This window comes from Electrophorus electricus, unplaced genomic scaffold (assembly GCF_041902795.1).
Source record: "Electrophorus electricus isolate QZ-2024a unplaced genomic scaffold, ASM4190279v1 Scaffold27, whole genome shotgun sequence".
Lineage (NCBI taxonomy): Eukaryota > Metazoa > Chordata > Actinopteri > Gymnotiformes > Gymnotidae > Electrophorus > Electrophorus electricus.
Window position 1 is genome coordinate 3,628,585 of NW_027658550.1, and position 72,089 is coordinate 3,700,673.

At 39.3% G+C, this 72,089-nt stretch overlaps 1 protein-coding gene and 1 pseudogene across 1 annotated transcript; one reads left to right on the forward strand and one right to left on the reverse strand.

The window, feature by feature from the left end:
- Positions 1-23,650: 23,650 nt before the first annotated feature.
- LOC145655536 (cytochrome P450 2K1-like) lies at positions 23,651-24,950 on the forward strand (annotated as a pseudogene).
- A 15,183-nt stretch (positions 24,951-40,133) lies between these two features.
- Positions 40,134-49,549, reverse strand: LOC145655537 (TOG array regulator of axonemal microtubules protein 1-like). Its single transcript, XM_081709057.1, has 14 exons — positions 48,456-49,549; positions 47,874-47,937; positions 46,387-46,518; positions 45,802-46,136; positions 45,251-45,359; positions 44,799-44,969; positions 44,491-44,703; positions 42,915-43,032; positions 42,591-42,696; positions 42,054-42,289; positions 41,513-41,671; positions 41,060-41,186; positions 40,477-40,589; positions 40,134-40,281 (listed from the first exon to the last, which is right to left on the reverse strand). The coding sequence occupies exons 1-14, from the start codon at positions 49,488-49,490 to the stop codon at positions 40,134-40,136; spliced, it is 3,066 nt and encodes a 1,021-aa protein (XP_081565183.1). The 5' UTR covers positions 49,491-49,549.
- Positions 49,550-72,089: the final 22,540 nt, after the last annotated feature.

Here is a 72,089-nt window from a genome sequence, read left to right on the forward strand (position 1 = left end):
TTTCTGAGCTAACTCAACTCCCCCTAATCCGCCTTTATCTTTTGACTTGTACATAATTTCCCTTTTTGTCACTTCTGTTATTTCCCCAAATAAAACGAACACACATTTTATTCAACCTCTTAATACATTTCTCATCCGGAGGGAAAACCATAGCCAAAAACAACAATTTCGAAAAAATAAAGGTCTTAACCTCCTGTATTCTAGTCTTATAGTTTGACACCCTCCATTTTCCCAATTCTAGTTTAATTTCACACTCGTTTTTCTCCCAATTCCATTCGCTACATCTACCATTTACTACCATCAAACCTAATATTTTAATTTCATTTTTTATTTCTACATCTATTGGTACAGGTTGCCCATCTCCTATCCATACCCCTTCACTTTTACTTTCATTTAATTTTGCTCCAGCCACAACTTCATACATTTCAAAGTGCCTTTTAACTATATGAAACTCATTTTGATTCTTGACATAAGCCGTCACATCATCTGCGTACGCAGATATTTTCCATCTTTCCATACCTAACATGTGAACACCTTGTAATTGCTGATCATTTTTAATTTTATATAATAGTGGGCTAATAGCGATGACATATAATGCAGCACTCAATGGGCATCCTTGTTTAACCCCTCTATGTATTTCAAAATCTTCAGTTAACACACCATTAACATTCATTTGTACTTTTGATTTACTATACAATAATTTAATCATATTTACAAACCTCTCTGGAAATCCATAATGTTCCAATGTACACCATAAGTAGTCTCTAGAAATATAATCAAAGGCCTTTTTCTGATCCAGTCCTATTATATAAAAATCCCTCTCAGACCCTTCAATAACCAAACTCCTTATTACTCCTAAACTATCCCACATGTATCTTACTCTTATCGCACATATCTGTTCCAACTCTATGATATCATTCAATATTTCTGACATCCTATTAACAATTATTTTTGCACAAATTTTGTACTCCAAGTTTAATAGGCTGACCTGTCTCCAATTATCCAACTTACAAGGATCTCCTTTTTTTATATATTAATGATATCACACTATGATAAAATGAATCATGCAATTGCCCCCCATCTAATGCTTCATTAAAAACATCAGCTAGAAGATCAGCAATTTCACTAACGCACACCTTATGAAATTCAGCAGGTAAACCATCGGCTCTAGGATTCTTGCGTGGGTTTCATTCCTCTATTGCTCTGATAACTTCTTTTTTCCTAATTAATTCTTCCAACTCCTGCAGCTCCTCCCCTTGAATTCTAAAATAATCACCTGGAATGTAAACCTAGCCGAGGTGCAATTTGTAAAAGGACATTTTTTTTCTCTCAGAGTTAGAAATCTGGAGAAATAAATATATTAATTTATTACCCCCCATCAGAGGACCTTTAGAGCTTTATTATTAAAAAAAGACAGACAGATGAACAGAAAAACGCAAAATGTATATAGAATATTTTTAAGTATTCGCCATCTGCACCATTACAGGAATGATGTGTGTGTGTGTGTGTGTGTGTGTGTGTGTGTGTGTGTGTGTGTGTGTGTGTGTGTGTGTGTGTGTGTGTGTGTGTGTGTATGTATGTATGTATGTATGTATATATATATATATATGGTTATGTGCGAGTACATGTATGTTGGATTGTATATGTACACGTATTAGAGTGTGATATTTATCGTTTATGGATTGGCTCTGTATGGATTTTATCAATGGTGTCCAGTCTAGATGATCGGTTCTGTTATTGATTAATAATTAATAGAATTATTCTATTGATACATAGTCTATCAATAGATTTTTCTATTGGGTGACACTAATATTATTTTTTGTTTTCCAGTTCATGAGTATGTTTTTTTTGTTTGTTGTTTTTTTGCAATAATATTTTTATTATATCAATATAATAATGTTATACATAGTATCCTGTCATATTGGTTGATGATATATCTCCTAGGAGAAATAAAGATGGTGTTGGATGGATATGGTTATTTAAAGCATGGGATATGTTGGTGATGATGACTTGCCAAAATTGCTTGATAGGTGTGCTCTGCCACGTGATGTGAATGTAATCGTCAGCTGTGTTTTGAGTAAAATATGTACAGATTGCTGAGCTTGTGAAACCAATTTTAAACATCCAATGTGTAGTATAATGTACTCTGTATTATTTTGTACTGAATACATTGTGGGTTAGTGTTGCTGTCATGTGGTAATTATTATTACACATTTTAATCCAAACTGTGGCATCGGGGGCTAGTAATAAATCTTCCTCCCATTGTCTCGATGGGAGAGTAACTGTGAGATTTGATTTCACTATTATTTTGTATATCTTAGATAATAGGTTTTTTGAATTAAGAATGTTTGTTTATAAAATCTGATATGGATGTAGGTATCGGAATTGATTTTTGAACACATAGGTGATCTTAGCTGATGGTATTGTAGGAACTGGGGCTTTCTATACCATATTTTGGGGCTAGTTGTGGGCGTGACATGAAAGAAGTCTTATGATAAATATGTTTAAGGTGTGTAATGCCTTTTTCTATCCAAGAGGTAAAGTTTAATATTTTTGTTCATGGTAAAGTCTGGATTGTTCCAAATGGGAGAATGACTAGTTTGTGTGAGTGTGGAGTTTGATATCTTGTGGAATTTCCACCAGACTGTTCGTGTCATGGCCTCCTTCAAACTGTTGAAACATGGATATTTTTGAATATGAGTCTGGGCACATTTGAAACACCTGCCGCAAACATTACTGACATTATTTCTTGTTTATGTGGTTGGCTGTGTTTCTCTAGTCACAAGTACTTCTGAATGCTCCTCCAGAGCACCCAGAAACCCTCATAGTGGGTTTCTCAACTTGCTCAGACTCAAATCTGAATATCGGCGTCTGAAACATCTTGGAGAGGAACAAAAAACACAACACATTTGATTAAATTGTTCTGGTCACCGGGACCGGAGCTCAACCCAGTGGAGCAGGTCTTGAGCTCAGCTCTGGTAAAGGCTACCAGTGCACTGAAGGGGTCCATGCTCTAAACTCTGGGGTCCCGTCGGACTGACGCGTTGGGAAAGCGGTTTCTCTGTATGCCCACTCATGATGAAAAGATTGTGAATCTTTTATGTGAATGTTTACGTAAATATGAGATTTTACACTCAGAATGTAAATAAAGGTAAGGAAATAAACACATTGTAGTTGATGGTGTTAACAATACCCAGCGTTAGCCTACTTGATCGAATAAACTAATATTATTAACCTATTAATAATACAAAAAAAAAATCTGTATTAACAATTTACTATTTGCCATACAGCTCTGCCTTGAGATCTGAAGTAAATGACTTTATGTAATATAGAATGTAATGTGAAAAAATAAATTCGGTAAATTCTGGCTTTAAAAAAGTTCTTTCAGTGTTACTACCACCTGTTGTAGATCGACAGTCACACACCCCCTCTGACAGCCGTGCTGGGCGGTTGAATGGGGTTTGTGTGTATAGGATATACTAATACTGGACGCTGCAAGCAAACGTGCGGCCACATGCTCTACGTCGGCACTGCAACGAGTTGGGGAGTATACGGCAGGAGGAGAGAGAAAGCTTCGACTAAGTGCATCCTCACCTGGGCACACTCCACATCATTTCCCCTTATGGAACATCCATACCTCCAGGGCACTACGCTCCATCACTCATGCCCAGCACAGCACATACTCACCTGGACACACTCCTCACCATGTCCCATGCTACATTCCGGAGCTCCAGACCTCCAGGAATGCAGCGCACCAGCCGACCCTTTAGGGACCACACTTAAGCCCCCCTCCTCGGGCTAAACCTCTTAGATTGGATCAAGGGCTAATTTTCAATGGATCGCAGCAACGTAGCTGCTCTGCCACTCACAAGAACCTGGCCCAGAATCAGGTCATTTAAGGTCAATTAGCACCAGGTTCTCCACAAACATGCTTTGCAGCTGAATCCCTGGTCCGTTCACACGTGTCTTTGCTCACTGGGGTCCGGGAGGATTCTGATTTGGAGGCGTTCAGTCATAATCCCACACGCACCAAATGTCTGAACCTGCGGTTCCTCTCATACTGAGCAGGATTACTGTTGCAACATCACATCATCAGTAGGGTAAAACTAACCTGTCTCATGACGGTCTAAACCCACCTCACGTTCCCTGTTAGTGAGTGAACAACCCAACGCTTGGTGAATTCTGCTTCGCAATCATGGGAAGAGCCGACATCGAAGGATCAAAAAGCGACGTCGCTATGAACGCTTGGCCGCCACAAGTCAGTTATCCCTGTGGTAACTTTTCTGACACTTCCTGCTTAAAACCCAAAAAGCCAGAAGCCCCATTTTCACGGTCTGTATACCTACTGAAAATGAAAATTAAACGAGCTTTTGCTGTTCTGCTCCATGGGAGGTTTCTGTCCTGCCCAAGCTCACATTAGGACACTTGCATTACGCTTTGACAGGTGTAAACCCCCCCCCCCAGTCAATGAAAACATTTTTAATATCTGTGGGAAAAGAGGGAGAAATGTATCCAACAACTTTCTTTTTTAATGTGCAACACAGTCAAAATTGTGAACTCATCTACATGCAAAAACCACAAAAAGCCTTTACAAACTGGAAACTCTTACTGCATAATTAAAACATTATACAACTTAAGAAAAAACATAACATAAAACATCGGTAAACATGAGAATTCAAACAACAAAATGAACCAAACTTATTCAAACTGAGAAGTAACAGCAGTAACTCTAGGCATGACCCATGGCCTTGCGGTGTGGTGGGCCTCCTCCTCCATGTTGTTGTTGTTGGGGCAGGGGAGAACTTCGGCAGCACCGCAGAACGGTTCGGATAACCCTGGTACCAGCACGCTGTAGTTGACACAGAGTAAGCCATTGGTGTTGGTATGATAGCGCACGTTGTAGAGTGGCACGCCGAACCCATACATTTGACACAGGAAGTGCACAGCATTGCACGTCTGCGAGAAGTGCTGTGGGCGGGGGTCGTGGGAGGCCGCCCCCACTGACTGGAAGCGCGTGGGTGTGAGAAGAGCCTGGCGGACAGGTGTAGGACCCGGAGAGGCGAAGGCGCCCACTTCTTCACGCTCGTCATGTCTGCGCTTGGAGCTGCCAGAGAACCAGTGGGCAGTGATGAAGATTACTCATATAAACCTTACTCATATAAACACCACCTGGATTGGCTTTGACATATTCAGGTGGATTTGGGCATGTCATCCAAAGCACACAGAAGCAATAATCTGTTAATACACCATAATTCTATAATCCCAACCCATCAATAAGAACCCTTAACGGCAATTGAATAGAGAAGGCAGCATACCGTACTGAGTCTGCATTGTCTAGGGTGTTGGAAATTCAGGTTACTGGCCATCATAAATACATTCCAGGTTTACAGTTAATGAGAGGGAGTTTGGTACTCCATCACTACACCTACAAGACAGTCTATAAGGAGGCCACACTCTAAGTGATGTGAAGGCGTTTACTCCAGACCTTTTTGTGTATTAAATGGGTTTGTTCTAGACCTTTGCTAGCTCTCTAGTGCAGGATCTAATAACGTAATGACAAACAGCTGGCTGAGAAACAAGCAGCCATGGGGCCAGTTACTCATGGTCCCGTTAAATAAGAGGATTCAGAACAAACTGAGCAGTTATTATTGTATAGTTCATCCATTATTGATGTTAATTTCTCAAATTAAAGATGTGGTTTTGCAGCTTAATCTCAATGGAATTTTTTAAATTTAAAATGCTCTGAGTTAGACTACAGAGTCAGTACAGCATATGTGTGTGTGTGTACACATGTGCATGTGTGTGTGTGTGTGCGCGCGCGAGTGTGTGCGTGTGAGCACGAGTGTGTGTGCGTGTTTGTGCGTGCGTGCGTGCGTGCGTGTCTAATTGCGCACAAACGTTTCTTGTGCAATGTGAAAAAACAAAGAGCTAGATAGAAAAAGAGAGGGAGATTGATCAAACAAGGAGGGAGGACCTAGCTAAGCTAGGACTGAGGGGAATGACTTCAGGGCAGAGGTGGGTAGATGAATGGCTAAGATGATGGACTGTTGGATGGACTGATGGTGTTCAGTGTAGACCCAAAACAGGGCCTTAAAATCCAGCCTTAGGGGAAACCCACTTAAAGACAGACAGGTGAAGGTTGTAGGTCACATACCTACAATGGGCTTCCCTCACTGTCTATCCATCGGTACGTTACCGATACATACCTGTAGATGGATAAACAGATACATACATAACAATACATACCTATAGAGAGATAGATACATACAAACATACATGCACACAGAAAGACATAAAGAAGAATTTTAGGTCTACCTTTGATATCGAAGAAATCAAGAGTTGTCCTAACTATCACACACACAGGCACTAGGTTAGCTAGCTAACTATTCGACGAAACTGAGTACACAAACGCTATGGTAAAAACCTGTGTAAAAAGACCAAAACCTGAAGTAAATTGTTAACTGGAGATGGTAAATGTCATTAATGCATTATGAGCAAAAGATAAACTCGTATGTCAAATGCACCACGAAAGAGCTTAAACGTACCGCTTGTCTAAACAGACTTTTGGGGGATATGAATAAGCATAAAACAGGCAAGTAAGACACATGAAAATGACCATTGCCGGATTGAAGGAAAACTGATATTCAAGTAAATTATATTCAAAGGTATTTCAACTCGGACATCACCCCCGTGTGGTGATCTGTGTTAACTCTGAGTGAGCATGTTAATAGAGTTATGGTCAGTGCACAATATTTTCTTTTTTAACCTATCTTCCCTCCTTTTTTAAGCAAAGTAAAAGCCAATGTGTGGTGTGTGTGTGTGTGTGTGTGTGTGTGTTTGTGTGTGTGTGTAGGCTCATAAAAAGAATAACTGGAGTAAAATATACTGGATGTGGAAGCATGTTCTGGTTCTCCGGCAGCACTAATTGCCAGGAAAGCCCTGCATGCCGCCAAGTCCAGGTCTCTACACCTCTGCACTGTTTCACTCACACATCAGCATGTGGGATGAGCAGGACTAAGACCTTTGAGGGATTTAACCTTTAAGAGATAATCTGTTCAGAACATCCTAAAAAATTTTAGGAAAGTTCTTAAGGGCTATGGTAGTGTTATTCAAATGAGTTCATGAAAGTTTGTAAGGGTTACATTAGGGTTGATCGAAAGAGATCATTCCAAATGACCTCTATAAGGCTTCATATAATAAGCGCTTTTAGCCTCACAGATGTACTATATCTGTAGCCTTTAACAGCAGGCTAAGCTTCACACCACGTCTCTTCTGCCCTCAGGCGGTTGGCAGATGAGATGCCTAAACTGCAGGACTACCTGGAGAAAGAGGACATTGAAAAGAAGCTTCTGAGCCAAACCAATGAGGAGCTGCTCTGTAAGTAAAATATAAATATCTGTAAATATCTGTATAATATGTAAATAAAAGGAAGATGTGGTTGCATAGTGTAGTCATTTGATTATAAATAATCTCATAATAATCTTATCTACAAATTCTGCAGGAGTACCTGGAGAAAGAGGACATCAAAAAGAAGCTTCTGAGCTGAACCAATGAGGAGCTGCTCTGTAAATAAAATATCTGTATTATATGTAAATAAAAGGAAGATGTGGTTGTATAATGTAGTCGTTTGATTATAAATAATCTCATAATAATCTTATCCACAAATTCTTACACATTTACATAGTAACATTCACTCATATACTCAAATTCCATATCATACATAGAAAACGTCCACCTCATCTATTTCAGTTTTTTCCTGATCAATAATACAAAAAGAAAAAAGAAAAAAAGTGAACAGCACCCTCTAGCGATGAACCTCAATTATTTCAAGCGAACTAAAACATGGCTAGGTTAAGTCGGCGTTATCTTACAGCTAGAACAAAAAAAAATGCTCAGATTAACTTGTGTCTCATGGCACGCAGCTGAGTTTAAAATTAAACACAATTAAATCAAATTAAATTGACCCAGCTGCAACAAGCTCAGCAGCCACATTTAATTTCACTGATTGGTCAGTTAGCCAGGCTATACAAAACAGGCTATTGTTAGAAATTCTGCACATGTGATTCGCTTAGCTTCACATCTCACACTGCTTATAATTATAAGATGACGTATCCACGTTCGTAATAACGTGGTGAAATCTGCCAAAAATGCTGAGACTGAGCATAATAAATAATAAGACAATCTGAGCACTTAGTGAACATATTTCTAAATGAGAAGAAAAAGTTCCTCCAAACAATATAAAGCACACAATTCTATATGGGAAAAGTTACATTTGTCATTAAGAGAAGCACTACTTATTACACAAATGTCAATAACTGTCGTAATATTAATAGTTCAACAGTCTTCCTCTGTCTATTATACGCACTGTACACATGTTAAATATCTGCCTTGAAGTTACAATGAAATGACTTCCGGGCGCACAGAAAATTGTTATATACACACAGACATCCCCATACCAACATAAGCATAGTGCAACTCTATGTTTACGCACCAGGGATTGAGTGGGCAAGTGCGTGTATATGCAAGTTTAAATTATTATACACAAATGTAAGTAGTAGGCTATTTATGTGAAAATGTTTCATATGTATGTACAAGTCGTGTTTCCCTGATTTCTCCCTAAAGGGCCCCTCATAGTTCAGCAGTAATGAGGCTAGTTAGATTTTGCTCAGAATGAAGTACACTTTGGGATGTTATATGTATCACAGTCTCCGGTGAGCCGTACATGGTTAATCAATCCAGGTTGAGGTAGAGTCACTGCATTAATGACACGTCTGTTTGCATTGCCAGTTGTTGCTATGGCAGCAATGAAATTAGGAAATTCAAAGAAAAACAACTCATCTACACTCTTGGAACTTTAGAACCCCATATGTCCTGTGGCCTGATGTCACATGTGAGGGGAATCCCATGAACACCTTTACAAATCAGTCTGTGGAAAGTCACTGAAGAGGACAGAGGAAAAATGAGGCGTTTCTGGAGATGGTGTACTGGACGCATCGAGGACGAATATACAGACACAAAGGATGTGGAGGGTAAATGTAAATATAATGCCACTCACACCTGCGATTGCTGGTGCTGCCACTCATAACTGCGGTTAAAATTGCTTTTTTGTCTTTAGCGCTGCATTGTCGCCTCTATCTCCCAATATTTCATAATCCAGGCTTTAGAAATCTATTTTTTAACAGTTAACAATTTACTTAAGGTTTTGGTCTTTTTACCACAGGTTTTTACCATTGCGTTTGTATACTCAGTTTCGTCGAATAGTTAGCTAGCTAGCTAACCTAGCTGATTTAGCTAACCTAGCTAGTCAAAGCAAAAGATCCGTAACAGTCCTGTGAGTAGCCTATTTTAATCACGCTAAAACGACACAGTGGTGTATATGACGTCACTGTGTGTGTGTGTGTGTGTGTGTGTGTGTGTGTGTGTGTGTGTGTGTGTGTGTGTGTGAGACAGAATAGAACAAGTTATTTTATAAAGGTCCGACTGCACGCGGTGTTGACATTACGGTCAGAGCGCAAACCGACACTGCAAAATAACGATTGCGTGCCTTTTCCTCATATTGGATAGTTAGGACAATTCTTGATTTCTTCGATATCAAAGGTAGACCTAAAATTCTTCTTTGTCTTCCTACGTGTATCTAATTACTTTTGTATGTTTGTATGTATCTATCTATGTATGTATGCATCTGTGTATCTGTAATTATGTATCTGTGTGTGTATGTATGTATCTATCTATCTATCTATCTGTAACTATGTATCTATTTATGTACGTATCTATCTGTATCTATGTATGTATGTATCTATCTGTGTATCTGTGTATCTGTATCTGTAACTGTATCTGTGTATGTATGTAAGTATCTGTACTGTATCTGTGTATGTATGTATCTATCTATCTATCTATCTATCTATCTATCTATCTATCTATCTATCTGCGTATGTATGTACGTACGTATCTGTATGTATGTATGTATCTATGTACGTATGTAACTATGTATCTGTGTATGTATGTATGTATCTATCTAACTATGTATTTGTATGTATGTATCCATCTGTAACTATGTATCTATGTATGCTTGTTTGTATTTATGTATGTATCTATCTATCTATGTACGTATGTATGTTTGTATCTGTATGTATGTATCTATGTATCTGTAACTATGTATCTGTATCTATCTATCTATCTGTAAATATGTATCTGTGTATGATTGTATGTATGTATCCATCTGTAACTATGTATCTGTATGTATGTATATATGTATGTATGTATCTATGTACGTATGTATGTTTGGATGTATCTATGTATGTATGTATGTATGTATGTATCTGTATGTAAGTGTCTATCTATCTATCTGTGTATGTACGTATGTATGTATGCATCTATCTGTATCTATGTGTCTGTATGTATGTATGTATCTATCGCTCTATCTATCTATATCGGTAGGTATGTAACTATATATCTATCTGCAGGTATGTATTGGTAGGTAAGCATCTGTCCATCTGTAGGTATGTATTGGTAGGTATCTATCTCTCTCACTGTAAGTATCTATCTATACATATGTATCAGTAGGTATATATGTATCTATCTGTAGGTATGTATTGGTAGGTATGTATCTGTCTATCCATCTACAGGTATGTATCAGTAAGTATGGATCTAGCTATTTGTCTGCAGGTATGTATCTATAGGTATGTATCTATCCATCTGCAGGTATGCATTGGTAAGTATGTATATGTTTTTATCTATCAGCATGTATGTATCGGTAGGTATGTATCTATCTATCTCTCTATTGATATGTATAGTTATGTATGTATCTGCCTATCCATCTATAGGTATGTATATATGTAATCTATCTGTAAGTATGTATCGGTAGGTATGTATCTATCTATCTCTCTATAGGTATGTGTTGTTTTGTATGTATCTGTCTATCCATCTGCAGGTATGTATTGATAAGTATGTAGCTATGTATTTATGTATCTGCAGGTATGTATCGATAGGTATCTCTAGATAGGTCTATCTCTCTTTAGGTATGTATAGTTGTTTATGTATCTGTCTATCCATCTATAGGTACGTATCGGTAGGTATGTATCTATCTACCTCTCTATTGATACATACATAACCATACATATCTGTCTATCCATCTATAGGTATGTATCGGTAAGTATGTATCTATGTATTTATCTATCTGCACGTATGTATCGGTAGGTGTGTATCTATATCTCTCTATAGGTATGTATTGTTATGTATGTATCTGTCTATCCTTCTGCAGGTATGTATTGGTAAGTAGGTGTCTATGTATTTTTCTATCTGCAGGTATGTATCAGTAGGTATGTATCTATCTATCTCTCTTTAGGTATGTATAGTTGTTTATGTATCTGTCTATCCATCTATAGGTACGTATCGGTAGGTATGTATCTATCTACCTCTCTATTGATACATACATAACCATACATATCTGTCTATCCATCTATAGGTATGTATCGGTAAGTATGTATCTATGTATTTATCTATCTGCACGTATGTATCGGTAGGTGTGTATCTATCTATCTCTCTATAGGTATGTATTGTTATGTATGTATCTGTCTATCCTTCTGCAGGTATGTATTGGTAAGTAGGTGTCTGTATTTTTCTATCTGCAGGTATGTATCAGTAGGTATGTATCTATCTATCTCTCTTTAGGTATGTATAGTTGTTTATGTATCTGTCTATACATCTATAGGTACGTATCGGTAGGTATGTATCTATCTATCTCTATCTATCTATCTATCTATCTATCTATCTATCTATCTATCTATCTCTAGGTATGTATAGTTATGTATATATCTGTCTGTCCATCTGCAGGTATGTATCTATGTATTTATATATCTGCATGTATGTATCGGTAGGTATGTATCTATCTATCTGTCTGTCGGTATGTATAGTTATGTATATATCTGTCTATCCACCTACAGGTATGTATCGGTAAGTATGTATCTATGCATTTATCTATCTGCACGTATGTATCGGTAAGTATGTATCTATCTATCTCTCTTTAGGTATGTATAGTTGTTTATGGATCTGTCTATCCATCTATGGGTATGTAACTGTAGGTATTTATCTATCTCTCTCTCTATACAGGTATGTATAGTTATGTATATATCTCTGTCCATCTGCAGGTATGTATCGGTAAGTGTATATCTATGTATTTATCTATCTGCAGGTATGTATCGATAGGTATGTATCTGTCTGTCTCTCTTTAGGTATGTATAGTTGTTTATGTATTTGTCTATCCATCTATAGGTACGTATCGGTAGGTATGTATCTATCTATCTGTCTATAGGTATGTATAGTTCTGTCTATATCTGTCTGTCCATCTGCAGGTATGTATCTATGTATTTATATATCTGCATGTATGTATCGGTAGGTATGTATCTATCTATCTGTCTGTCGGTATGTATAGTTATGTATATATCTGTCTATCCACCTACAGGTATGTATCGGTAAGTATGTATCTATGCATTTATCTATCTGCACGTATGTATCGGTAAGTATGTATCTATCTATCTCTCTTTAGGTATGTATAGTTGTTTATGGATCTGTCTATCCATCTATGGGTATGTAACTGTAGGTATTTATCTATCTCTCTCTCTATACAGGTATGTATAGTTATGTATATATCTCTGTCCATCTGCAGGTATGTATCGGTAAGTGTATATCTATGTATTTATCTATCTGCAGGTATGTATCGATAGGTATGTATCTGTCTGTCTCTCTTTAGGTATGTATAGTTGTTTATGTATTTGTCTATCCATCTATAGGTACGTATCGGTAGGTATGTATCTATCTATCTGTCTATAGGTATGTATAGTTCTGTCTATATCTGTCTGTCCATCTGCAGGTATGTATCGGTAAGTGTATATATTTATCTGTCTGCAGTTATGTATCGCTAGGTATGTATCTATGTATTTATCTATCTGCATGTAGGTATCGGTAGGTATGTATCTATATATCTCTCTGTAGGTATGTATAGTTATGTATGTATCCGCAGGTACGTATCGGTAGGTATGTATCTATCTATCTGTCTATAGTTATGTATTGTTATGTATGTATCTGTCTGGCCACCTACAGGTATGTATCGGTAAGTATGTATCTATGTATTTATCTATCTGCACGTATGTATCGGTAGGTATGTATCTATCTATCTCTCTATTGATATGTAAAGTTATGTATGTACCTGTGTATCCACCTACAGGTATGTATCGGTAAGTATCTATCTATGTATTTATCTATCTGCACGTATGTATCAGTAGGTATGTATCTATCTATCTGTCTATAGGTATGTATAGTTATGTATGTATCTGTCTTTCCATCTGCAGGTATGTATCGGTAAGTGTATATCTATGTGTTTATCTGTCTGCAGGTATGTATCGCTAGGTATGTATCTATCTATCTCTCTATAGGTATGTATTGTTATGTAGGTATCTGTCTATCCATCTGCAGGTATGTATTGGTAAGTAGGTGTCTATGTATTTTTCTATCTGCAGGTATGTATCGATAGGTATGTATATGTCGCTCTCTCTTTAGGTATGTATAGTTGTTTATGTATCTGTCTATACATCTATAGGTACATATCTGTAGGTATTTATCTCTCTCTCTCTCTATAGGTATGTATAGTTATGTATGAATCTGTCTGTCCATCTGCAGGCATGTATCAGTAAGTATGTATCTATGTATTTATCTATCTGCAGGTATGTATCGGTAAGTATGTATCTCTATCTCTCTTTAGGTATGTATAGTTGTTTATGTATCTGTCTTTCCATCTATGGGTATGTAATTGTAGGTATTTATCTATCTCTCTCTCTCTCTACAGGTATGTATAGTTATGTATGATTCTGTCTGTCCATCTGCACGCATGTATCGCTACGTATGTATCTATTTCTCTATCTGCATGTATGTATCGGTAGGTATGTATCTGTCTATCTCTCTATAGGTATGTATTGTTATGTATGTATCGGTAGATATGTATCTATCTATCTGTCTATAGGTATGTATAGTTATGTATATATCTGTCTGTCCATCTGCACGTATGTATCGGTAAGTGTATATCTATATATCTATCTGCAGGTATGTATCGACAGGTATATATCTGTCTGTCTCTTTAGGTATGTATAGTTGTTTATGTATCTGTCTGTCCATCTATACGTACGTACGTATCTGTAGGTATTTATCTATCTCTCTCTCTATAGGTATGTATAGTTATGTATGAATCTGTCTGTCCATCTGCAGGCATGTATCAGTAAGTATGTATTTATGTATTTATCTATCTGCAGGTATGTATCGGTAGGTATGTATCTGTCTATCTCTCTATAGGTATGTATTGTTATGTATGTATCCGCAGGTACGTATCGGTAGTTATATATCTATCTATCTGTCTGTAGGTATGTATAGTTTTGTATGTATCTGTCTATCCACCTACAGGTATGTATCGGTAAGTATGTATCTATGTATTTATCTAAAGGTATGTATTGTAATGCATGTATCTGTCTATCCATCTACAGGTATGTATCGGTAAGTATGTATCTATGTATTATCTGTCTGCATGTATGTATCTGTAGGTATTTATCTATCTCTCTCTCTATAGGTATGTATAGCTATGTATGAATCTGTCTATCCATCTGCAGGTCTGTATTGGTAAGTATGTATCTATGTATTTATCTATCTTCATGTATGTATCTATCTATCTCTCTTTAGGTATGTATAGTTATTTATGTATCTGTATAGACAAATAGATAGATACATACCTACCGATACGTACCTATAGATAGATATCTATAGGTACGTATCGGTAGGTATGTATCTATCTATTTGTCTATAGGTATGTATAGTTATGTATGTATTTGTCTATCCATCTACAGGTATGTATCAGAAAGTATGTATCTATGTATTTATCTATCTGCACGTATGTATTGGTAGGTATGTACCTATCTATCTCTCTCTATAGTTATGTATTGTTATGTATGTATATGTCTATCCATCTGCAGGTATGTATCTATGTTTTTATCTATCTGCAGGTATGTATTGATAGGTATGTATCTATCTATCGCTCTTTAGGTATGTATAGTTGTTTATGTATCTGTCTATCCATCTATAGGTACGTATCGGTAGGTATGTGTCTATCTATCTATCTATAGGTATGTATATTTATGTATGTATCTGTCCATCCATCTGCAGGTATTTATCGGTAGGTTTGTGTCTATCTGTCTCTCTGTAGGTATATATATTTATGTATCTATCCATAGTCCATGCCACAGGGATCTAGAGCCACTCTGCTGGAACTGTGACTCTAGTTTCCTCCCATAGCGCTGATTCAGCTCTCTCACCGCCCTGTGCTTTCCGTATGCCACAGACTTGTACTTGTTCATGTTCCTGATGAGCCCCACGTTGTAGGCAGTAGTGTGAGAGTTCAGAGGCTTGCAGATGGTTTTTTTCTCACCCTGGTTGGGAAATGTCTTTATGGTGGCTCTTGGAATCATTTCGTCCACCAGTTTTCCAATAAACCCTCCTACTGCCTCCGTAAACTCGGTTAGGCACCATCAGCAGGTTTAGGGACCATCAGTAGGGTTAGGGACCCTCAACAGGGTTAGACACCATCAGTAGTGGGGTTTCTGTCCACAAAGTTTTTGCAGAATTGGAAAAAGCCAAAACACCCAAATATCACAAAAAGATTTTTACGCTAGGATGAGATGGAAAAGTCAGAATATTGCTAAAGTCAAAATGTGAAAAAGAGTTATGGAAAAAGGTTTTTTGAATAAACAATGATGTATCAAGCCAAAAAACTGAGCCATTTTGCTTGTTGAAATGCCAGCCCAAATCACGGTAGCCTATGTCATTTATACAGGGAGTGGGAGGTAAATCAGGAGTATGTAAAAATGATAGCTGAGTTGTAGAAGTATATTCATTTTTATCCCAGAGATGTTCTCAGTGAGCTCCACCTATATAAATCATCTCAATTTTTTGCAGCAAGGTGTGAAAATTGTCCATTGCCATCACTGATAAAGAAGAAAGAATCAAACCCCGGGTATTTAAATGAATCATTAACAGGAAATAAGGAGGGTAGTTGAATTGAACTGGCCATGTTGTTCAAAGATGTAAGAGCTGACCAGTTGGAAAAGTTGGACCAGTTAATCTCGTATCCTGAAAAGGACCTAAATGTGTCAAACAACTGCAGAAGGTGCACACTAACTCTCTAACTCTCCCCCTCTGTGATTTCTAGGTGTTTGCCATCAGCATGTACCTGAATGTCAACCTCAAAATTAAATTTATTTATTAATACAAATTTTTATTACTACTTCTTTTCCCACCAATTGCTTTACATCAGACACTGGACAAGTAATTTAAACCAATCATGATTAGACATTGAGGAGCTTAATTCAAGAAGTAGGCATCAATAGCATTCCATTCATAAACAAAATTATTAAAAAATTGAAATGTTATGAATACAATACAATAAGTACTACCTTGAATACTTGGTAGATTTCAAACAAAATTCTTAATTGCATCTATTCTCCCTATGATCAAACTTTATGGAACAATCCCATGTTTTTAATCAATAACAAACCCTTTGTATTTTGCACATGGAGGCAGAGAGGTATAATCAGCCGGGCACAGTTATTCTCTGGTATTTTCTTTGACGTCAGAAAAATACAACATACCAGATAACTGTCACTTTCAATTTGTACAAAGATGTTTTAAAGAAAACAGTCAATATCAGACACTTTTGTAACCATACTCCCCCTAGCCATATATATAACTACACTAAATTAAACCTCAGAAAATGTTAACACAAATACATAAACTCATAGCATCAAATAAATACAATATCTCACTCCTAGTTGAAAAATTGACCTCAGATATAAAAGAGGTGCTATCTCATCAGCTCTGACCCTACTGATGGTCCCTAACCCTGCTGTTACAGGCTTTGCTGAGCCTGCCCACCATTTAGTAGCGTTCCTGCTTGTTTTTAATTTTATTTTATTTTCATTTATTTTCTTTTGCTTCTATTTGAAGCTGCTTTGTTTTCTTTGTGTGTTTCATTAATAAATCGTCACTTAATGAGTACTGTTAATCGCGCCTTGTTCCTGATGATGTCACATTCAGCTTTTGTCCTTTCAGCGTCACTCTAGCATCTCCCACCATTCAGTGCAACCTGTTCCACATTCCAGGTCCATCAGCTCTGTGAATTTGCACCCATGTTTTGCCCCACAATCCCTTTACAACATCTTACTGCTGTTTGCACATTATACTGAGTCTACTGGATAAAGGCTGATATTAGTAAAAAATATTGTGATATTGTCGTTCCTAAATCCCCAGTCAGCTAGTTGTAAAACTGAACCTTCAAATATAAAATCCTGTAGAGGTCTGCATACAAACAATGACGTATGTGACATCACTAATGAAAATTGAAAAATAAAATCAATGTCCCCCTAAAGTGCAGCCAAAGAATACTGGCCAGGGCATTAAAAAAATAAAATAAATAAAATGACATTTTTAGACTACTTTCAAGTTATTCTAACAAAATGGGGCTACTTCACATTAATTATGTAGTAAATGGTGACTTGTCATTTCTATCGTAACACTACACCTGCTGACCTGCTGGTTGGTTGAATGCAAGGAGAGTGACTGAACACACACAAGCAGAAGAACCAGGAGGTGTAGGATGGAGAGACACATGGAGGATGTTGTAAGGAAAAATAGGACCCAAAGATGTAGTTTTTAAAGTTTATCACTCTTTTACCATCATCATATACAAACTTAGAAGACAGATACTGCTCATTTTGGAGAACAGATTAAGTGACTATTTTTGCAGTGTAGACGTCACAACGTGTGGTTCTAGTACTACCACTGTGAACTACTCTGACAGCTAATTACTAAATGTGTCTAGAAATGCACATTTCACACCAAAAAACTCTTAATAACTTTGTTTATGTCTAAATCATTGAATGATAAAGAAAATTAGTCAAATCCATGAAGTTCCCCTTTAACTTTAGGAGCATGCTCATAGCTAGCTATGAGGTCACTGAGGTCCACACCTTGGTCATTTTCAGAGCTAAAAATTAAATTTTACCGAGAAGAGTGCATTCTTAACTTGGTTTAGACCTGTTATTTAGTGCCAGCTATGTGTGCGAGAACACAGCAGCCCCTGATGGCATCAGCACCTCCACTGACAGAATTCTAATTGACAATACATTGACAGCAACACTGCAACAGGTGGCTTGTGTGAACTGGCAGACAGCGTAGCATTTAGTAAGACCAAGCAATGATTCATTAGACCATTATCTACAAGAAACATTCAGAACAGTACCCTGTGTAATATGGAACAGTAACAGTATAATATGTGTACTCTGGCTATGAAGACAAGCCTATTTTTTGCATATTAGTAGGTTAGCTAATGTTTCATAAATTGTTACTGATTAAAAAACAGCTTATAAAAGGAAAGGGTTAAGGTAGTAAAATGACAAGAAGGCTACAAAATAATTGTTTTACAACAATGGCTAAGTAATGCCTCGCTGTAAATGTCTCCTTTTACATCTGCCTCATCTAGGAAATGATGCAATTGTTCATGATAGTCACAGATACATGACTCACATGGTAGAAATATTTACAAAGTGGAAGTGATATTAATTAAACACTGGAATAGTTTTCATAATGTTCATTTTTCTACTTTTTACAATAATGTTTGCATGGAACGTAGGTGTGAGCTAACAGTAGCTAGTTTACGGAGAAGATAGCTAGCTAGTTGGTATATAGCATTTTTTACAACAGCTATTGTCACAAATATAGTGTTATGATCACCTCAATAAATTGGCAATCAAAAATGATAAGATTACTTGGGGCACCTGTAAGGTGCGGCGGCCCGAGTGCCGTAGGGCGAGGGGCAGGATGCACAGACTCTACCGACTGGGACGAACATTTATTAACAAACGACACAATGGCACGCTTATCACAAACAAGGAACATGAAATGGTTAAAGTTAAACAAACACGATACACAAGAATACATCTAACAAACACATTACATTCAGACATTACGCCAACAATAACCAACATCCTGCACACTTTAACACGCTTTTATATACATTAAGGTGCAGGTGTATATACGAGGTGCAGGTGTGGTTACAGACAAGACAGTCCTCCCACTGCACATGGCGGGTCGAACCACGTGAATCGCGGGAGGCGAGCGTTCCGTGACAGAACCCCCTCCCAAGGGGCGCGGATCCCGACGCATCCGTCCAATGAACGTGAACCTCCAGGTACCGTGTACACGTACACACAAACACAGCATGGCAGTGCCCGGCGCCCAGGCGGGCCAGGTGCCGCCAGCAAGAGAGACCTCGCGGGGAGAGAGAGAAAGGCAGCTTCCCTGCCTCTCTCGGGGCAGTCCGGTACACTCCACCACACGTTGCGCCTGTAAACACAAAAGGCGCAAACAGAAACACACAATAGCACCAACACACAAACACAAGGCGCTGTGACGTGGCGCCCGCCGTCCCCGCAGGCTCCTTGACGTGTCCGAGGCCTCAGCGGACACGCGGGGGTGCACGTCCGCCCCGGTTCCAGACATCCCTAAACGGTCCTCCTCTTTCCCGCCGCTCTAAGAGCGTCCCAGAGGCGGGTTGCCTCTGAGGCTTTGGGCAGACCTTTCCAGTTTCGCTGGCGAGTCAGCTGAGGAGAAGGGTCTTGGGAGATCCCGCTGGCTCCACGCAACCGCCCTCTTTCTGGTGGTTGTGGTGCCCCTCGGTCCTCCCTGGCCCGGGCTCAACCGCCTCAGGCCCCCCCCAAGAAATTCCTGGGGCTGTTCCCCTCTACCTCCGGAGAAGACGCAGACAACGGTCCTCTCCCCAATATCCTGGGATCCAGGCAGAGGTGCAGAGGATGTTCATGCACCCCCCGCTAGGAATTACTTTTTTTGTCGAGGGAGAGTGCGTGCTGTAGCGGTTGGTTATTCTGTAACGTGTGCTGTAACATAGTCAATGTTCACTGTATTAGTGTTCACCGTATGTGTTTAATGTTAATCGTTTCTTGTTTGTATCAGTCGTGAGTGATTCTTGTGAGTGCCGTTAGTGTTTCATGTTAAATGTGAATAAATGTTCATCCCAGTCGGAGGAGTCTGTGCGTCCTGCCGCTCCCCCTACGGCACTCGGGCCACCGCACGTTACCGCACCACTCTGATTAGCAGGGAAAATTAATGAATTAATTATTATTTAAGGACTATGTTAAATCAGTCTTGACTCATAAAGTCACAAGTTCAACAATGTGATTATTACTTCTGAAACCCTAACTAAATAAATAAATATGGCAGTGTCTTTACTTAAAATTCAAAAAAATCCATCAACCCATTGTATAGAGTACATTGTATTAACAGAAAACTTTTTATCCATCCAATTTGTGTTTGCAGATGTCAAAACAATATGGATCCATATTCACTGTGTATTTTGGTCCAAAGAAAGTAGTTGTCCTGACAGGATATCAAACTGTCAAACAAGCACTGGTGAATCATGCAGAAGAATTTGGAGACAAGAGACATCAGTCCCATATTCTATGACTTCAGCCAAGGATTCAGAAAACCTTATTCAGCCAATTTAGATGATGGAATGTGTGTGTGAGTTGATCATGGTACTATTTAAATTTTAATTAGGTAAATTATTTGTTTTTCATTCATTATTTATTTACTTTTTTGTTTTGATTTTTTTCAGAATAGATGGTGACTAGACTTCAGAAGAGTCCTAATAAGGAGCCTCCTGCTATTGAATATATTAGCCCAGGGTAATCTGTAGATAAACTACACCCTGTATGTTAATAGTGACTATGTGGAAATGTTCAAGTAGTGGTGTGCTGCCAAGAACTAATACTAAGGACTAACTGTTTCACATCCTGTTTAAGAGCCTTATAGGAGGGTAGAAACTGTTCATCAGCACAGAATGAGGTAGACTTCAGGAAACTAACTAGGAAGTAACAGAGACAATGACAGCAACAGCAACACCAAATCTAAACACAACTGGCAAACCAAAATAACCGACAAACTGGAAAGCAAAACAGGGCTTAAATAACCAAGACTGATGAAGATCCAGATAAACATTACCAGACACGGGTGAACATAATTACAGCTGGGGATACAGGCTCGGGGGTGGAACAGAACGAAACCAAAACAAGAGCTTGACAAAACCGAGCCAAGTATACCAGGGACAGAAACCAAACCAAGCACGTAAATATGTCGCCGTGGGAACTGCGATGCCTGTGACACACAGTGAGCAGGCTGTGTGCTGGGTGGCTACTGTCTAGCTGCATCATTTTCATTTTCCTCAAGCAGCAGGACTGATGGCTATCCTGTAAGGCTGGAGGTTTGTGGCCTATGATGGATTCTGCAGTCCTCACTACTCTCTGGAGGACCTTCAGTCACTTGCAGTGCAGCTGCAGTACCAGACAGTGATGCAACCTGTGGGTTTGCTCTCTGTTTTAGATCTATAAAAGGTGGTGAAAATGTCAGGCGGCAGGCCAAACCTCCTGAACCTTCACAGAAAGAAGAGGTGCTGTTGGGCTGATCTCACCAGTGTGTTGGTGTGGTTGAACCAGGTGAGGTCATCTGTGAGGTGTATACCGAAAAACTCAACCGACTCTTTCCCCTTGGGATACGTTGATGTATAGGCGAGAGTGACCACCCAAATGCAGCTTCCTGTAGTCCACAATCATCTCCTTCATTTTACTGACATTGAGCTGGAGGATGTTGTCGTAGCAACACTTTGATAGAGCACTAACCTTGTCTCTGTAGGTTGACTTGTCTCCCCTTGTGATGAGGCCTAGGATGGTTGTGCTATCAGCAAACTTGAAGATGATGTTAGATGTGTGTTTGGCTACACAGTCATGTGTAAATGGGGAGTACAGGAGGGGGCTGAGCACACAACCCTGTGGAGCCCCTGTGCTCAGAGTCAGTGTTGAAGAGAAGCTGTTTTCTACTTTCCCCACCTTGGGTCTGCATATCAGGTAGTCCAGTATCCAATTGTGGACCAGGTACCTTGCGTGGGTTAACTGCCTTAAAGGATCTGACCTCCTCAGACACAAAGCTCTCCTGATCTACTGGGAGTTTTGCAGCAAGGGGGATGTTTTCCTCAAACCGAGCATAATGAACATTTAGCTTCTCTGCAAGTGAGGAGGTCAACCCCCCTATCACAGTACCAACTTCCTTTGTAGTCAGTGATCATGCAAAGTCTATTCCACATATGTCTGAGAATTCATTGATGTTAGTGCCAGCTGTGTCACAAAATATCCACCAGTCTGTGGTTTCAAAGCAGTCCTGAAGTGTGAAGGTGGCCTCTGCACTCCATTGATAGACTGATCAGAAAACCTTTTTTCCTGTTTGAGTTTTGTCTGTATGCAGGCAGGATAAGGATGGAGGTGTGATCAGATTTTCCAAAAGAAGGGCAGGGGAGGTGTTTATATCCTGAAGGAGAAGTCACCCAGAGTGACACCAACAAGGGAAACATTAATAAAACAAGATTCATGGTGAAAGAGCATGGTTATATCGTTTGTTATGGATTATGTTGATACAGAATGAACAACTGATCTATTCATGCTCAGCAGTTTTGCATATTTAATTCTGCTAGGTTGTAATGCAGCTTTAAAGAACGCTGATGAAAAAAAAAATCCCATTTAACGCGACTATGTTTCTGGCTTAATACGTAGTTAGTTAGCTAGCTAGCTAGCTACCTTCAGAGTGTGTTACTAATTTACAGGATACACTATGTTTTTGTTCAGGTTTGATAGTTTAACTGGTCTGCTACAGTGACCATCTTGTCAATTGTCTTATTCTTACTAGTTAATCTCAAGTGTGTTGTTTTTACATACATACAAAATATGGTTTGAAATCAATAACGCTCTAAAAGTAGGTATATGGACAGAAACCTAGTTGTATTCGACAGAATCTCTTTAGGCTGAACTGGAGTTTAAAATAGTAACACACTCTGAATGCATCTAGCTAGTTATTAACTGGCAGGATCAGGTTTATATTTCTGTTAGTTGGGATTTTGTTTTATCAGTGTTCTTTAAGGCTGCATTCTTTACAACCAAACATGTGCAAGAATGCAAAGCACAAATAGGCCAATTGTTCATTCTGTACCACCAGTGACAAAACTTTGGAAATCACAAATATAAATTACTTTTCACTGGCTGTTTGGTTGAATAACCCCTTTTTGTGTCCCCCTGAAACAACACTTTCATTGTGTTGTGACTGGATTTGTAGCATTTCTGAAGTTGCATGTGTTTTTTGAATTTGCACTGCATTTCTGAAATGTAGCATATGTTGTCATTTTGAATAAAATGTTTTTGGAATTTGTATAACATTCATGAATTTGCATTGCATTTCTGAAATGTAGCACATGTGTTTTGATGAATGTGTTTAATGTAGTTGCAGCATGTTGGGTCTTCCTGGCCACCATACAAATGAACATGGATGAAACAATGGCTTAAGTTGGCAAGCATAAATGGAACCTTATGATTTTAAGCTTCTTTATAGGTTTTAGCACAGCAAAACTGGTTCCTTAAAAATATAAATAAAATGGGACTTCTTAAGAAAACCTTTTCATGCTTGTTGAATTGGTTCACTGTTAGGCCAGCTGATTAGGCTTGGTATGGAAAAAGCCAGTGGTTTGATGGTTTTCAAACATCTCTCTATATGATCCCTGGTATTACTCAGTTGTACTCTGATGGAAGAAAGTGGTCTCTTATGTTGGCTGACTAATTGATCCCTTCTGATTATTGGTTAGGAGGCTGGAAAAAAGAACTCATTGTTCCATGCACAGAATCTCCTTCAAACTGTTTCCAACCTGTTTGCTGCTGGTACTGAGACAACCAGCACAACGCTCCACTGGGGCATTCTGCTTAATGGCCAAGTACCCCCACATACAAGGTAAGAATTCCAACTGCAATGTGAATATCCAGTGTCCAAGACATTTCTCCAATGAGGAAGACAAAGAGGTGCTTGATGGTGTTTGAGGGTTTACCATGGTTGCTTCTTGTATTTGTTTATATTGTAATATTGAAAGAGTTGATTGCTTTTGTCTTCTTAAAAACACGAGACAATATCTTCTGTTGTGCTCCAGATCAGGTACAACAGGAGATTGACAGGGTGGTTGGAGGCCGCCAGCCAGTGCTGGATGACCACAAGAACCTGCCTTACACAGATGCAGTCATCCATGAGACACAGAGACTGGCAGACATAGTACCCATGAGTCTCCCTCACACCACTACCTGTGATATTAACTTCCAAGGCTTCTTCATCAAGAAGGTCAGGCTGTTAGATTAACTGAGAAGAGTCTAAAAGCAATACAACAAAAGCATGCATAGGATAAAATTATTAAATGTACGTAGGAGACTGAGAGCTGAAACTGGCTGGTTTATAAATATAACAAAGACATGACAAAATGGCTGCGTAAATTTAAATTTTGCACTGTTGTCATACCAGAGAAAGCTGTCACTAGCTTCCTGCTTAAGCTAAAACTGTGATTCTTTGCAGGGAACCTGTGTATTTGCTCTTTTGACATCCGTGTTGAAGGATGAGAATGAGTGGGAGAGCCCTTACACTTTTAATCCAGGACACTTCCTCGATGAGTAGGGACACTTCATTAAGAGAGATGCCTTCATGCCCTTCTGTGGAGGTGCACTGAAATCATTTTCTGTCATTGATCTGGTGCTCCAGATTTCATGTTGTACTTTAAATGTCTGTCTGTGTGTCTGTTAAGGGCGTAGGGTGTGTCTGGGAGAGAGTCTGGCCAGGATGGAGCTGTTCCTCTTCTTCGCCACTCTTCTGCAGCACTTTCGTTTCACTCCTCCACCTGGCGTGTCTGAGGAACAGTTGGACCTCATGCCAGCTGTGGGCTTCACGTTGACCCCTCTCCCCATAAGCTCAGCGCAGTAAACTACTTGGCATAATCCATTCACTTTTAACATGTAAGGGAAGTATTTACATTCAAGGTTGGAATAATATTGGCAAAATACTATTTAAAAATTCACAGGCACTGGTGCAACCTGGATTTCAAAGTTCATCACACGTGACCAACACATTCACATGTAACTCACTTATCTGCCCCAACACTTGGCACCTAAAATTAAACCCTCATCATTCATATTGCTGAGTAACATTCAGTTTTATAATAAATGTATGATTTCTTATATGTGAATGAACCTTAATAATTTACAGTAAATATTAACAGTGCTTTTAGTTTTTCATGCCAAGTCAAGTTCATAGTCATCCCTCAGTATAATTCGTATATACATTATTACAAATGTTTCATCTGACAGTAGTGTGACACATATGAACAACATGGGAAGTCTGCCTCTGTTTTGCCATAATCTTCAAATAAAGTCTAATATTTCTACTGCACAAGGTATGATGCATTTCACTGTAAACACTCTCATCATCTGGAAACATTTGATAGAAATTGTTGCATCTTGTCCTCCCTAAGATGATCAAGTTTTTTGTTAGTGGATTGAAATAGTAGCAATGTATGTTTTAAATTTGTCAAAATACCTTTAACCAGGGCACCATGCTAAATGTAGGGAAATATGTTAATTATAATTGAAGTGTAATTACTTTAAAAAAAGCTTTATATTAATTCAGTCTCACTCAGGTTATGGTTAGTCAGAGTCCTAATCACGTATGCAGGGATTATAAAAATGAAAGTGAATCCTGCATTATATGGTAAATTAAATGTTAATAAACATATATAGTAAATAAACAGGGCTTGAGTATATGGAACCAACTAAAATGAAGCTATAGGTATAGTAATTGTTGTAGAAAAACCACAAATAACATTTGCAGATGCTTCTATCCAAAGCAACTTACAATTATGACTGAGTACAACTTGAGCAACTGAAGGTTAAGGGTCTTGCTCAGGGGCCCATCAGTGGCAACCTGGCAGCAGTGGTGCTTGAAACCACAATCTTCTGATTACAAGTCAACTACCTTAACCACCAAGCTACCACAAAACTAGAAAGAGAAAAAAAAATTGATTAACAACTAAATAGAGCCAAAAGGGAAATGCCATGGATTTTGGAACACTAAACTGGGACTCCTGAAAGGGAAGTGTGTCCTAAATAATCATTGAACTAGACTGGATTTGCCTAAATGTCATTCTGTGGTCAGGTAGTATGATAACACACAGCGAACTGGCATCAAAGTAGACCATGCTGACCCCGTTACCTGTTTGTTGAGTTGAGTTCAGGATCAGGTCACAGTTCACCCTTGAACTGGATCATTTTAGGAGCTCTATGAGAGCTCACTCACTCATAATCCCAAGATTTTCAATAGCACTGCGATGACACATTGTATATGTTGTTGGGGTTAGGTTTTGAGAATGTAAAATGACTTCCCCACTGCTGTCCATCAGATGGCATGGTTGAATAGCAAGGTCAAAGGCACTTGTTAAGCATTGCCACTGGTTTTGGAGTTTCTCATTTTAGACTCAACCGGAATCGATTTTGTGTTAGGGTATCTCGAGTCAGAATTTAAGGGCTGGGGTCGCTCATCACATGATTTCAGGGTGGCTTTTAGGTTTGCCTGTCGGGTAGGTGAGCAGAAAGTTCCCAATCCTCCCTACTCTCATTTGGCAAGCTAGAAGGTGGAACAGGTGTGGGGTTGTGTGTAAGTGAAGGAATGTAGAGCCGAACGAAGAGCCTTTCTAAAGAACATACATAAAGTGCAAGAGAGAAAATGTTTTATTTACATTTTCATTTTAGCAAAGTTGGAGCTTGATTCACACTCCACACCCACTACGGTTGCAGGGAAGACCCATCGTGCTGCAAATACATAAAGCACATTCATCAAAATGACAACACTTGCGATACATTTCACAAACGCAATGCAAATACATAAAGCACATTCATCAAAATGACAACACAACCCGGTGCAAATTCAGAAAACACATGCAACTTCAAAAATGCTTCAAATCCATTCCCAACACAACAGAAGTGCTGTTTCCAGAGGACACAGAGGCGATTGGACTTCAATGAGACCAGCGGGAAGCAACAACAACCAAGTGAAAAGTACGTTTTTAGGTTACCATGGTTTTATCATGGCTGGCTATTCGTGCTATACATTCTAGCGTATTTATTTATGCTAGGTTGTACATATCGCAGCCTTACAAACGCTGATATAAATCCCATTTAACACAATTCAGGTTCTGTCTAAATACCTGCCTACTATTTTACAGAATAGTATTCAATCTAAAGAGATGCTGCATAATACAACTCTGGTTTCTGGATAAATACCTACAATTAAGAGTGTTTTGTATGTATCTATAAGCATTACACTTCAGATAAGATAAGAACAAGATAGTTGGCCAGCATAACCAATGACCAAACTGGTTGCCCAGTATAATCAGATTGAGATTTGACCAGTATGACCCAACTGCTCAATCATACTGGTTGAATAGCTTGGTCAAGTTGTTTATGCTGCTGGACCTGCTGTCCAGTTGGAAATTGTGGCTAAACCATCAAACCTGAAACAAAACGTAGCTTTTGCTAGTCTACCAGTTTAATCAGATGATTTAATAGCATAAAGTACATCTATTGCCTGGATGTCCAGCTTTTCAACTATCTTGACCATCATTGACCAGATTAGATCATCTGACACCAGAAAATTATCTAGATTTTGTAGCTAGGGCTGTAGCATGCCTATTACGGAGGTCCACAGTTTATCATAGATATATACAGATCTATTCTAACAGTGCAAAAGTAATGATAGAAAAGTAATAACAATTTAGGTATTTAAAAAAAACCATTAGAACTCATGAAACAGAATGTCCCCACAATCTGCACATCCTAAAGGCATCACCTGTTCATTGCAGCATGTTTGGTCAGCGCACTCTCATATTAAATGCTACATACACTTACAGAGCATTATATTTCCATTTTCTTCTGTTTTCAGCTCATATTGTTTTGTCCTTTCTGTTGTTTCAGATACTAGAGTATACTACTTGCTCAAAGACTAAAGCTAACAGTATGTGTGTGAAAAATAGGTGGTGTTGAGGTAACTAAAAGAATGTTTACAGGAAAAGAGGCTTAACTAAACTTTAATTTTACTAAATCTAGGCCTATATTCTTAAAGCTTCTCAAAGCATGAGTGCTAACCTAAGGTGATATTTTTGTCTCATCTACAACACTGACAAACAAATCCTAGATAAGCATTGAGAAGCTTTATGTACATGCACCCCAATTAAAGCATATTTAAATGCTTATTGTAAAATTATTAATGAAAATTGTGACAACATTTAAGGCTCCAGGTCGTAAGAGGAAATGTGATAAAAACCACAAATCAAGTGGAATGGTGGAAATGAAGTCAGACAGCGACAAACCAAAACAGTTCAATGATATACAGTGTATTGTACAATAGACAGTATGATATTTATATATATATATATATATATATATATATATATATATATATATATATATATATATATATATATATATATATAAGAGACAGTGTAACACTGGATTATAACGTCAGGAGTGACACAGGCCAAAATAACTCACTAAACCTAAACAGACAAAAGAAAAATACACATACAACTACACTACGTGGAAAACACAGAGCAAACCCACCCCCCAAACAAAATGGCAGTCACTTCCTACTTACCAGTGAAACACAACAAAGGGAACAAAGTGGAACATATACAAATACACAACGGCAAAAACAAACTGCTAGTGCAAAGTCAACATGGGAAGCAAAGTCATACACTAAGCCAACCATCAACACTGCTAACAAACAACTCAAGAGAACATCTCTCTCTTCCTCTAGCTTCTTCCCTCTTTTATTTCTCCTCAGGGTGGGCAGAGTCTTGTCTCCTGATTTTCTGCAAACATGAAACTCTGTAATGGAATCTAGAAGTGGATCTAGAATGGAACACACACACACACACACACACACACACACACACACACACACACACACACACACACATTTACATTTACGGCATTTAGCAGACGCTCTTATCCAGAGCAACTTACAAAAGTGCTTTGTCATTTACTCATAGAATATATCCAAGTACAGTACAGTAGTTTAGAATCAGACATACCAATGAACTAGAATACTGTAGAATACAGGGATGAATGCTAATAACTAGAAGTACAAAATACATAAGGTCTATCTTAAACAATGATAAGTGCTATAAACAATAAGTGCTAGAGTTTGTTAAACAACATAAACAATACCCTACAAAAAGTATTAATTTAGTCAGTCAATATGGGAGCAGTGTCAGTTGTCCTTTAAATATTCTGCAAATAGATGGGTCTTCAGTCTGCATTTGAAGACTGCAAGGGACTCTGCTGTCCGGACAGGAAGTGGGAGTTCATGCCACCATCTTGGAGCCAAGACAGAAAATAGTCTCGATGCTTGTCATCCATGAGACCTGAAGCAAGGTATTTCAAGCCGAGCCGTACTTGAGGTTCGAATTACTCGAGGTATAGATTGGGCTTTGACCATTGACCTCATGTATGAAGGGGCTGGTCGATTTTTGGCTTTGTAGGCAAGCATCAAGGTTTTAAATCTGATGCGTGCAGCTACAGGAAGCCAGTGAAGAAAGCGCAGCAGTGGCGTAATGTGTGAACTTCGGAAGATTGAAGACCAGTCGTGCTGCTGCATTCTGGACAACTTGTAGAGCTTTGATGGCTCTTAGAGGAAGACCAGCAAGTAGCAAGTTGCAGTAGTCTGGCTTTGAGATCACAAGAGACTGCACAAGCACCTGGGTAGCTTCCTGTGAGAGAAAGGGTCGAATCCATCATATGTTACAAAGGAGGAATCTCCAAGACCGGGTTAGATTAGAAACGAGTTCAAAACGACAACTGGTTGTCCAAAGTTACGCCCAGGCTACAGGCAGCTTCGAATGGTGATACTAGGGAGTTCTCAAAGAAAACAGTGAGGTCATGGTAAGGGTTGGGAGTACCTGGGATGAACAGAAGCTCGGTTTTACTGGGGTTGAGCTTCAAGTGGTGGGCTATCATCCATGACGCAAAGAAGGGGGCCTAATACTGAGCCTTGTGGAACACCAGTGGAGAGTCTACATGGTTTGGATGTGGATCCTCTCCATGTCACCTGTGCCGGTTTGTAGCCAGACTGGTTGGGATCATGCAGCTGGTTCTGGGTGAAAAAAAGAATTGATTATAAACTGCTTTAAAGGGCTTTTGAGAGAAAAGAGAGAAGTGATACCAGTCTGTAGTTGGTAACACTGAAGCTGTCAAGTGTGGCCTTCTTGAGGATTGGTACCACCCTGGCGGTTTTGAATGCAGTAGGCACGCATCCAGAAGATAAGGAGTTGTTGATGATGAAAGAGATGAAAGGAAGCAGATCTCTTGCGATTGTCTGGAACAGAGGATCCAGCAGACATGTAGTCAGATTGCAGGAAGTGAGGAGTTGAAGAATTTAATCTGAGGAAAGAGGAGAAAAATAGGTCAGAGAGTTGGATGTTGGGGAATATATGTTGGTTGGAAGAGTGGGCACAGAGGAAAAGGACTGGCGGATTGCTGCAACCTTCTCCTCAAAGAAGGTGATAAAATCCTCCAGAGTAAGAGTAAGAGGAAGGAGGGGGAGGGGGAGGATTAAGGAGAGAAGAAAAAATAGTGAAGAGCTTGCGTGGATCAGATGCTGATGATTTGAAATTCTCTCTGTAGTAGGATGACTTTGCAGATGTTACTTCCAGTGAGAACTTGGAAAGGAGAGACTTGTATGAGCTGAGGTCTGAATCTACGTGAGATTTCCTCCACCGCCTCTCTGCAGTCCTTCGTTCTCTCCTGTGGCAGCGAAGTTTTTCTGTTAGCCAGCGGGCAGGTGGGGAGGACTTAGCAAGTCTAGAGGAGAGAGGGCACAGAAGATTCATTAACGAGGAGAGTGTAGAAATGAAAGAATTTGTAACTGTATCCAAAGAGAGAGAAGACAGAGAGTCAGGGTGAGGAAGGGTGGACAAAACAGTAGAAGTAAGGGAAGAGGGAGTTATGGAGTGCAGATTGTGATGGAGGAAGGAGGAACATGTTGGAGAGGACAGGATGGAAAGAGAAGGAAGGGAGAGAGAGAAGGATAGAAAGTGATGGTCCGAGAGGTGGAGGGGGGTGACTGATGTCCGATGTTGTGGTGGTACAGGTGAAGATCAGGTCCAGAACATTGGCCGCTTTGTGGGTCGGAGGAGAGTGGTTGAGGGTGAGGTCAAATGCTGTCAACAGTGGAAGCTTGTCTTATGGATACACACACACACACACACACACACACACACCAAACGAACACAGGACACAACAATTGAAAAAAATATGCTTTTTTCTCTTATGGTTAGTGTTTTTCAGTAATACTCACACGAATGCTTTATTGTCCAAGACAGGAGAGTTTATGCTCTCCTGTCAGTCAAGAAATGCAAAGTAAACATTCACTGAGCCTCCTAAAGCTAGGTTGCCTTCATATTACTGGGCTTTCCAGAAAAAAGATTGATTAATACTTTGGTTCCACAGCCAATATAATTTATATATATAAAGTAGAAAGCATATGTAGATTTTTCATATGCGCTTTTACTTTGTTTAAAAAAGAAGGACGATAGGTTAAAAAGATAAAATATTGTGCAGTAACCATAACTCTATTAACACGGTCACTCAGGGTTAACACAGTTCGCCACACAGGGGCGACGTCTGCGTTGAAATACCTTTAAATATAATTGACTTGAATATCAGTTGTCCTTCACTCTGGCAATGGTCATTTTCATGTGTCTTACTTGTCCGTTTTATGCTTATTCATATCCCCCAAAAGTCTGTTTAGACAAGCGGTACGTTTAAGCTCTTTCGTATCTTTACGCACCGCATGTCTTGTCTTAAACTGGTTGTTTTTCCACAGCCAATAGTTTGACGCTTTATCGTGGACGTTGAGCCAAAGCCATCATTTAGGGCCAGCCGACGTTTATCTGTCTAAAACGGTATCTGGAGAGAGAGTCTAGCTAACTGGAATATGTCCACTCTTTTGAAGAAAAATCATGGACAACAAGAAGATGGAAACAGATGGCGGAAAAGAAATCATATCTGCTTATATACACGCAGTGTCCCCGATAAAAAAAAAAAATGTCAACGTGAAACAACAAGTAGTTAAATGCAATAATTCAGATGGGCAGAGATGAACACCACCACTGGAGAAACATGAGGGTCGTGGCTGACAGAAACTCCACCAGTTAAATTAATAAAAACAACAAAAGTATTAAGTAAGTACCGATATTAAATCACTGTTAGAAATGTAACTGTTCGGGCAACCAATGGAGCGCAATGAGTTTCCTAGTTGTACCTGGTTTTGTGATCGCTAATGGCGAACGTTTTCTGCTAGCTAGCTATTTCTATTAGCTCGCTAGTTAGCTCTATATTGGCTAGCAAAAGTCAATCTATACCATCAAACCTGTACGTTTAAGCAACACCACATAAGTAGCCATCTATATCACTATAAATGGCACCTTTCCAAAGAATGAAACAAAGTAGCTAATTAATCTTCGCTATCTTGTTAATAGCGACATAATTGTATGGAAATGCAGAGTTTCAGTAGCTAGTTGGCGCTATAGCTTGCTAGCTACGAAGCCGCCGTCTTAGGATGTCAAACCCAGACTTGCTAGTGGGTTGCTTTTTCCAGAGCACCATGTCACAAGGCCAAAATGATGATAACCAAGTGGCTCGGTGAACAAAACATTGACATTTTTGGTCCATGGCCAGGAAACTCCCCAGATCTTAGTCCCATTGAGAACCTGTGGTCTCTCCTCAAAAGTGCAGGGGACATGTAGAGTATGTCAACAGTACAATCCCAAACCTGCAATTAAGGTGGCACCCGGTAAGTATCCGTTGTCATTAACACCAGGGGAAGAGATAGTAATTGACTACACAGACATGGTGGACTCAGCACAGGGGTACACGTACGTGGCCAAAATCTGTGCACAGACAAAATTAAATTTGGTTGACGCCTTCCCTTTGGCATTAATGCAAATGAGATGTTCAGTAAATGCAACAACTGGTTTTACCCCTTTTGAATTGCAGACAGGTCGAGGACTTCCAGGACCCCAGGGACCCTTAACAATAAATGAGAAAACAAAGACATCTCACACACACATCATACTTTAATGAATTGCAAAGTATCGTTTCAGCTTTCTCCACGCAGGAGGGGGACCGGACAGGGAGCAGACAAACCCAGACGATACCCGTTAGGGACTGGGTGCTGCTGAGAGTCATCAAGAGAAAATGGAGTGAGCCGAGGTGGACAGGTCCATTCCAGGTGACAGAAAGAACCAGCCACGCCGTACGCCTGAAGGGTAAAGGGGAAACGTGGTTTCATCTGAGCCAGTGCGCCGCCGCAGAGTCACCGCAGAGGAGTCTGCAAGAGACAGCGAGGGACCTTGCTGAAACATCACCTAACTCATGAGTGTCATTTTACTGGTAGCTTTAGGGGTCCACCTTAAGACTCAGGTGTCCATTACATGGTATAGTAAACTATGGTTAGAAAAGCATGTTTAAATGACGGTGGGAGTGATTTATCACACTGTAACCTGACTTAACCTACACATGTATTCCCACCTTTGTGTTCCTCAGCATCCATTCATATTTCAAATAAAAATGATGACACCCCTCTATGGGTTCATAATATTTCTTTATAGCAATTCATCAAAAGCTAATATCAGTTCCACATATCACAACAGAAAACAGATCTCCAAACAAATCTTGGTGTAAACTACCATATGAAAATTTACTGGGTCCCTTTGCTTTCGTGTCTACCTACACTTGATACAGCATGATTAGGATCTCAGAGAGCGTTACAGTTAGTAATGGAACTACAGGAGCCACAGGAAGTATGCTATTATTGGAGTGAGAGAGAGGGCAGGAGAGAGAGAGAGAATGTGAAAGAGAAATGGGACAGCACAGGACGCTTGCAGTCTGGAGAGATGGGAACAGAAACTAGCCAAAGGAAAAAATATGTAATAATACTTTTGGCATAGCAGGAATCACACTCTGATATGCCACTGGAAAAAAGATTTTTAAAAGGCATTAAAAGGGATAAAAGGCTCTTGGATATGATACATGGACTATACATCATACATTTTGCACATCTCTTATTATGTATGTGTCTGTATAAGAAAAGATGATTAAAAGACTAAATGAATAAAAAAGATGATTAAATACAGGCTGAGTTTGTAATAATAACAATGCTTGCTAGGATTAGCAATACAAAGACAAATAATCTGGAGAAATGCAAACATTCTAGGGAAACTGGACCAATAAGAATATGGACCTCATTAATCTGGATGGAGTAAAAATAACCACGTCTATCGCTAATCACAAAATGGAATGCATTATTCCATACTGATTATAAATGTGCATTTAACCTTCATTTTGCTGTCCAGGAAGCCATCTGAACCTTGACAACCTGCATATGGAATATGCATTAAGATTATGAAAAAAAAAAGACTTAAATAGCCTGAGGAATGGGTGAATATAGGTCCTTGAGTGGTCCAAACACAGTTTTGAGAAAGGAAAGCATGTTGCTGGAAACCATTTCTGGCATAATAATAATAAAAAAAAACAATCATTTTAATGAAGAGGGAAATTGCATTTGTTCCAGGGTATGTGCTGTCTGTACTCTCTGGACAACTGAAGAGCAACTGACAAAAACATTCTCTTCCCAGCTGCTGCATCCATGTATAAAATATTAAGGCCAGCAGACTTAAAATGACATGTTTCTCAATATGGACATGTGTAAAAGAGCTGTAATAAAAGAACTGCATCTTTCATCGAATTTTGCTGTGGTATATTCTGTTCAATTAGAAGGATTTAGTTAAACCACTCTGGTTTTTTTGTCCCCTGCCACCAACATCCCTTGCTGTGGGGGAGTGGCTGGTGTGGAGAAGCATGACGAAGCATTGTTTACTTTGAATCGTGTCCAGAGTTACACATCACTTCACCCAGCATATTTTTTTAAATTGCAAAAAATTGTAGGGGGAATTGTGATGTTCATGGTAACGTAGAGTGTGCTTCACACTGCATATTAGAAAATTACTGCACCTTTTTTTGTCCTGTATCATATGACTTGCTATGTGGGGTGTGTGTGTGTGTGTGTGTGTGTGTGTGTGTGTGTGTGTGTGTGTGTGTGTGAGTGAGTGAGTGAGTGTGTGAGTGAGTGAGTGTGTGAGAGAGAGATTTATCATAGTCTGGCTCCACATGAATAAGTACATAAAGGCTAAATTACTGTGCTGGAAAATGGAATCAGTCCACCAACATTTTAATTGCTTTAATATAGAAGACAATATGAACATCAAAAAATTCTGATTATTTGAGTGCTTTGTATCCTCAGAAATAATTGCACATAAAGCACAGTTTAATCAGTCTAGTGGTTAACAAATCTTGCTACCAAATGATGCCAAGTTACCTCTTACTTTTATTCACTTTAAATGTGGCCTGGTACAAAAGAGGGTAAGAGATTGTGAAGTTGAACTGACCTGAGAATGGTTATCTCTGTTCTAGCTGTACTCTGCTGTGATCACCTTTTCTTTCCAGAGGTCAGTTAGCTGAATGAAGCTTGGTTTGAATGAATTTCATTGGGCAACTGTGCTTATGACTGCAAGGAGCACTGTAGGGCATCCCAGGTGACAAATATCTGGAAATCAGCAGTGAATAATGAAATGCTTAGGTAAGACTGGTCATCACTGCAAAGAACACCAGACATGGCATGAAATGTCTTCCAAATTTGGATCTACTGACAAATTGGTTTCTTAGCTGCAATATTCAGAATTTCTTCTTGCTTTCTGGGCTTAAGGAGGATGCAGTGGCCACTGTTTGTCATCCATTTCCAAATGCTTTTTGGGACTATGCACTAGTATGAAAGCATGCATTAAAGCTTGAATGTATGATTTCCTCAACCTGGGCTTTCTTGAAAGCTATAACAATGAATGATGCAACATTGCACAGCCAGTGCTATGGCTTCTCCTGTTTCCAAGGCAACAGCTTACAATGCACATGGTGGTCATGCACCACCTTACATGAGTCCTAAAAATAAAAGCACTACAAAAGGCTGCAGACCCCCAGTGTAGCCTTGCGTCTGCTGTGCTCATTAAAGTCTATGAAACCTTGTTTGATCAGGACCAATAGTAATTTTTCATCAGCTTACACTAATGGTCTTTGTAATGATGAGCGTTAATGATTAGAGGGGGTATCTCCCTCAATTATAGAGTGGATGAACTCTTGTTATGCAATTGATTAATTGACAGAGGTGCTGCAAGTTCAGGAGCCTCTCAGTTGGAAAGGTGTAGGAAATACTGCAGTCAGCAAGGTATCAGCAAGCACTTAGAGTGCCAGAGAGTCTAAGAATAGAAGCTGTTTTTTTCTTGGCCTTCTGTTTTTCAGTGTGGCAGCATCGCTGAAAGGTCAAGATGTTGTTTTAGCACACAGAACCACCTTTGAGTAACACAAGACAAAGAATGTGTCTTTTCTGAGAAGCGTGTAAAGAGACAGCAATCACTTGCTAAAGCCTGCCCAAAAAACAATAGCATCGATCAGGGCTCTGCTCTGCTTCAGACAGGACTAGGGGAAAATGCTCTGACAGATGTGGTGATCATAGAGGGGAGACAATTGCATAACTATAAAGCAGTTAATGGATTGAATATTTAAATTACTGCTTTCATGTGCAAGTGGGTCCACCCAAAGTAGCTGATTAAAGCTTTTGGTGGACCTACGGTCTTTCCATTGTCTCTGCATAGCCATGAAAGCCACTAACCATTCACATTATATAAAATGATTCTTGGGAAGTTGAAGGTTCTGGGTGGTTGTATTTCTACAAGCCTTATTAAGTGTCACTATAAAATATCACAGGAGAAATGCTGATGAAATGCCAGGATCAGATTTAGCCTTGGCCTAAATGAACCAATCTTGTCATGGCATATTTGTTGTCATGTTGTGGCAAATCTTGGCCTAAATGTGTCTGCTAAACATTAAGGCTATATATCCAAAATCTGGGCAAGCAGCCAGATCTCTCTACATCTCTCTCTTGCGATCTCTCTCTCATACAAAACACATGTACACATGCATTCTATCACTGGCTGTTTCATAAACCCCCAGACAGTTTCTATCCTCTTACAGGTCAATTCGGAAGCATCTCCAGCAGAATATCAAGAAAGAGGTTGAATGAGACTCCAGGTACACTCTGTCACTTCCAGCGCAATCACATATTTTTTATGACTTTGGAATGTGTGTTGCGGTCATTTTTAGACATCTTTTATTGTGCAAAAATGGAAGGGTTGGCACAATGAAATTGGAGTTCCATGTAAATGGTTGTGTGTATTATTGTGAAAATTAAGTAAATGTAACAAGAACAAGACAGACCAAAACTCAGCTCAACATTAAAATCCAATGATATTGTTTATTATAGAACAGTTAGTTCTTTGATTAGACGATAGAGATTTCATGAGTGCTGATATAGAGTATAATGGTACTCTGCTTTACAAGTGCATTTTATTAACCCTTAATTACAATTGTTATCTATCTTAGATTGTAACATTTGCTGTTATCTCATCAGAGTCACGTCATCAAATGATTTGTCAAAAGACTCATATTTTTCTGTTTGCACAATAAATGGGAACATGCAGATAAATGTACATTATAAAAGTAGCCGGCCTGTGGTAACATAAACCTCCACAAAGTAGCAACCTATGGGAAAATGTTTGTGTTGTTTGGTGACAGTTCAGTACCAGTCCATTTGCGGAGCTATTTGTGTTGACAGAACCAAATAAATTAGTAAATAAACAAACAAATCATAACATATTGTAGATTATTAGTGTTAACTAATAAATGGCACTTGTGGAACTGTTGTATAAAAGCAATATCACATGTGATATTGTTTGATTTAATCTCTGGCAGAACTGGCAGAACAATAAAGGCTAAGTAAAACAATCCACACCCACCTCTTGTAACTTCTAACAAAACTCAGCCTCTTCCCAGTGAGTGACTAAAATGACAATGCAGGGATTTCCAGGATTACAAGGCTTATCAGGGGAGCAAATCAAATACTATAGGCACAACTATATAACATAATCTACCACAGGCACCACCCCTCATCGTATGGATACTGTATAGCAGAATATGGATATGATTATAAGTGTTAATAGAAGTGCCATATGGTAGACTCAGAAGATCCTAATTATTCATCACACTCTCCAGTATATATTTCACTTTTCCCAGTCCTTTTACACAGGGATTCAACTTGACTTATAATTGTGCGTTGCACATGCTTTTCATACATGTGCCCAAAAAGGTAACACCTTGTGTTTCTGTTTGTCAGGGCTCCTTTATCACATAAAACCAGGTTGCGCTGGGTTATCTTATTTCAGCCAATGGGCTGCGTGCTGCTAAGGCTTTTTCATGAGATTAAAGGCACTAATGCTTCAGATTGCAGTCATAATTCACAGAGGCCCTTGCGGTTGTGAGTTACAGCTCAACAGAAGTCACTGTGCCACTTTTGCCAGTTACTGAGCCCTTTTGGAAGTGTATGCTGGAGGTTTCTTGCTTCTTGGGGAGGTTACTGTTTCTTTGTTCTGAGCATGATGTCAAGACAACATTATCTTATCCATTGTACAACTTTCAAGTTCTAAAATGTCAGATTGACCCCTTTTTTGTTTCAGTTCATGACAGATATCAGCTGTAAGCATTTATAAACATAGGCAATTTCCTGAGATAGTGAAAAATAAAAATAGAAAAATAGATAGACTGTTTGTAAATGAGAATGTCCTAAAATCTAATCTGAGCTCCCCAGAGTATGAGCAATAATTCTTTTCAAATAGCATTTTGTTTCAGTTCATTCCTTTTAAGAATGAAAGTCTGTGCATTCAGGTAGTGGAAATCAGGGGTAAAATCAGTGGCAGTTTGATCTGCAGTGATAGAGGTGCCTCAATGATCTACAGTGATCATCTTCACACATTTTCAAACAGAAGAATGTGTAGCTGCAGTAGTCTTGACAGTTTGCCAGTTACACTCTGATGTGAATTGACAATGTTTAGGGACAGCTGCCATCATCCACATTTTTAGAATGAATTCTCTTGTTTAGCAAGGGAATTTTGTTGAAGAAATTTTGTACCACAATGATGTGATTATTTTTTATTGAAAGGAACACAGAAATAAATGTCACACTGGAGTAGTGTGTATAAAGCAAAATAATTTATCAGTCATTGCACAGCTTATACTGTGGGTGTCAATACATATAAGGACCTAAAGGTTAAGGCTGAATCTAAGGATATTGTGCTGGGTGGCGTGTCAAAGAAAAGGGTTACACAAGGGAGTATGCCATACTAACAATGACCAATTTTCTATATGATCTAACAGGAATATATATATAAGAAGTGAAAATAAGAATCAGTAACTACAACAGATAGCACCCTTTTACAAAATATTTTTCATATCACAGAAAGGAACTACTAGATTGTATCTCATAAAATTAATACATTTTGGATATATAAATTAAATTTGTTGTATAATCATGTTGTGATTATCCTGTTCCATGTATTTAATTTTTTTAATTAATTCCAGTATTTAATTTTTTACCATACTGATGTCATGACCAAAATAGACTTCTATATCATTAATTTTTTAAACAATAAACCATAAAACATCACATGAAGCGTGTTATTCTTGAAAACATTTACATTTTTTTATTCCAGTTAAAGAAAAAATACTTGGTCAGTTCAGTGCATGGCCCAGCTGACAGCCAAATGTATACACAACATCTTAGCAAAGTCTGCACAGGCTCAACTCCATTATCCTTGTTGATAATATGGCTACAACCATATTTACTTGCTAAACTCCACCTGTCCTCCAGCACTAATGCACCTCAAATGACAGCAGCTTGTGGGCATCATAACTCTAAGCATAACTCATAACACATCAAACAGAATTGGCAAAGCACTTCTCAGCATCTCTGCAGACAGCAAGTGTTGAATATATCAGATTGGCTTCCTAGAGTGCTGCTGAGGTCATTCTGTTCTGATTCTGAGTTCAGCTTCATGCCATAAGTCAGTGACCCCTTGTGTGCTCACAGTCTGTTTAAATAGCACCTTGGCAATAAGTGTCACAGAACGCTCATCTCCCGCGAGTCATGTGGTTTGGCCCGCCACGTACAGTTGGGAGGATCCCACACCTGGACCTTGTCCTGTCTGTGTATTTAAGCTGTTTGATGTACTTGGTCTTGTCTGCAATGCTGTGGACCTGTGCTTTGCTGGCATCTTTGCTGAACACACACAACAAGAGAGAAAATGTAAGGATTGGTTTATTGTAATAAAAAGAAATTTAATGTGGTTACAATAAATTTAAAACAACAACAACAACAACAATAACAACAACATAATCACCATCAAAAAGTAGAAAGATTAAAGCAGTTTCAATAGGAACTCATGTTTTTTGCTTTGATTGTTTAAAAATTCACCTGCTGACAATCTGAGGTTGACGGTTTATAGAGGAGGCATACCTCATTCCACCGCAAGGGATATAGCGCCTGCCTCGAGCTGAAGGGGTATCCTGAGGCTTCTCACCCGGGACCTAAATCCACATCAGCATCACTGGGTGATGACTCTCCAGATAATGAAGACCAAATGTTCTTTCATACTTTGTTTCTAACTACTGGGTCTGGGACTGCACTGTGCAATATCTATACCTTACTGTAAATACAATATTTGAACTATTATAATGGGAGATCACAAACTATTTACTAGGAGACAACTGTATTGCCTCATCTTTTTGTACACTGACATCTTTAATATATGATTTTGGCTTAATATATTTGCTGTATATACATACTGCTGTGTACAATGTGTGGTGCCTTGCACTGCTCTGTACTTTAGTATTTGTTTAAAACATTTGTCTACCTTGTCAGCTCTGAGGTGGGTTTCACTAATACTGTGAATAAGTTTAGTGAATAAGCTTTGTTTAGTCAGTAAGCTTACAGCATAGTGGCTGAATGGAATTAAAAATCCTAATCATATATACAAATATATGTGCTGAATTGTCACCTTGGATTTCAGAGTGAGGACAGTGGCCCTGATGGTGGGCAGGTCTTTGGTAGGGATGTACTTTTCCACCATCTTATCAAAGTCGTGATGAGACGAAAGGAACAGTAGCATGCGGCGACCAAAGTACCTGAGACAAATAACAGCCCCGTTCCCATGAGAGAACCATGAGGGAGGAACTTAAGGGTGACTCACAGCACACCAACAAATTGTACCAGTCTACTACATTTACTACAATTAAGCAGAGTCCAATATTTATTAGTATATTTATTTTACCAGGACACAATTCCAGTTGCCAAGACACTCTGTGTCTAAAAAACTTCTATTACTCTACAATTTAGCTGCATTTGCTGACTTCAGAGTGTCATAGTTGGGAGACTAAAAGAATAAACCAAAAGATTACTATCTGGGCATGTGAAAAGCTTTGATAGTTTTCCATCTGATCCTGGTACCAACCTGGTTTCTTGGGAAGAGTCTTGCGCCAATTTGGAGACTGCAGGTAGAATTCGATTAGTCACACCTTTTGTCCCAGACAATAAGCGGTCAGCGCCAATCTTTTCTATCAAAGTAGCCAAATGCTGAGAAGTGCACTTTCTTACTGCAGCATTCAAATGACTTTTGAGGAGAACACAAACGAGAAAAGAGAAGGAAATATTTAAAGGCACTCAAAAAAGTATGACATAATAACAAATATGTAGTAATCTAGTCAATGTATACAGTGCAATGTTTAACTCTTTCATCTTTAAAGTAACTTAATACACTTATCTATGAACTAAAGGCATAATCAAATTATCCTATTCTATTTGATGGCTTTAAAAAAAATCTTTAAGAGGATAAATCAACAAAAATACTGTCCAATGCCAAAAAACATTTCGAAACACCAAAGGATAAGTGAAAATAATAGCAAACAGCAGCCAAAGCGCTCTCATTTGTTGGCCTCTTGACTGCTGCAGCTAGATGAAAGCTATAGCTGAAAGCTAACTGCAAGTTAACTGACCCGAGTCCTCCAGCGAGAAGAGCGTTCATGCTTCGGGTGGGGGTGCAGTTCTGCACCATGCAGTCCAGGGCTGTGTCCACATCCTGCCTAATAAAAGCATTGGACTCTCCTGCTTTGTGGAGGAGGACCTTGGCTGTAGCTTCCACCTCCTGGTCCATACTTTTCTGCAGGCCAGAGTACAACTCTCCCAAGGTCACCACCGCCACGCGTGACACTCCAGAGCGTAGGTTCTGAACCTGGGGGAAGGAAGACATTCCAGCTTGTGTTATGCCAAGAAATGGCTTCATCACTCATTATTACAGTTAGATATGGCATCTAAAATGCCCTTAGATGAAAATTATTTTTATAATAATTTCAAGCATTATACTAACTTTACTGAAAGATCTGTGTAGTTTTTGGCAGCAATGTCTCAATAACATAGGCTGATGGTGTATGACAAAAAATTTAATGGTATTATAGGTTAATTTTAGGAATCAGACAGATTCACAGGAAGTTACAAGGAGTCAGACGCAATAGTGAGCAGATATAGTCACTTACCTCTTGATTAAGAACAAGGCAGACATCATGAAGCCTACTACTAAGCACATCAGAGTGATACCGTGCTAAACTACGCATGAGTATCAGGCCATCAATCTTCTTCTCCCTGTATGAAAATATTGGACAAACACAAACTGTAAAAGTAGGTTATCATAACTGAAAAAAGATTATGAAAGAGGGGACAAAAGGAAAAAAGTGATAGTGATAAAATCACTTTACTAATTTCTAAGCATATGTATCATATATGCAGAAAATCATAAATTACTAAACTGTTTTACTTGACCCTAGCCAAATGCGTCATAATTTTACAGGTATGAGATTTACCAGTCATCAGAGCTAAGCAGTCTGAAGCTCTGAGTGACAGCAAGGTCCGGTTTAGAGAACGGCCGCAAAGCCAGCTGCTCATGGGGATTCTTCCTGGGGGTTCCTGGTGTGAGTTCATCTAAAGAGGAATACTGCACCACAAACAAACTGACTACTTATTTTAGGGCTACCAGTTCAACTTTGTTTCAAATCAACTTGACTGCAAAACATAACATTATTCAAGATGGCCAACTACATTTAATGGCCTTGCACAGTATTTTTTCTCCTTACTCAAAATGTTGTATTAGCTGGAAGTATGTGATTATCTTCATACTTCTGCTTCAGTTCAGTAGTTATTGGGCATTGTAGAGTGCATAAAACAACCTCTAATTGTTTTATTTTTTCTATACCGCCTAACTTCTATTTAGGACTTACACTTTATGTGGTGTTATCTTTGATGTCACAGATAACACTAATTGACTATAGGGAATCATAAGCTATGTAATATTGCATATACATGAACTGTGAAATCAACTGACCCTACTACACTTCAATCACTGCACATAGCTCTTTTCAAGGAACAGAGATGACATGTACATACAAATGCTCAGTTTTTGTATACAAACGGGAAAAGGGTTACTCTACATTTTATTCCAGAAAACAAGACCAAATCAAGGTTGCTCAAATTTCTTTCTGGGGTCTAAGTGACACCCAATACAAGAGTTTGTAGCAAGCATTTTACTGTGAAATAATTTGCAAACTGAGCTCAATACAGCTCTAGATTTGCCTGCCGACTATAACTGAAACACAACACCTTTCCCCACACTTACTGGAGGTAATATTGATAAGTTAGTAAGTCTTTGATATTAATTAACAGCCATTGTTTTCATTCGACACTTTATTCAATACCGTAGCAAGTAATGGAAAATATAACAAAACGTTAGTACATGCAAACGTTTGCTAATTTTGTGCAATTTGGGTCAACAAATGTATTTTTTATAACGTTATGATACACCAACACTATTTGAAATTGCCACCAGTCTCTGCCTGTCCCATGTTTAGCTCTCTCCATGCGTAGTCAAAGCCTGTTAGCTAGACCTGATTAACCAGCCGAATATACGCTAGTTAGCTAACGTTCCTTAATAGCTTTAATGTAAACATGATCAATATGTAATAAATGCACAGATGATATTGCTATAAATGTATTCTTAAAATACGAACTGTGGTGTCCTCTAATTGATTAGTCTATTTAAACACAGCAAGGATTCTGCTGTTGACCAAAATCCCTAATAGCTTTTCACACAGAGGCTGTCAATGAATCCTCTGAGGTCCACGCCCAAACAGCAGAATGGTAAAAGGACAACACTCTTTTTAATGTCGTTTTATGGTTTAAAAAAATGATAGTAGGAAGGTGACTGGAATATTTAACATTCTTTGGAATATATATGGTTGGGTTTTTTTTTGTTTTTTTGCATTTTTAAACAAACAACTGTGCAGGGCCTTTAAAACACAATTGTGTGATACAGCGTTTAGAGCAAATCTATTTACTCAAGAGCAGTGACCATGCATGAAGCGCAGAATAACAGGTGACACTCACCAGAGCAGTTTGAAAGGGGTGGACATGCTCTGTTCAGACTGGGGGCTTGTTGGCGTCGTGGCAGCATGCGTCTGGAAGGAGCCGTGGGAGGGCTGGGATGAATGAAACTTTTGACCAGGCTTCTGGGTGCGTGTGTGCTGTTGGGGCTCGAGGGCAAATCATCCAGGAGTTCAGCCTTCGTGGATGCTAGAACACTACCGTTGCGCTGCAAATCTGATGGGAAGGAGATTAACAGGCTATGGTGACTACAGAGCTTCCATGAGTCTCAGTAAGCACGAGGAGGAGCATTCATTGAGGTCAACCGTTACCTTTCAGAGATGCCGTGTCGTCTGAGCCCACGTCAAATGCCATGTGTCTAAAGTTCTGCTTCAATCGTTGCATGTTCTGCCACTCCCCCTGTATAGGCGGAACTTCTTGCTGCTCCAGACGATGTTGATGCATCTTAACCCTTGCAAACCTAAACGGCTTTACCCTCTCCAACAAATACACATACATGAATAACCACATAGCATCTCTATTCAAGACTGTCAATCAGAACCTGGAGGACCGGACTGAAATTATGCAACGTAGGAGTCAATTTGCATTAAAATCTTATCAAATCGTTATTTTATCAAAATTTTACTGTCAAACTGGCAACAAAGTCATTCCATATCAACAGCACATTCAAAAACCACTGCTGAAGTTAGGAAAGATTAAAGTAAAGGGAATCAATAAATATTAGCAGATTGTTCAATAAAACAAAATAAACATTGTCTCACCGCTGCTTTTTCTGGCTCAGTGCTTTCTTCCGAATCCATATGGCCAGCTGAAACAGCATGGCCATACACCCCAATCAGTGGCTCCCTGGGGGGTTTGCTTACCAACTCCTCCTGTTCTGGGGACAGAGTCACTCCAGGGTAGCAGGGAGCACCAGTGAAGCCAAAAACTCCTGTCATGGTGGTAAAAAAGTGTCAGTTTAAGGCAAAGCCACATCAACCTCTGTGTACTTCACATATGGAGAAACACACCAGTCAAAAGTGAAGGCAGCTGCATTACAATCACAGTAAACAGTTTACATTTTCATCCTGTAATTGGCATCCTTGTTACCAACTATCAAGTTCTTACTCAAAATGTGATTAGATATCACAAAGATATAACAAAGAATAACTGAAAGCAAGACATCCATTCCAGATTAAGTAGAGCTCATGTAAATGTGTGACCCAACAATGATTCAGTTTCTTTTTTTTTTTTAAATTGAATCCTGAAATCTTACATTTCAATACAATTTGATATTTCAGTATGATTCATTTTTAATTCTGACACTGCTAAATACTGAAGAGCCAAAAATGCTTTGGCAGTTTCCCACTGAACAAAGACACATTTTCTAAGCAATGTAGCTATGCCCTCACCTGTTTTATCCCCCCATGAGCTGGGGTCCCTGTGACGAGGGATCGTATCTCGCTTGTTGGGCCATGTATTGGACATGGACAGTGAGGAGTTTGCATGGCATCTACGAGGCAGGGTGGGAGTCAGCTGCACTCCCGGAAGAGTGGCCAGAGGGTAGGAGGGCAGCAGAAAAGACCCGGGGGGGGGTGGATTGGAAGGAACTGAAAAGGTGCGCTCTACACTGGGGTTACCAGACAGCAAGCGGTTGGCTTTGGGCAAACCTGTATGGAAAAGAGCATCTATTCTCAAGAGAATCTTCCATGACTATTCATTTGGCAGCAAATAATGTTCAGTAGCTCCTTTCATTTGACACTCAGTGAGTGAAGTTTATGGTCAAGTGATGCCTTGATTCCAATTATTCTATTTAGCAATATTTTACAACAAAACAAATCTATTGCAAAAATTATGCAAATGTGCTATTTTCTACATTTTGTATATATAAATAAAGTAAAATCAACATCAACAAGTCACCTCTGTCAGAATCACTGAGATTAGCTGCTTTTAAAATATCTGGGTCCGCACCAAGGCTACCGCTTCGACAAAGTCTACCCACTGTCTCTCTTTTCCATCCTGGAGCATCGGGCTGGAAAGGCTCTACTGAATCTGGAGAATGAAACAGAAACAGGAAACTTGAGGACAATTTGAAGCATCAGCTCAGCATATGTAACTAATAGGCACACATCAGACTACAAATGCATACCAAAAAACAACTAAGCGGTAAACAAAAAGTGAGCAATAGCAATTTAGATTTTATAACTAAAGACTTTAACATAATTTTAAGAAAACTTAATCATATGGTTACATTGTTTACAGGAGACCTCTGTAGGCTCTTCTTGGATTTGAACAGTGCAGGTGGGATCTTTTATCAACAGACTGCAATAAAAGATTCAAGTCTAGTCTTGCCTGCAGTCTTATAATGTCAATGCCAACTAAAATAGGACTTGGTAAAAATCACAAATTCCTTACATCACACAGACCGCTGCAGCACACCAGAGCTCAACACTGGCCTTGTTTCACCCAGCATATTAAAGAAGCCATGTTATATAGATGATTGCGTTTGCAGCCATCTAGATGTGGTATCAGAAGCCAGCAAAGCAACATGACAATGTTTTGTTTGTTTGTTGGGGCGGGTTAAAATAATGACAAAGTGACAACTATAATCAATATACATGTATAGCCAGTATTATACTAAGCTTCTATATCAATGGTAGGAAGCATTATCATCCTAGGCTAAACAAAACTGCCCAACAAATAATGTGTTTCACCGTAAACCCACCCTGCATGTGGGTGGTCATGGTGCCCACTCTAGTGTGCTCTACTCAGTCATCTACAAACATATCACTGCTAAAATTAGTACTGGAGCATGAAATACACTCAAATTCAGACTTCCTCTAGTGTTTCTAATAAATACTACTCCCATGTTTCATAATCCACACACTGCTACATTGTGTTAATGCTTCGGTGTGGATTTTAGGATATTTTTCATGATGCCAAATTTTTTTTCCATAAAGTACAGGAATATTGAAAAGTACTGAAGAACGCCCATATTAATAGCAGCAGTCCGAATACTGATAGAAACCCACTTCAATGTATTCCATGTACTCATACACATTTAAAACTTAACAATGAGTTAACATTTTCATTTCATGTCTTGACCTACATGTTACAAGTCTGGGTGGCATGTTCAAGGACAAATGTCCAGATAAATTAACACACACACACACACGCACGCACGCGCACGCACACACACACACACACACTAATTAGCTAGATAATTAGCTGCTAATTTAAGGTGTGAAAATGAAAGCATGAGTAAAGGCAGAAACAGTAAAAGACACAAGAGACATGGGAATACAAATCAACATGTATTTATAGGTTGTATGTTGAAAACCTAGTAAGAAAATAGGACAAATCTAAAATAGAGGACACAAAGAGAAAACAAAGAGACATTTACTTACCAGAGTTTGTGCCACAGTTTTTCTGATTCAGCCTCAAGGAGGTAGTGAGATCTTCCACACTAAACTAAAGCAGCAACAACAAAAAACAGTCCCTTATTACTGAACATTTATAAGTAAGCATGTAGCAAACCATGATATTCCTTTTTTTAAATAGACATCTGTTCTGTTGTAGCTCAGTACACAATGCTTTCTTAACAAAAATGTACAGGACATTGTGCAATTTTATGCAACTAAATTACAATGAAAATAGTACTGAAACAGTTCAACATGAAAAATAATGGGGGTCATGTTATAAAAATGAAGTGACTCAAAACTTACACATTAGGCAAAACAGTTCAGGTCTGCAGAAGGGCAGTAATGTAAGAAGTAATGTTGATGGAAATTGGAATATGGAATAGAAAACTTGTAGCCTAACACAAATAAATAAGATTCACAGCTACATAAAGGAAAAAAAAGGTAAAGTAGCTTGTTGAGTTTGGAGCTGCATTCAAAATAGTACATTCTCTCATTTTTAACCTTATTTTTCCTTTTTTGTAATTCTGTGTGTGCATGTAAAATTAACTTCATGAGGTAATCACCCACCTTATCAGATAACTTTGCATTTGATGCACTGCAAGGCTGCTTGTTTACTAAACATGGGAGGAAAGACCTCTCCCAGGGTAGCTTGTTTTTCGCCTTCCTAGCGCTAACTACTCTCTTGTGTGACTGGAGGCCATCTGTAAGAGAACCAAAGCTGCCGTAGCCACTCAGTCGATCCGAATCTGGTTCTGTGTGGTGGCTCTGTGCACTGTTAACTTTCCCTCCATTAATAACCCAGTTCAGGTCAGCTCCAGAGCCAAACTGAGGTATTCGCCGTTGACCAGGCTTGGGGATGACCAGTGCGTATTCCACCATACCATCTGCAGACAATCGGGGGAGAATATGTCTGGCTCTTCGTGCCTGTACTGCAGCCATAAGTCCCTCCACATCTCCAGTGAAGTCCAACCTGTCAATGGCCTTCATGAGTAGCTGTTTTTTTCCTGTGTCAAGACAGCAGTCAAAAACAGCAAAGAGCTCCAGAGCAGCATGTCGGACCCTCTTTTTATTGTCTGCAAGATAAGGAGCCACTACAGAACACAGATTAGGGATATTGAAGTCTTTTCTGGGGTGTGTGAGCATAGCAGCTGTGATGATGTTGATGACATCTTCTCTGACTCTGGAATTTTTGTGCCTTAGCTGTCCTATTACAAGTTCCAAAACTTTCTGTGGACCTACAATCCTCATGAGGTGACGAAAAATATTCATGTACTCATTCCGGGGAACAGTCCGTGCGTCCCCCAAAGTTTTGAGGGCCACACATACAATCTGTTTATAATGTCTGTCCACGGCGTAGTCCAGGTTTTGAACCAGGAGGCTGATAACCTGTAAAGTGCCATACAAGACTTTGAAGTTTGTATCATCCAGAAGTCTACGTAAAAAATTGATGAATTCCACAATACTGTCAGAGGAAACGGTTTTCAAGTCCAGCTCTGAAATAATGTTCTTCAGCTCTTCTACCCCATTTGTTCGGCTCTGGTAGTTCTCGTGATCAAGGAGTTGTTCGTGTAACTCCGGCGATATTAGCGCATAAATCATCATTGATCAGACTCATTGATCCAATCACTGATTTGGAAAAGCAATATAGCCAGTTGGCTAGCTAGCGCACTTCAGCAGCGTGTTGGATAGGTGCTATATCACCAAGTCAGTTTGTCAGGAGCTCAACTTGGAAAGAATCCGTTAGCTAACTAGCTAAGCTAGTTAACCTAGGTTAGCAATCGCAATCGCAGTAACGCTACAGTTCAAGCAACACTGTCCAGTATTGTTGACAATTAGGATATTTACAAAGACTGTGTTCTCCAACAAGAATAAAAAGCACTTTCCTCTTTTGAATTCCAGTACGATCTTGAAAGTTGGGTATATGTAAACACATAGACTTGCTCGGAATTTTCTTCTCAGACCATCGTTCATCACAGTTCATCGTCTGGAATCAAAAAAACACTATGTCAAAAAACAACTGCTTCCATGGTGACGCGAGTTCTCGTAACCGCGAAGATTCGACCTCGCGCGTGAAAATATGGGAATTGTGACCAAATATGCTTGACCGTATTGGACCATAAATTATGTTCATTCAAATGGCCTATAACGATACAACAACTCTTCTTATGTGTAGCTGTTCACAATAACGTTATTCTGCGTCCATATCTCTGTTTAAGGACATTTACATGGTATAAAATCCCAATGGATGTCTGTACTCTAAAAAAAAGCTCAGCAGGTTTTCTAAATTTCACCCGTATGTCCGTGGTTTGTGGGTAATTTCAAATCTTTTGCATCTTTTGCATCCACACTAAAACAATGTTATGTTCCAGGGTGTATGGAACCCTCCAGATTCCAAACTATGTTTGGTATTAAATAGAGTTATTTTGTAATTCTGAACTGTAGCTTTTTTGTAGACACCAGATGCATACATTAGTTCTGGGTCTACATAGATTCAGAGAATCCCAAGTGAAGTTAAAGAAATATATATTTTAGTTTTAGAATTAAGCCTAGAGTGAGCCAATAGTGAACTTTCCCAGATATACCTAATTTAGTGTGTCTGTGTCTTAAACAACCTGGATCTCAACACCACCAAGATGTGGAAATTATAATGTACTTCAGGAAGCATCCTCTTGCACCCTCCTCATTAGTCATTAAGAAACTGGTCAATGCAGTGGAATCCTGCAAATTCATTTCAGATGCAGGATTCTACTATTACAAAGAAAGTACAGAAGCGCAGGTATGTCTTAATCAAAAGCTTAATTACATTTTAGGCTCCACTAATGCACAGTCCAGAAACCAGCTGCAGCATATCATTGAGTGCGCTCAGAAAGTCATCTTTCTCTTTCTCTCTTTTCTCTTTCTCATTCCTTGCTGAGCTTCATCACTCTAGAAACTCCAAAAGTTCTGCAAATCCCTTCACCTGGATGTCACTTATTTCAGAAACTCCCCAATGGAAAACACTTTAAAGCATTCAAAACCAATACTAACCAGCATCTGACCTGTTTCTTTCCCAATGGCATATCTTTGCTGAACCACAATCCTCTGCAGTCCTGATGAAAACCAGTTCAATTGAATTCAAATTTATTTCTGTAGCACCTTTTACTACATTCATTGTAACAAAACAGCTTTACTGATGTCAGAGTCTGGACCCCCCACTGAGCAAGCCAAAGGTGACATTGGCAAGGTAAAACTATGGGTGTAACAAAGAATCCTCAAGAGGAATCAAGACTTGAAGGAGGTATCTGTCCTTAAATGGTCAACACCAGACAGCACAACAACAAAATAAGCAATGAGATCAAAATATCAGTAAGAAAGGAGTCATTTAGGAGCAAATAGTGATTAGGAATTAGGAAAAACTTAGAAATGTAATTACTGCTGAAGCAATTCACACAGCCTAGTGAACTGTCATGTTTACAAAACTGTACCTTACATGTCACAAATTTTAATTCATTTTGCAAATAGAATTGTATACTGTAAAATGTTTCATTTACTTCTACATATTGTATACGTCTACATCTTGATATTTATCCCCAGTGAAATGTATATACTGCCATTTATACTGTAGTGTGCATGTTGTATTTGGGTTAGCTATTTTCTAGTCTTTCATCAATACGCTTTTGATAACAGGGCTGCTTCTAGCTGGATTTTTTGGTGGCCCATTCCCAAGTAATTAGTGACAATGACGTGTAACTCATGCAACATGGCTGTGTGTTTAACTTCTGCCCTCACTAACAAATGCACACATTTCGTCACACTACAATTTATGAAACAGCATGTTGGATAGACTAATCATGCTTTCTCATTCATGCCATGCCAAACTGGAATCTAGCATAAATATGCTCCAGTCTGATGTGCGATCAGTATAGGATAAAAATTGTACCACTCAGTTAACAGAACAGTTATGTAAATATGCTAGGCGATTGAAATATATTACATTTCTAGTTTCCAGCAGCAGTTATCATATGCCAAAGACTGTATATACATGAAAAAGATCAATAACAAAAACAAATCTTGTCTCAACATCCACAAAGAAGCTCTTACAGCCTACCACAACTAATCACACCACTACCTTATTGTGTAGTGGAACAGAGATTAAAGAGAAAGAGGCGCGTGGTATAAAGCAAATTGAATTATAAACACATACTATATAGGGAAAATGACATTTGTGACATGCACATTTTGAAATGGTAATGTGATTGGGTTGTTGTTTTTTTCTGGAGTGCTATTTAGTGCACCCTTCTCCCGGAAGTTACGCAGACAGAACCTCTTTTGTGTTTGTTTTTCCTGACAAACGCTCAAGGCTTCTGTCACTAGCGTGTTGATCTCCGCTACTGCGATACATTAGACCTCGTTGGCACATCCAAAAGGTTGAATACAGGTAATTAACATCAGTTTCGTAATATTTTCACACTGCTTGATTGTAGTAGAGCGCGCTGGACTAGTTTGTTGCTAACGTTACATAGACAGTCGGCACATCCTGGCAAAGTTTATTTTTAGCAGCAACTGTAGTTAGCTAGCGAGCTTGCGAACATTAACCACAATAGCGAGCCGTTAGCATGTCATCAAGCTAATGGTACCCGTCTAGCTAGCTACCTAGCTAGCATCATCAGGATTCAGACAGGTGATTTGATCTCGGCCATGAGCAGCTACTGTGAATGACCTTCTGATTTTTAACATTTGACTTAAGTATTATTAGATAGCTTTGTGAAGGTCAATAGCTAGGTTGAGCAAAGAACTAAGAAGTAAACGTTTTTAGCAAGATACTTAGAATGTTTATGGTTTTCTTAAAGTGCTGGTAGCTTAACAATTATTTATGGTCTCCTTGCTGTATAATCGCGTTAACTTGGTTCTATCTAGCTAACCTAGCTACGGCGGTAATAAACATTACTGTTAGCTAGCTACTTAGCTATTTTAGCCAGCTCACTCAATGTGTTAACGTTTCATCAGAAGCCAATGCGTTCTAACCGAGTAGGTACGATATTTCCGCTTGTATTTAACTTTAACGTATTAGTCGTTTTTAAAGTTGTTGGCTAACTAACTGATTCAGCCTCAAGGAGGTAGTGAGATCTTCCACACTAAACTAAAGCAGCAACAACAAAAAACAGTCCCTTATTATTGAACATTTATAAGTAAGCATGTAGCTAACCATGATATTCCTTTATTTTAATTGGACATCTGTTCTGTTGTAGCTCAGTACACAATGCTTTCTTAACAAAAATGTACAGGACATTGTGCAATTTTATGCAACTAAATTACAATGAAAATAGTACTGAAACAGTTCAACATGAAAAATAATGGGGGGGGTCATGTTATAAAAATGAAGTGACTCAAAACTTACACATTAGGCAAAACAGTTCAGGTCTGCAGAAGGGCAGTAATGTAAGAAATGTAAGGCTGTAACTTTCATCTTTGGTTATATCTTAAATTTTGTCTATAAAATTTCTAGATTCCTTTGATCAGAACTTCTCAGGGGTCATTTTTTTTCACCAAGAGGTATAAAAACAAGACGGGTGTCTAATTCCACAGTGATAACATTACCCAAGACTTCATAATCTTCTCCCTTCATTAAACATTCGACACACTGTCTAACTGCCTGGTTTCCATAAGCAAAACCACACGGCCCTATTATTAGAGACATTAGAGAGATAGATTGGATAGAATTCAGTTTGAATATATTTTTCACTAAAATGCTTGTGAAACAACTCTAGAAAAGCACACACTGACCCCAGATTATTAAAAACAGTTACATATGTTTTGCACAAAACCCCACCTTTTTACTGTTTGCGTGCTTACAAAGGAGAAATAAGTCAACAGGATGCCATTGCCTCGCTGAGCTTGAAGTAAACACGCAAGGTGATTTTCAGTGGCAAGGAAGAAACAGTTCCCTAAGGTTTCAACAGCTTAATTAAGACAAACTTCACATGCAGGCACAGGGAACAGTGAGACCTTTATCACAATATCTGCTTTGGGAATATGATAAATTATCTCTTAACGCCAAACAACAGACAACCTTTCTAACAATGGAAACTAAATGTTGTAGATATGTTGCCAAGAAACATGTAGTGTTACAAACACTTTGTAGATATTTTAAAGATCATTTTAGTGTGAGTCAATGTTATAATGTTAGCTACACCATGCAAGAAAATTAATCTAAGATAGATACCTAGCTTTACCAATTCAGCTGTATGTAAAATATATTTTAAACATCTTGCACTAATGCTTGGAACATTAGGCGTTTGATTACATCTGTGTCTGCGATTTTGAAAGTGTTTTTATCTTCCCTGTTATATCTACTATAATGCCCCATGTTGTGCAGTTTACCAAAGAGTTTTGGGGTCAGCACATGTCATGAATTACTTTCAGGTGAACAAGATATGTCATACCCTTTTAACCCACTGGTCCCTTTCTGCTTCGTGGGAGGTTGTAACCAGAACAGCACACTGTCTCTCTTTTCTCTGACAACCGACCCTCTCTAGTGAATCCTTTCTATTTGTTAGGTCCTACTCTCTGACCAGTCTGTTAAATCAGGGGGGAATCTGGATATGGTGAAGACTTGAGTTTGAAGATAAAACACCTGACAGTACATTAATCCTGTCTAAAAGAATACAAAGTTTAGGTTAGGTTATTTTATTCAACTGCAATTTAGTATTTCAGGTTCTTTCATTTTTAAATCCTTCCAATACAGCTATGGGAGAAGACAGTAGGCTATTCCAAGATTTATCAATTTGGTGGTTTCACACAAATACTACAATATATTGATGGAAATTGGAATATGGAATAGAAAACAACTTGTAGCCTAACACAAATAAATAAGATTCACAGCTACATAAAGAAAAAAAAGGTAAAGTAGCTTGTTGAGTTTGGAGCTGCATTCAAAATAGTACGTTCTCTAATTTTTAACCTTATTTTTCCTTTTTTGTAATTCTGTGTGTGCATGTAAAATTAACTTCATGAGGCAATCATTCACATTATCAGATACCTTTGCATTTGATGCACTGCAAGGCTGCTTGTTTACTAAACATGGGAGGCAAGACCTCTCCCAGGGTAGCTTGTTTTTCGCCTTCCCAGCGCTAACTACTCTCTTGTGTGACTGTTCCATGCTATTACCGTCAAAGTAATAAAGTATTTGAAGGTATATTAGGTCTACGTATACAATTCTGAGATTACTTTTTGTTACGGAGTAGCTACAATAATAAAACCTAGACAGTCAGATCCAGTGCAACTGTAAGTAGCTAGTTAGCTAGCGTTAACCTAATGAACCAGGATAGATAGGTTAGCTAACGTTAGACGGTGTAAAGCCAAACACGCCATCAGTGCTGAGTGTATTTGCCTTAGCTAGCGAGCTAACTACACAGCGGCAAAAGTCATTTGCTGGCTGTAGTGTTTGTAAGTAACACAGTAGCATTTACAATGTAATATTTAAAATTATATCTTGGCTACAAAACACAGCCAGGATCCCCGTTTCGTTGATTTGGTTGGGCTGCCAAGACAACAAAATAGTCCGCTGATGCTTTCGTTAAAGCTACAGTACTCCATCTCATGTCAGTGTCTATTTAGCTGCTATTTTTTTATTAGTTTCTGATAGGATCTTTAGACTACGTCCGATGCTTTTCTTTTGTTTTCGATGCTTTTGAAATTATCTTAAATTACCAGTTCTCTTCTTTTCTATAAGTATGTTTTACATCAAATTCGGAAACGTACAGCCTTGGTGGAAAAAAAACAACTATCGATTATATTTTTGACGAAGATGCTACCTATGAAACTACATTCACAACGGAGCTAGTTATGTAATGTAATGCAATAAATGTAGACCTGTTTTATATAGTCCATGCAACAAAGTTACACAGAATCCTACAATTAGTCTACCTTAAGCAAATCCAAACATTGCTGTGAAAAATCACTTCAGGGATATATTAAATACGTGCCACCACCTATGGTAGACATTTGACGGTTAATAACGCCTAATAAAAATAAACATGTTTTCTTCCAGTAAATTTACATTTACGGCATTTAGCAGACGCTCTTATCCAGAGCGACTTACAAAAGTGCTTTGTCATTTTCTCATAGAATACGTCCTAGTATTCCCAGTACAGTAGGTTAGTCCAATATACCAATGATCTAGACTACTGTAGAAATACAGGGATCACTGTAGTAGGAAATCAAGAAACGTGTGTTGGAGCCTTTCGTGAAAAAAAAAACATATAGCTAGGTAGAAGCATGATGCAAAGTTGACTTTGGTATTGACACCAAGAGTTATATATGCAACCAGGTAACTCGGGTTTACTCCTTTGTGCTCTATTGGCCTGTTGTTTCCATTAGGAATTACTTGACGTTTTTGTTGTAGGGTGCTATTCTCTGCTTATCCACTAGAGGGCAATAAAACGCATTTATTCTGAATGAGCCACACTTGACCAATTCGTCAACTAAATGAAATGTGGGTCATGCAAATTTCGCACGTCTGCCTTTCTTGACTTTACACTGGGCGTTTCTGAAATGGCTGTCAAACACAATAGACTTCCTCCGCAACTAGTATTTAATAAGTTATTAAGAGCATGCAGCAGATAGAAGATTTCAGTAAATAGAGGATATTGGTAAAATAAAACCTAAATAAGAGAAAAAAGGAATAGACCAGTGCCAAACCCCAAAAGCCTGTTTTATTTAGCAATCAGAGTAGTTAAAATTTTTTAGGTGCTTTTGTCAAATGCTTGGTTTTAGAGTTAAAGAGTTAATTAATAATTATGCCCTGTGGAAGTTTGTGAGAAGCAGTTTATTTGGGCCTTTCTGAAACTATAAAATCAAGCATTGTACAAGAACCACCTATACCTCAGTTGAATTTCTATCAGTTTACATACTCTCTCTCAGACATATCAAACATCATTTCAAACTGGACTTCCATCGCTAAGCCCAGATCTTTCTCAGGACCAAATCAGTTACATCTACCACTCAATCACTTAGAAGCATATCTTTCAGAAATTAAACTCTGGATGAAACACAACTTTCTTATGTTAAATAGCAACAAGACCGAGCTTATCATAGGCTCAAAATCAATCCTGAGTAAAACTGGTTCTTTCACTCTAACCACTGATGATATAGCTATGTCCCCTTCCCCTGGTTAGAAACCTGGGTGTTATCCTCAGTGCAATTCTTTCATTTGTACATTGTACATTGTGTATATAATCATAATATACATATATTGTACATACATTGTTAATATATTTTGTACATACATAGAAAATATATATTTATCTGTATATATATTTTTTTTCTCTATGCACCCCTGGTTCTCTTCCTCAGTTTGGACAGAGCACTCTCCACCATTTCACTGCGTGTTATACTGTGTATGACTATGTATGTGACGAATAAACCGAACTTGAACTTGAACTTGGCACCCATGTTCATGCTACTGTTAAGATGTACTTCTTTCACCTGTAATATTACTAAAATCCAAAATCCGTCTGCTAATAAATCTCTCATTCATGCTTTCATCTCTAGCCTCTCAGACTACTGAAACACTGTCCTTGCAGGCATTAGCCCTTCTCTCCTTCACAAGCTTCAGATGGGTCAGAAATCTGCTGCCTGTCTTCTCATTCAATCCCAGGTACACCAGCACATTACACCCATCCTCCAGGATTTTCACTGGCTTCCTGTTAAGTACCACATTCATTTCAAATTTTCCTTTTCAAATACAAAGCTCTCCATCGTCCAACACCTAAACTATCTGATCTTCTTGACTACAAACCCAATCGCTCTATCAGATCTTCTTCTGCCGGGCTCCTTACTGTTCTACACCCAACCTTCATAGCTTTGTTGATCAGGCATTATTATTATTATTATTATTATTATTATTATTATTATTATTATTATTATTATTATTATTTTAACATCATCATCATTACCATCACCATTGGAGCATTACCTTATGTCTTAGCAGTGTCTCAAGAAAGCAGAGATGCTTAAACGCATGCAGAGGAATAAGGATAAAAGGCACAAATAAAGTGAAAACCAGAAACAGACTTAGTTCATTATTTCCATTTACTCAGAAATAATGAAATAAGAAATAATGTACAATTGTACTGATTGCAATCCCACAGTTGTTTACCAACAATTATGTACATACTGTACTTTATACTGGTGTGATTCCTTCATTCACACTGTATTTGGGCAGAGAGCTAATGAAACATAATAAAGTGAGGAACACTAGCAAACACTGAGTCAAGTATAAAAAAAAAATGGTATGTTAAAAAAAATTCCTAGTTATGATTTCACTTTATTTTTTTATGGTTGATGCATCTTCATAAGTGCATTACTGACAAGCTTTAGTCAGAGAGGACATAAATATCTTGGTGACTTTGTCCAAGTCTTGGTGTGTTTCATAGAGAAAGCTTTGTTTTCAACATGGCTACATGTTGGCTACTATACTGAAAAAGCTTACAATGCCTCCAGAATACATGGCTCCAGTATTCATTTGAATGTTATAGCAAAGGGGATATTAAATTAGAGAAAATGTATAACTGAATATTACTGTTTTGGATTATATAATTATTTAACGTTTGAACCCTGAATACAACATAAATTATACAGCAGTTACAAAAAAAGTCAAATGGGCTAGTTGATGTCCTGTGGAGACAAGAGCTGAATAAACATGAATTAAGTGATCATTTCCTGAAGTCATCCAGCACTACTTACTTGCATGCATTGCTCCTCCCTTACAAACACAGAGCTGAAAGGCAAAATCTGGATGTAAAAACCTGTTTCTGGTGCCTGTATAAAATGTTTGGGAAATGTCTGTGTGCGTTTGCATGGCCTTAATTTTGCCTATTAGAAATGCTACACTATAATGGCCTATAATGCTATTAATCAATGTCAGACTATATAAATGTATTGTTCCATTAGTGCAATTCTTAAGCAATGTCATAACTATAAATACTTCATTGTATGTAGTAGGCAAATGAATAAATGAAGTACATCATTGGTGAGTAGTTATTGTGGAAACCAAATTTGTATTTTTATGTGATTAATGAGCAGCCCTTTTATTTTTTTATATATATATATATATATAATTGTATAGTGTGCATTGTCTTTAACATTCCTAACATATCCTCATTAAAACTGCATTTTGAAGTTAGTATCAAATAAATGCTTGAAATTAACTACTATTAATGTATATTGTACACATTCAAAGTTACTCATTTAAGTGTGTTCTGATAAATAAAAAATCATGATGACTATAAATAATATTTTATAATGAGATGATGCACCATCATGATTGCACACTTTGGATAGCAGAGTGGTGCAAAGAATACTGTTTTTCATATTTGTATGATACATGTGGACTAGTTAGAAAGAACTACTTTGATCACTGAGTAAAGAATTATTTAAAAATGTCTTGTACACCACATATCTGTTTGCCACTATAAATGATTTAATTCCATATTCTAGCCTCCCCCTCTTGTCCCAGTGGAGTTATAATGTTTCATAATAAGTTACAATGGGAGCAGACTCTGACAACAGCACACTCTGAGCATGTATACATCTACAAGATCCTGATTACTGGTAAAAATCAGTTTGTCAATAAGTGAACTGAAGTGTTCACATGCACAATAATAATAATGTGATTATGTAAAAAAGGACAAAAAAGCATATGAAAAACAAACAAACAAACAAATTGCTATATGGGATCAGTGAAATCGGGGGAATTCTCTACAATGGACCTGATCTTAAAACCTTGTCCTCTTTGCCCGGCTGCAGAACAAGAGAGCCCATATTCCACTTACACTGACATAAAAAAAAAAAAATAGAAATCTGATAAAGCTGTTCATTTGCCCAGATTAATTAATTAATTAATCTGGGTTTTGCTTTGTGCGATGTAGAGCCGAACACTGATAAACGTTTACGTGACATTTTACATAGGAGTCTTATTTCCCTTTGCAGGGGTAAATGCACTCAGTGGCATTTGCAGTAAAGCACTGAATTACATTCAAAATAGACATGATTTATAGAAGCAAGCATTTCAGTTTGCTCAGAAAGTCCCCTGGATCCAGTCAAATGTTGTGCTCCAGCGGAGTACCAGGACAGAAGTGATCTTTGTCTAGTCTCTCACTCATCTGTGTGTCGATCGGAGGAGCCTCCTTACAGCAGAAGTATTGCTTCCAGAGCCGCTGGAACGCCGTGCGGAACTTCTTGATGCGGAATGCATACACGATGGGGTTGACGGCGGAGTTGCCGTGGGTGAGCAGGATGGCGATGTAGAGAAGGAACATGGGCTTCTCGCAACCAGGGCTGAAGAGTGTGATGCAGTTCAGGATGTGCAGTGGGAGCCAGCTGGCGGCAAACAACACAAGCACAAGCGCAAGCGACTTGGCTAGCTTCAGCTCCTTGTTGTAGTACTTGCTGGGGTCGCCATGGCCCACACCGACCTTCTTGTTCAGTTGCTTGTGTGATGGAAAATATTATTTGATCATGTATTATCATGTGATTCATATGTAATGATTCATATATAATCATGTTAATCCTTTCCATCATATAATCCTATATGAATGGTTTAGTCTGCAACTGACTATAAAAGACAACTCCCAGTACACAGTTAACATGTAAAATGAAAAGTTATTTACTGATCTAACTTAAGCTAAATAGCAACTAAATCTTTTGAACATACAGTATTCTATTTATTATGCACATATGGTAATTCTATCCTGACTCATGAAAATGTGGAATTCTGAATTGTGTAACGTTTGTAAGAAATTGTAGTGACTTTGCTATATCCTCTTCCTCAGAGCTGTTCACAACGGAAGCATCTCACCTGCGGACTCTCGGGGTTCTCGATCAGGTGTTCTTCCAGAAGAGGAGGAACCTTTTGACCGTCGAAGAACTTTCCGGTATCTTCCCCAACCTGCCCCAGGTCTACAGTCTTCATGGTCAGTCTCTCTGTGTGCGAGCGTATGTGTGTGCGTGCAAATCCGCTCCATTTGTCTTAGTGTGTTTTCAAACCTACATTTCTGAAGCCTACTTGGTGTCTAAATCATAATCAAGATTAAAGAAGTGTAAAACCCACCCAAACTGGGAATTTAATGACAGAACAATATCAGCTATCGGCACCATGCCATTACTGTGAGCAGGTATGGACTGGAGGCTGTACATGTTGTTTCTGCGGTGGCCTTCATGACACAAGTAGAGTTCTGTTGCCCACTGACACAACTTTCTAACAAACCACATATACACTGGCTCGCTTAAACAGATTCTGTTTTGTGGCGTTGCATTTGTGTTTCAGTGAATCTATGTGAGTCCATGAAGAGGCTGAGGGACTCTTCTATAGTTCAAGGCATCGGAGACATCATGGTGTCTAGAGTGAGCTGGCTAGTGTTACTCCCTTTCTAGTTCACATCATCTTTTGGTGCTGTCTAAAATGAAGGGGTTGTTCTGTGTAGTGTGGGATATACTTGTTGCTTTACTTGATATGTCAGTAGCTCATGTGTTTGTGTGTGTGCGTGTTAGTTTGAAGACGCTGCAGGAGAGGAGTTCCAGGAGCAGGTGTCTCACCTGTGCAGTCAGCAGAGTCAGGCACTGGAGCTCATTAAAAATAAACGCAAAGACCCACGTTTCACGCACCTTATACAGGTAACACTTTTTAGAGGTATAAAGCCTTTGGACAAACCTACAAACACTAGAGCTTCTGCCATATTTGTTAGTGGGCTGGGTTGTGAATTGGTTGACCCATATTTTGAATTGGAGACTATCCAGTCTTTTATATTTGACTTTTATTGCAGCACATAACTTCTAGTGATGCTGTTTTAGGTATAAATTGGTGTTGCAGTCAACAGAATCCACATTTGGACTTAGATGTCCTTGGCTCATTCGTGTGTGTGTGTGTGTGTGTGTTAGGAATGTGAAGCCAGCCCTCACTGCCGCCGACTACAATTAAAGGACCTTCTAGTGTCTGAGATGCAGAGACTCACCAAATACCCCTTGCTGCTGGATAACATCATCAGACACAGAAGGCATGTATAGAAACCCTCACATACAATGTATTGAACCATGAAAACACTTCAGTATACACACACATACCAGCTTACCAAGGAGGCAAGCACACACACCCTTTCTCCTGGATTAACACTAGTATGTGCCCCCACAACAGCTGGTTCTCCAGACCTGCAGCCATTGCTGAGGGCACAGGCGTGCTGCCGTGGGATACTACGAGCTGTCAATGAGGTCGTCAGGGAGACGGAGCACCGGCGACTGCTCAGCCGTTATCAGCGCAGGCTAGACTTGTCCCCTCTGGAGAGGCAGGCCAGTCCTGTCGCTGCTCAGTTCAAGGTACGGCCTTACTATGTATCCACCATCTGCCTTCCAAACAGCTTCTCTGGTCTTGGAGCACCTGATCCAGAGTATGAATTATTAACTATATTCTTTTTCTATGTAGAATCTGGACCTGACCACTAAGAAAATGATCCACGAAGGACCGTTGACTTGGAAAGTTAGTAAAGATAAAGCTATCGGTAAGAGATCATCACAGCTGAACAAATCACTGTTAACTCTGGGGAATGCAGCTATTGAGAGCATGGTGCTATGCTGACTTGGAGTTATTTGGTTCCCTGCTACCTCACACATGACATGGTCTGAATAACTGTGTGTGTGTGTGTGTGTGTGTGTGTGTGTGTGTGTGTACACCTGCATCTGCCTGTATGTTCATACGTGTGTATACACATGTTTCAAGGACTTTTAATGTGAATGGATGCTTTCAGTGATCTGTGTGCAAGCTTGCATACATTTTTGTTTTTCCTCTTGCAAATGATTACTTGACAGGTCCATTCTCACTCTGTGTGTGTGTGTGTGTGTTCCAGACATTCATGCTCTGCTTCTCTCAGACATGTTGGTGCTACTCCAAAGGGGTTCAGGTGACCGTTTGATCTTGCGATGTCCAGCGCGCTCACTGGGTGGGGTTTGGGGTAGGAACACGGACCTCAAAACCCCCTTTTGCCCCGTTGTTCGCTTGGATTCATCTCTTGTCAGATCTGTGGCTACAGGTATATTTGTAGTTATTCTTACAGCTATGAATAGCCAGAATAGATGAATGGGTCTGGAATAACTATGTCTTTATTTTATTTTTAAAAAATTAAGAAGCCAGTTAGAAATTGCATTTGGGTTAGTTTGAATACATTGTTTGACAACCTGCTCTTCTCTATCAGATAACAAGGCCTTGTATGTGATCAGTACATCAGAGAGACAGATATACGAGCTGGTGGCTGGGACTTCCTCTGAGAAAAACACGTGAGTTTGTTTTTTTGTCTCTCTCTGACCCACCATCTTCTCATCAAGGTCAACCAGTCAGCACTGCTGTGTCTGTTTTGTGATAACATTTATGGTGTCAGGCCATTTATGTTCAGATGATTTTAACAACATTGTGCTGTTGTAGAAATTGGGACCTGATGGCTTTAGCGATGTTTCCACAGATGGAAGAACCTGTTAGAAAAGACCATCTCCTCGGCCTCTGGAGGCAGTGAAGCCACCAAGCAAGGATCAACAGCTATCCCAACTGACCAATCAGAAGCCTACATGCATACTGGTGGGCAGGGTTATGTGGGAGGACGAGCTAAAATGGCTGATGCTGCTCTTCAAGATGGTAAGAATTTGTTACACTCCGTTACACAGTCATTGTTGCACTATGATAGTTAAACAGTATATTTCTGGTGGTGGTGGTGGTGTTTTTATAAATAGAATTTTAGCAGGCTCAGATATTTACCAACTTTTTTGCACCCTTTGTGTTCTGCCAGTCAGGACACTAAGACTGTTGATCCTTGGATCCTTGGATCCTTTAGAGGCTGCCAGTCAGAAGCAGAAAGTGACATCATTGTCCTCACAGCAAGAAGGGCAGGAGATGCCTTGCCAGTCACCAAAAGGCCGTTCACACCTGGAGATGCTGAGGCATGAAACGAGGCCCTGCCAATCACGAGCAAGCATACGGCAGCGCATGATAAAAAATGTGGATGGAATCTTTCAATCAATGAAGGGGCTGATGAAAAACCTGCATCAGCTTAGGGTAAAGTGGATATATTACTCACGCTCTCTACACACACACACACACACACACACACACACACACACACACTATCATTGCAGCTAGCTAGCACTTTCATGTTATGTTTTAAAAGAATGGCTTTGTGCACTTGTGAGATCCTGGTTAACTCCTTGTTTTCATTTTCATAGGAGATTGAAGCAGACCACTGTAGACTGCTCACAATGGTGAGAAAAAAGTCACCTGTCAGTCAGTTCAGATGACACCATCCATGGGTCTTCCTCCATTATCAGGACACCATCTATTTATCTTGGGTCGAGCGATGGTAAGTGTGTCAGAAGCCATTTATAAATACTGGGGCTAAACCTGTTTAATGCTGTACCACAATTCTTTTTGATTGTACCAAACAAAAAGATCTAGTCTGGAATCACTAGAATAATTTGGGGTTGAGTTTAAATGGAGCACACAGTTGAATATTAAAACATCACCGCAGATCTTGGGTCTTGCTATTGCCAGACTGAAAACTGGCCTTCAAACCTGTAGCAATTCCCAATTTTAACTTTAAGAATTTTATGTATTTATTTGAATAATGTTTAGTATTGATTTTGGAGTTGATGTAATTATGTTGCTTATGGTGTACTACCCCTGCAGACTGTGGCAATTGTATGGTCATCTTTCCAACCTGTTTAGGTAACGAAGAAGGGCCAACAGAACCAGTTCAGCCCAAGATCCATTCTACAGGATTTTGATTTATTACACGAGACATTGTAAAGAGTTTTACTTACACATTTGAAACATGAACACACACATACTAAGGGTGTGGCATTCCTGCCATTTCATACATCCTGTGTAGCTCTTTACTAGAATCCCAGCATGCCTTTCTCCTGGGAGAAACCTGCAAATATTGTATTGTCTGCAACTGAGAAGAGAGACAGGACAGACGAACCTTCAGCTCATGCACCGAGTTGGAATAAAAAGCATTCAAATGAAAGTCCAGATATGTGAGGTGTTTTTTTTTTTTTATTAGGTAAAGCTAAAGTTGGAACAAGGGAACTGAGGTGACAGTTTAAAAAAAAAATTAGTCAGTGAAGATGAAGAAATGGAACTAAAATGAGACTGAAAATGTATGGCTGAGGAAATGAATCTGCCCATTAAAGGGACCCCCCCCCAAGCACTTTACCCAATACATGTATGTTAATACTCACTCACGTCATCAGTGACAAACTGGCAACCCAACAGGTACCATTTTGCTCGAGGACCCATAATCAGCCCATGTCAACTTGACCCAAGATTGTGGCTCTCTTCGCCTTATGGAATGTGTGGATGGGTGACTTAAACAAATTCAGGTTCTTTTTCACTGGGACCCCTGCAAGACACATGGGCTCCAAGAGAGTATTTTGCATTAATATCATCATATGTCTATGTTGTATCCTTTATTTTATAAATTAACACTATGCGAGAGCAAAGAATAAAGAGTGTGGAAGGAGTTTATTTTATTTCTTTAAGCGTTCTACAGAATAGAAAATAAAGGTTTGGCCTCTCTTTACGCACAATGGATAAGGCAGGGCGTACTGGGATTGCCATTGTGTTGTGGCAAGACATCATCTTCACTGCTCATTACTGTATACTTATTTGTGCAGCCCTGTTCTGGACTGACTCCTGTCAACATTGCAGGGAACAAAAAGGAACATATTTGTTGTCTGATATCATGTCATTACCTATGAAGGGGCACCTTCTGTGTAGTGTAAATACTGTGAAGCTCGTCCCTCACCTCTTGAAATGGCTCAGTGATGCCAGGGTTGGTTTTTGACACATATGAAAGGATTTATACTTTGATCTGTTAAGATGTTGGTAGAAGTGGCTCCTTTACACTGACTCCAGTTTGGCCTTTGTTGTATAATGGCTAATGTTATGGTTCAAAAAAGAATGAAATTGTCCAAGATCAGTGTTAAGGACCAGGTTCTACCTTAATCTAGCTGCATCTGGATGCTAATAGCCTAATGCTAGATTATGCCATCACATTTCCCTTTTATAAACTAACCTGTGAAAGGGAGAAGGAAGAATGGCCCTCTATCCTGTGTGGCTTTCCCACTCCCATGTGTTGGGACTGTTTTGAGGGTCGTTGGTGTAATTGGATTTTGGGGTGAATGTGGACCGGGCTTTGACAATTGACAAAATGTATAGAGCGGCTGGTCCATTTTTGGCTTTGTATGCAAGCATCAAGATTTCAAATCTGATGTGGTCAGTTACTTCATACTGCCAATGAAGTGAGCGCAGCAGTGGAGTGACATATGAATTTAGGAAGATTGAAGACCAGTGATGCAGCTGCATTATGGACAAGTTGTAGAGGGCTGATGGCTCTTAGAGGAAGACCAGCAAGTAGCGAGTTGCAGTAGTTTAGCTTTGAGATTACAAAAGACTGCACAATTACCTGGGCAGCTTCCTGTGAAAGAAAGGGCCGAATCCTTCGTATGCTACAAAGGAGAAATCTGCAAGACCAGGTCAGATTTGAAATATGAGTAGAGAATGACAACTGGTTGTCCAAAGTTATGCCCAGGCTACGAGCAGCTTCAGATAGTGATACCAGGGAGTTCTCGATGTACATAAGCTTGGCTTTACTGGGGTTGAGCCTCAAGTGGTGGCTGTCATCCATGACACAATGTCAGTCAAGCATGCTGAGATAAGTCTGGAGACCTGCGTATCGGAGGGTGGGAAAGAAAGAAATAATTGGGTGTCATCAGCATAGCAGTGGTAGGAAAAGCCATGAGAAGATATTACATCACCAAGAGAACAGGTATACAAAGAGAAGAGGGCCTAATACTGAGCCCTGGGGGACACCAGAGGAGAGTCTACATGGATTGGAAGTGGATCCTTTCCATGTTACCTAAATGGACTGAAAACATTTCCATGCAGAGCCAGTCACACCAAGGCTGGAGAGAACAGAGAGGAGAATGTTGTGGTTTACTGTGTCAAAGGCTGCTGAAAGGTCCAGAAGAATCAGGACAGAAGACAGTTTGGCAGCTTTAGCAGCATAAAGATTCGCAGTCACTGCTATGAGGGCTGTTGAATGTGCTGGATTGTAGCCAGACTGATGGGGATCATGCAGCTACTTCTGTGTGAGGAAACCAGATAATGAATTGTAAACTTCTCGTTCAAGGGCTTTTGAGAGGAAAGAGAGAAGTGATACTGGTCTGTAACTGGTTATGTTGGTGCTGTTGAGTGTGGCATTCTTGAGGATTGGTACCACCCTGGTGGTTCTGAATGCAGAATGCAGATCTCTTGAGATCGTCTAGAACAGAGTGGAGGCAATGGGATCCAGCGGACATGTCGGATTGCTGGAAGTCAGGAGTTGAAGAGTTTTTCTGAGCAGAGAGGGGAAAAAGAAGCCAGAGAGTTGGATGTACAGGAATGAACACTGGCTGGAAGAATGGGAACAGAGGAAAAGGACCGGCGGATTGCTGCAACCTTCTCCTCAAAGAAGAGGATCAGACAAGGTTCAGACAAGAAGCCTTGAATTAACAGAATCTAAGGCAAAAATAATTAAACTCAGAGCCTACCATACCCAATCAGAGAATGATCCCGGAGAAAAACCCAAAGGACTACAGGCCATCTTTTGCGCCATGCAGTTTACGTTAGCTGTCCTAATTCTCTAGGATCGCTTTCTAAATACAACGCTGCTGTATTGAAGGTGGCCCGCAACCCAGATAACAGTCGGTCAACGATCAATAAAGAATCAAATCTACAAAAAAAAAAAAAAAATGAAGCTGAAGCAGGCGGTTAAATAATGACCTAAACTATGATCTGAAGTAGTATGGTAGAATAGGGTGAACAACGATTGAAAGCTGTATATTCGGTGAGTGATAACCTGTAGAATATTGAGGAAAGGGATCGGGAGTTTGGGACGGCGGGGCGACACAAGGAACATGGGGGAGGAGAAGTGTGGGCATGGGGCGTAGTCGGTGTAGTAGCCACGGTTTGAATGAAGGAGACGGAAATATGTGTTTCTGTGAATAACAGATGAGTAGCTGTTCCCGCAGGCAAAACAGGGGAAAACGGAGTGGAATTGTTTGGTTTAGGGAAGGTGCACGGCCAAAGGAACAGACAAGAAAGTGCGACGAGTACGCCTGTTGTCTAATAGTGAGTGTAAAGAAACGTGGCGTTAAAACTGCTCAAGCGTATAAGAGTGAGGATAAATTATATGCTTAGGTGAAACAATATTATGCATGCCGTAATGGAAAGTAAAGCATACGTTTTATGCTCTCTCCATGATCCTTAACGCTCTTCATTTGGATGGTTTTCCAGCCGAATAGCTCTGATTCGCAAGTGTCTGGGTGATGAATGATAGTATTCACACACGCAGCGGGGCTCAAGGCATTGAACCAACGCATAGTGGAAGAGTTGGGAACGGATCATGGATTTTACATTGCACTGATCTTAAGATGTAACGTATTGCCTTTAAGGATTACTTTCTTTATTTCCATAGAACTGGGCAGTGTTTTGCAAAATTTCACGACGTGGATGTTGAAAAGTGCATTTTATTCCAGTCTGGAAAACCCCTGCGCTTGGATTTTCTTTGTGCCGCAAGGTCCTTAGCATTCGGATGTAGCCCCTCGCAAAGAAAGGCAAGTCGCCTAATTTTTGTAGTCTTTTTTCCCCTCACAGCGAATTGAGGGAACGACGCCTGTCTTCGCTTTGTGTTTTTCACCTTTTAACTTTTGGAGCCAAGTAAAACTCATTTTAAGCGTCGCATTGTCCTGTCCGCGTCGCTGTGCTCTAAGCCTGCAGTAATTTAATAGTTCTTGGCGTATTGGTGGATAGGGTTATTGGAATACGGTGAACTCGGTGCTGACATGCAAACAAAATGGAACCGGATTGATGAACCCTGCTGGGTATTCTTTCATTTCCTTTGTGTGGAGTCTCGTCAAATTGTTTCTTAAACCCAAATACTTGATTTCAATAAAATAATTCTTAATGTTTCCACTCATTTCACTTGTTTATTGTTTTGGTGGCTTGAAGTGCATGTTTTAATGTATGCTTACAGCAGTAATCTTTGTATCAGTAGACGCAAACTGTTTCCACCATACCTTATTGCAGTCTTCATTGGAAAATGGGTTTGGCTACGATTTAATCCTTAGCTCGCCTAACTCCAGTAAACGCGAGAGAGAACCGATACTGTGTGTCAAGCAGCGACTTAAGTTGTTGCAAAAGCTGGGATGTAGATAGTCCTGGTTATGTATTTACAATCGAACACCAACTTAAACTTTTCTTAAATGTAGGTGCGGCGTAAACTGCCTTAGATTCATGGATATTTTGATTACTGTACCAAACTTGGTCCAGTCCCAGCATTCGAGCTTTTCAATGAAGGCCTCTAAGCCTCGGCCTGTCTTTGCGTGGGTGTTGGGGGCGCCCTGAGTACCTCCCCTGCAATTCTTGTCCACTGTTACTCTGAGGCATTTAGGCCTTACCCTGTGCAGACAATGATCCGCTGAGCTGGTTACGTCGCTTGGCGACAAGTAATTTGAGATCACTGTTGATGGTTTACACCTACCTACAAAATGACAATGGGTCAAAAAAAAAAATGCATTGTTTCCAAACCACAGAATAATGCAAAGAAAACACATTCATGGTACTAATGTTTTAACTTAGGATTAGTTAAGAAATCAGTATTTGGTGGAATATCTCAGATTTTGATTGCAGCTTGTTCATGCATCTTCAGGTGTTCTCCACCAGTCTTTCACACTGCTTGTTAAATAAGCTTTGATTACCTAATCAGAATCTCATTAAATACAAAGAGCTGTACATGTGGTGGAATTCAACAGACTGTGGAATTGAAATCATTGCCAAATGCAGAGATACTGATTGGGACTGATCTCTTAATTTTCTTCGAGAGTTATGTTTTTATATATGAGTTTTTATTCTAACCTTTATTATAAAATGCATGGGGTTATGGTCCCATTCTATTCTGTTCAAACGTAGGCCTACTGTTTTTACAATTCCTGTGAGAAGCGTGTGTGTGTGAGAGAATCCAAGAGCCCCTATTTGAGATTGATGCGTGGCATGTGTTGGGAGTCTGCCCTCGACAAATGGTATCCTTGACTGTATTACCAGTTTTGTAAACAATCCCTGACAAGTGGGTGAGTAAGAAGTGCATGCACACAGACACAGCAGAAAGAGGAGGTCTGTGTTTTTGGCTTCCTAATCAGGAAAGCTTGCGTTCCCTTCATATACAGCCAATCAGAGAGAAGGGGACAGACATTTAGAAATAGAAAGTGAGGAAAGTTGTGGTTCTTCATTAAAGGAATTGGATTAAGAGTCACTATTCTTAAGAATGTGTTTAGTACCTACTCAGGCACACACAGCAGCTTCTTCAATGACAGTTGCTGCTGTTATTTTAGAGCTGACCACACACACAGACCCAGGTAAACATACGAACAGCTCACTGACATATTTTTGCTCTCCCCAGAAATAGGGTTGTGTGGTTAAAGGTCATGTAACCATAGAAACCTAGCCCCCACACTGTTCACTGCTCCTGTACCCTCTTATTCATTCCTTTGGTAAGAGCCAAGCTTGGTAACCCTGGAGATGATGGGAGATGGCTGGTGTGTGTGTGTGTGTGTGTGTGTGTGTGTGTGTGTGTGTGTGTGTGTGTGTGTGTGTGTGTGTGAGAGTGATGAGACCTTGTGGTGAGTGTGAGAATTGTGAAAGTACCGATTCACAAAGTTGTTGAACGATGAGCCTGTTTTTGTAAATTGCTTCCTTAGGGTGAAAAACATTTAATACCTTGAAGGTGAAGTGGTGTGTAATGCTATTTTCTGGTTTGTTCATTATTCTTGCACAGTTCAATTAATAGATGAAGACTACAACCTTTGTTTCAATTTTCAGTGTGTATTCAAGATGTTCATTTTCAAAATGTGACTCAATTTTATACTATCACTGTTCTGGGACATTAATGGATTCATTGAAATATATAAAAACAGATCTTTATAGATCTCTACATATTATGGTGTTGCTCTGATTTTATATGCACTTGTTCATTCTGAATGAGAACAGATTGTAGTGAAATTGTGGGCACTTGTAGCTCACCTTTAAGAGCAGATAGAGCTTTGTGCTGACACCACCAGTCTTTGGTTTGATTAACAGGGAGCGTGTTCACTCTGAGATGTGTTGCTCTGGATTATGGTATTTGCTTTAAAGGTATACTTATTACTCTTCCTCCCTCAGGTTAGTCCTCCTCCTCCTCTTCAGCCTTCAAAATAGATTCTCTCAGGAGTAAGGTTGAACTGCTGCAGCTGCCGCTGGCTCTATCCTCTAAATCTATCTCAGAGCGCAAAACTCAACTGGGCATAGCAACAAAATGTTCCAGGAGGCGGAGCTGGGGTCCACAAACCCCGCCCACTGGCCCCAGACATGGACAACGAGTCACAGTACTCGGGCTACTCCTACAAGTCCTCCCATTCCCGTAGCTCTCGCAAGCACAGGTGCGTATGCCATTTCCCGACATTCTTCCCTTTTGCCTAAATGTGGGTGGGCATTGATGTTTTGTCTAGAACATACAAATGTGAATGTACACTACTGCAAACACTGAGGGTACCACCGTATCGTTATTTAACGATTATCCATTTTATGTTGCTTTATGTACCAACTTGGAGTATACTGTGTATATAAATGTTTATATACATCTGTGTGCGCATGCGTGTGTGGTGGTGTTTCAGGGATCGGAGAGACAGGCACCGCTCTAAGAGCAGGGACAGCAGAGGGGACAAATCGGTCACTATCCAGGCTCCTGGAGAGGCCCTGCTGGACACAGAGTCCACACGTGGAGATGATCGAGTCCATGTTTTCACTTCATACCTCCTCCAGCCTGGAAAACCATTCCACTATAGCTTCAGACCATAAAAAGTCTATAGTGCTTCAAAATATGAATGATTGACTTTTTTTTTTTTTTTTACTGAAATGTTGGACTGGGCATCTCATGTCTCCTCATGCAGTGTCAGAAATTTTGCTCTAAAATCTCGCAGTACACATATACGCAACACGCGTATAAAAACAACCAATAGGGAACAGCCTGCCATAGCTCACATGCCAACTACAAATAACAGTGGTATAGCAAAATGAGCATGAAGTATGTGGGACACAAAAATATTTTGTGCAGT

Excerpts from the sequence above, each read along its gene's own strand:
- LOC145655537 (XM_081709057.1), bottom strand. The coding sequence starts at position 49,490 with ATGATGATTTATGCGCTAATATCGCCGGAGTTACACGAACAACTCCTT. Across the intron at positions 45,360-45,801 it reads AAGCATTTTTGGCTCTTCAG|GAGGAGTTGGTAAGCAAACC; the intron begins TATTTAGCAGTG and ends TCCCCAGAACAG. Across the intron at positions 41,672-42,053 it reads CTTCTCGCTGGAGGACTCGG|TCATTTGAATGCTGCAGTAA; the intron begins GTCAGTTAACTT and ends TCTCCTCAAAAG.